This window comes from Chelmon rostratus, chromosome 3, assembly GCF_017976325.1.
Source record: "Chelmon rostratus isolate fCheRos1 chromosome 3, fCheRos1.pri, whole genome shotgun sequence".
Lineage (NCBI taxonomy): Eukaryota > Metazoa > Chordata > Actinopteri > Chaetodontiformes > Chaetodontidae > Chelmon > Chelmon rostratus.
In genome coordinates, this window is record NC_055660.1 from 30,136,660 (window position 1) to 30,208,748 (window position 72,089).

Below are 72,089 nucleotides of genomic sequence, written 5' to 3' on the forward strand. Positions count from 1 at the left end.
ACAGATATATTCAGTGTAGTGCTGAAGCGATTAGTCGGTGTAGTCAATCAGTTAATCAACAGAAAACATGTTGAATTTTCATTGGTTCCAGCTTCTCTGATGTAAGGATTTAATGCTCTTCTCTGTTTTATATCATTGTAAACTGAATGTCTTTGAGTTTTGGACTGTTGGCAGCTATGTAAAGTTATATAAACATGTCATCCTGGGCTCTTGGAAAATGTGGTTGGCATTTTTCACTATTTTCTTAAGTGCTGTACAAAACTATTAATTCAGCAACTGTAACAATTATTGACAGATAATGGATTTTTTTTTTTTTACATAAATCCATTGAACAATAAAAAACCAAAAAAACAGAACACTGGAGTTACATTAAAACTGACCAAAATATCAAATCAAACCTTTACATCCTAATAAACACACATCTTCTAGCAAAGCAACATATATCAGTAGGCCTCACAACATGAGTAAGAAATCATTAAAAGACATGGTACAGGAAATGCTTGATCCTACTACAAATTCATATATATACGTAAACAAATTAATATCATTATTATTTGGAAAGCTTTACAGCCTCTAAGGGTGATTACAATATCAAATATCCCATTTTTACATTTATAGTTAGGTGGTAACCTTTAGTGGCCTTGGTAATTACTGGCAAAGGAGGAAGACAGGAACACAGTCTGCATATGAAGGAGGCTGGACCGAATGGATGAGGCAAACACACCTCCCAGGAGGAATTTCACCTAGGAAATGCTTGGAAGTGGCACCTTTAACAACAAGGGGTCTTGGTTTGCCTTGTCCCTTACATTGCCCAGGCCTGAGCACTTCTTCGAGCTGGATCTTCTTAACCTTTTCCTTCGGAATGCCAAGTTGTTCCTGCATGGATGCCCTTTCAAGGGCCTCTGTGTTTTGTAAGTTTTCTTTTTCTCGTAGTAGCTCAGTCCATGAAGACTGAGCAAGACACTGAACTCCTAACTGCTCGCGGCATCACTCCAACATCTCTCCCCAACAGCTGCATTTCTACGAGTCCTCCATGTGCATGTGTGTGTAAAAATAACAACTGAGTGAAAAATGAATTTCCCCCAAGAGGATACATAACGTAGTCTTTCTTCTTACTTGTACACTGGAGGTCCAACAATGTTATTTTGAGTTTTAAGTTTTCATTCACCAAGGTTGTTGTTACATTTTTCAATTAAACGTCTTCCTTCAACAATTTCTGTTTTATCCCAAGCTTTTCCATCAGAGTGTTGGTGTACACCACAGACTGTTTTAGTCTAGAGACAGCTGACTTTAAATCCTTTAAGATTTCGAAGTTGATCAGACATAACATGCAACTTTTCCTGGGCCATAAACCAAAAAGCCAAAACTTTCACGACATGACAGCCAATGTCACGTAATATGCACGACATCTGTTAATCCACTAATCACCATTATTATCTTGCTGAATGGCACCAGTCATAGTAACCTAAAGAATAAGATGCAAGATGTCTCCTACTGTTCGTGAGTCATTAATGGGTTTGCATGGGGTTTTAAGACAATAGCGACAAGTTGACTTATGTATGAACCCACACACTTTTGCATCCTTGTGTTTTGTCTTGTCAAGCTGTTTTAATGTTTAATGTTCTTAATTCGATGTTCATTAATTGGTTCTGTTCGAGGTTTCTGTCTGTTGCCACTATTGTCAAGCGCTTGATCATAGAGGAATTGTCTCTGAAAACTGAAGAGCATGGTCTGGACCTGCTCATCAAAAGTGTCATTAGATAACATTTGTTGTGATTTGGCATGATACATATAAAATGTAATTGAAATTTGTAGTCAAAACTTTCAAAAGTCATTTAAATTTCACTATAAGTCGTAGGGAGCTGAAACTTTTCAGCACTTCCACTGATGTCACAAACGTTTGCCTCACCTCTGTACATTTCTGGTTAAATGCTGTGATATGCTAGTGCCACTAGTGTCATCTTTTGGCGCCACTTGAAATATAAATAATGTTCAGCAATGATTTACAATTTGCAACTTATTTTTACACACTGTGTGCAAATTTTGTTGTTGTTGGACAGTTTTAGAACCATATGTTTTAGCCCCCTCCTTAAACCGCCACCTTATTGTGGTGAAGGGGTTTGAGTACTCGAATGATCCTAGGAGCTATGTTGTCTGGGGCTTATTGCCCCTGAAAGGGTCTCCCAAGGCAAACAGGTCCTAGGTGACGGGTCATAATTTATGGTTCTCAGTCTATCCTTAGAATCCACAGCATAATTCAAACAAAAAGAAATGTAGTTCATAATGGATGTCATGTCTTTCACCTTCTCTAAGCAGGAACTAAGGTCTGCTGGGGTCATCTCTGCCAGTTAGTTCTGTTGTACTGTGTCACGGATGAACAAGGGATTGAACCCAAAATGCACACCCAAAAGGCAGAGCTCCTGCAGTTTTATAAATTTATTTAGATCAGTAGCAAACAAAAGCAAGACTTATAGGATGGTGATGTAGGTGAGGGTCCAAATAGAAAAAAATGAGCTTAACAAAGGTGTGTAAGTCCAAAAAATGAGAAATCAAGCAAGGGCCAGTGCAAAACAAAGCAAAAGTCTAAAATCACAGGGAGCACAGGGAAACACTCATAAAAAAAAAAAAAAAAAAAAACTGGACAATGAGGCACAGGTGAAAACAAATGAGGGACAGGTGATACATATAAGACACAAAACAATCACAAGGCTGGGAAAACACAGGAAGTAAAGCAAAAGAAGACACATGAGGTAAACTCAACATGGTTCAGAAAATAGCAAAACTAAAACTCTGAGCCATGACACTAACCCCCACACTGCTCTGCAGTGGCATTGTAGTACAAACATGGAAGAAAGGATTTCAAAATAATGTCAGTGTCACTCAGATAATATCAGGGTATTCTGGAAATACATTTGTTGATTTCTGAATTTCAAAATATCAAATGTGAGCTACAGTCCCTCTCCAATCAGACTGATGCTTACATTTGAAGTCACCATGAATCAACAAGAAACAATTTTCAGGCAATGGATGAATTGTAGGCCTACAGTAAGTTAGTAAACAACATTGTGGGATGTGCCTTTATTAACAATTTCCACATAGTTTCAAGCACTGTTTTGTAGATACAGTTTTCCTTTGGGGTTAGATTGTTTATTATAGTGTGAAATATAATTTGACAGGACCTGATTCATTGTTTTGACAAGCTTTAAAGGCTTATTGGTGTTTCCCAGGTCGTTACTGCTGCAGTAAATGATCAAGACATTCAGGGGGCTGCTCTTCTACAGGGAACTGTAGAAAAAGGGGAGAAGACCATACCCCCTCAGAGTGCCCCGATTTACCATGTAAATGAGAATTATTTTGATCATTTATATGTATTACATTTTCAACTCTGGATCTCTCTTGTATTTGAAGAAAAGGTAATTTATTGCAGAGTAAAATGAGCTCACAGCCAGCTCTGTTCATTTCATCAGGCCAGAAGTTCTGAACTACTGCACATACCCCAGCTTCCCACTTCACACTAGGACTAATTAGTTATGCCTCAGTCTGGTAAATGAGTTTCCTGTTGTTTTGCAGTGGATTTTCCCTTTAAGGCTAACAGTCACATGTAGCACTTCATTACAGGTGGCATGGACATTGCTAGAGAACATCACTCTCTCTCTCCCTCTCTCTCTAAAGCAGAGCCCCAACTCTTCACAGACCATGTACACTGACACAAGCCTAGTCAAGTTAAGTTAAAACTTATTGTAAGAAAAAAAACTGGGCATATACAGCTGACTGGTGTGGTGTTCCCAGGTCTCCAGGCTTTTTGGTTAATTAATCTTTCTGCTTCCTCCCAAGAATGGACTGGCTCCATCATCCACCTCTTTTTTTTATTTATACAGGTTTTTGGATCAGGTCACATCCTAGGCCTACAAGCCCCATCTGCATAATCTGTGGCCTTTTCTCCAAAAAAGGTGAAACTTATTAGTATTATTAACACGCATTATCAATGAGTGTGAGTAAAATATGTGTGACCTGTCCTTACCCTAGGTCATTTGCAAGTGTTTCGCTAGAACAGACACATTTATGTCTGCATTGGCTTCACCCTAATCTATCTCCTGTAATACCATGATCAAAGTCTTGTCATTTGTTCTAGTGTCAGATGGTAGATTGATGCCATTACCTTGCCTTTTCATAGGGCACACTACCCAAGGCACACAATTCAAGGAAAATGACATGACCGCTATTGTGAACACAACTGTATACATCCATGTCAATGCTCATTTAGTACGGTTCTGACACAATACCTGAACAATTCTAACATCCTTAGGATTAGGCCAAATCTGCATCAGGTTGCTAGATTGCTGCTTCTCAGAGGACACATCGCTTTCCCAAAGGCTGACAAATAGTAACAAGCTAAGCAAATGATCTAGCTTTTGGTATTCTAATGACTAGCTTGCTTTGTAGCAGATCAGGTCACAGACTGTGATAGCAACAACTGCGACCACAAATGCCTTTCATCTGAAGGAATTTTTCTGACACAGACATTATTAAAATAATGAGGCTAGGAGGCTAGCTTGACACTATTTTCTTGCATCTTGAATTCTGCACAAAATCAGTTTCCCCTAAAGCACTGCCTGTTCCAAAGGAAGAGATCAGATTCTGTCTGCTTGTCATGTTCGCCCAAGTTATTGCTATACTAAATTTTCATAATAAATTAAGTGTGAATAAAAACGTCTTCATGATAAAAAAGTACACTATCAAAATAAGTCATGAGAGGACATATTCCTGCATGGTAGCAGCTAGTGTAGTTTGCTAGTCTGCTGCCACTCCTTCACTTCACAAGCAGCCAGCTGGGGACACTGCTTGGTTTTCTCTTCAGTTTAAAAGCAGTTGGCGTCCATAAATGTTGCATTACTGCCATCTACTGGGAAGCGCTTGGTCCTCCCTGTATTTGTGAACTTTGTGTGACACATAGGCATGGAGAACCAGTTTCGAAAAGATCCACACAAACACATTTCAATTTAAAAATACTAAGATGCATTTCTCCTCTCTGATTCCTAAATGTTGATTTGATGATTTAAAAAAGAAATAACGTTGAAGAATTGGAATGTGAAGATGCACAGAAATGATCTATAAATATTCAACTAACAATATTGCAATGTCTTATGCACCTCTGTAGAGTTCCTCTCAAAACTACGATTTATATTTTAAACCTGTACCTGTTGAATTTAAGATTAAGGAAGAAGTGATATCTAATACATGTTTGTAGTCATGTGTATCTTGCAAGCCAAACAGCTCACTGCTCTTCATTGAAAGAAAAAAGTCATAGGCCCAACTTTCAAGATTGGACTAACAAAATGGCATCATGTGTGGTAACAGAGAAGATAAGTGACATATTGAGAAATAGATACAATGTGTTTGTATAGTATAGAATATAGGTATAGTATTATATAGTATAGCATTGTCATATTGCTGTAAGAAAAGGTTTGTAAATGCAACTGAGCCACACAAATATGGATACAAATGTACATGTTTGTAATGTGTTGATTTACAATAACATATTTTCTTTTATTTCTACATGTTTTGTTTGATTTTTCATTTTATAGATTTAGCTATGATTTTTTATTTTTTTTTTGCTCACCAAATAGATATTCATATATGCTGACACTGATGTGTTATTTGATCTATCTGACACATTTTTGTGTGGATGTACACATATACATTAAGCCTCTGAGTGCCTTCCAAAAAGAGCAAAAAAAAAAAAAGAGAGCATTTTTGATTATCCCCTTTTTTCTAATCTATTTATATAAAGGGTGCACAGTCTCTTAAGATTTACCTTAGGGAAATGGCCAATATTGGAAATCGTCTTTCAAGTCATTTGAATGCAAAAGCCTTTATTTATATTTCCCAGCATCACATGCTATACTTCTAGACCCTGTCCAATGTTGTCATGAAGTATCATTTTTAAAGCAACTGCTCAAAACTTTTATGTGAAGGCATCTCTTGTCTTAAGTTCTTCCACAATTTAGCTCTATAATGTGTCAGCGTTACTGATCCCACACAGATCTAACAGGAACCTCAGTACTTCAGTTTAAAATTTCAGAGTTCCAGATTTTGCTGTCTTGGCTCCCATGGAAAAGTCTCCCAGGAGGTCAGGTCACATTCGAATATCTTAAATCTCACCTAAATGTATTTAATTATCCAGTGAATTCATTTTTTTCACTTGTAATTAACTGTGAAACGTTTTTCTGACCCTGATTTTACTATTGTTGTTCGTAAATCCTGCGGAGGATAACAGTCAGCGTAAAACAAAACCACTACAGAACTCGATTCACACGTAGAATGCTTCTTCCTAATGTAAAATATCTAATATGTTAGTAACGATTTAAGAATTTCAGTTCACACACCATCCACAAAGACCTCAATAATAAATATAAAGTAGAATTAATACTTTATAGTTATATAGTATAGTATAGTTATTGGACTGCATACATGATTGTCAAAGTACAAAGAAGTCAAATAAACATTGAGCCACTGCAGCTTAAGCCACCTGAACGCTGCTGCTTGCTGCTTGGGTTGAGCTTCAAAAATCCCACATGTAGATTCTGGAAGGGTGTATATCTTAATTTAAATTATCTTTGAAAAAAGCCATGACATGAATTCATTACCACTTTACACTGACTGTTCTTGCCTTGGTCTCTCTTTTATTCTCCGTTGATTTACTGCAGTGTGAGCAGGTCAGTCGCACTGGCAATTTATTGGTCATTAGTTGTGATGTTGGCAGGTCTCACACCTCTTAATCCTGGGTGGCCCTCTCTCTACCTCTGCCTCCCTCAAAGTCAAACCCATGAGTGTGTCTGATGGGAAATGGGTGATTTTCAATCACAGTTTTTAATTAAATACTTTTTTTTTTTTAAGAAAAAATGTTTCAGTCTCAGTGGCACAAATTGTATCTGAATTGCTAGTGTGCAGACAAAAATAGTTCTTTTTAGTTTTGAATTGATTTACACAAAATGTGCTAGAAAAAGTGCAATCCATTCATTCATTACACACTGTTGTAATTGCTAAACTAGAGCACTGTTCATATTACTACTACAATACATTTTGTCATATTCAATCCAATCCAGTTATGTTTTGTGACAGGAGGGCTTCCGAACAATTAAGCAATGACTAGATGACTACATGAGCGGCATCTTGAGAGAGTAGAACTCTTTGTCTTGAGAACCTTTATTTAACATATAATCTTAACTCCTTTATTTATTTGGGGGTTGCTCAGCAGCTCTCATAACGACTTTATGTACAATAAAAATGTACCTAGCCATCGTACAGACCAGACTGTACATTTATGGACATTAGTCATAGTCTTTAAAGTATTTTAAACAGAAGTCTTTGACATGCTATGGACTAAGAATGGTCCTTAAAAATACATTTGCTTTCAGGAAAAAGTTTTTTAATACTTTACTATGAGACATGTACGTTTCAGGTTATCAATTCAATGAGTTTTATGTAGTAATCATTAGTGTACGTTTTCGTTGCATTTCCTGCAATATTGCACATAACACTATGACTGTATAGTACTTTCTTGAACACAATAAAAGGTGAAAAATTATCAATACAATTACATCAAACAAATGCTTACCTGATCACCTCTTTCTCTTGTCTCTGCCTGGCCTGCATTTGCCTGGACAGATGGACATTATATTCAATTTAAACACAGATGCAATTAATATCACATTTTTGTGTCTAAAGTCATCAAAAAAAGTGGTAGGGACACATCCCCATCGTTCCTCCCATAAATTATGCCCATGATATGCCCAAAAAACAAATTTTAATGCACAAATTGAGAAAATAAAAACACACAACTGAGGGCAATAAATATAAACTAAGCAGATACTGACAAATAAAATGAAAAATACAGATAATACAGCAGGAATAAGATATCCAAAAAGAATATAGGGCAAATAATAAGGGCAAACTTAATTTTAAGAGGCAATTCCTACTGTTTCTCAAGCCCGAGGGTGCTGATGGCAAAACTTTATTCACCTTAAGTCTTTATCCTGGATTTGAGAACAGCAGATGGTTCCTGTTTGCGGATCTCAGGCAGACAGATGAAAGAAAGCCAGGTATAACCCTGTGTAGCTCTGATCTACTTGCTAGAGGCAAACAGTGCTGGACTTAATCTCACGGCGTAGAAACAACACTGCTCCTGGTGATTCACTCATTTTCATGCTTTCACTCGAAATGAAAGGAGACGTGATCATTCTGTAACAACTATGGGTCTTTGATACCCATCCAGGACACTTGATCTGAAAATGAGAGTTATAAAGAGATACAAATTATCCAACAACAGTGGTAACTAACAAAACCCCCCAGAACACACACACACACATCTTCCTGTAAATCATGAGACCACCCGTGTCTGGGCAGACCACCAGACCGACCAGTCCAGTGCTACATGTTTTTGATCAGCAGGTCTGGGAACACACATAAAACCTGGTAAAAGGTGGACACAGACATGTATGCAGAGCTGTAACACTGTCACACACACAACTACACACAGACACATGGGCAATAAGGGAGCCCTGGGTTTTATGTCCAGCTGTGCATGAATGTGTGTGGGTGTGTGTGTAGGTGTGTGTGGGTGTGTGGGTGTGTGTGGGTGTGTGTGGGTGCGCGTGTCATACACCATTAGGACTGACTGACAGAGGCACACACAGTGGGGGAGTGAGTGTGTGGATGGGGATTAACTGGGAACACAAGAAACACGTCCAGGACTAATTAATTAGAGTTCAATTGGTCGAGGCCACAGGCCAGTACAGGGATATGTTGTATTGAAGCTGCTACTGAAATGGAAGCTTGATGAACTGATATAATGAGAAAGTCTCCAAAAGAACTCAGTTCACTCAGATCAAATCTCTGCAGAGAAGTAAAATGTTATCTTAACCGGTTGTTTGCTACTTTATGTTCTTTGTAACCAACAGAAGTAAATTTGTGGTTAGCTCTTGCAAACATAATACCTATTTACCTCTGAACAAAAAGCTGTGTATTTACCAACTTAAAGAAGGAAAGATGGTCAAATGGGATGAAAGAGCAACAGAGGAAGGAAAGAAGCAATGAAAAGGAAGGACATGGAATGTAGGAAGCAAGAAAAAAAGTAAATCAGCCAATAAGAAAGTAGGACAGATGGAAGGATGGAAAGATGGAAGAAAGGAATAAGAAAATGTGAATGTGGAAAAAAAAGCAAATAATTAACAAAAGTAGGTAAGAAACGGGATGAGGACACATAAGGAAAGAAGGAAGCATGGTAGGAAAATCTGCAAGGAAAGGAAAACATGCACTGTAAAAAAAGCTGTCAAATTCTGTAAAAATACAGTAAATCAGTTATATTGAAATAATACTGAAATCTGTAAATTCATTGAATGGGATTTTTTTTTTTTTTTAAAAGATAATTCAATTGCTTAATTATTTACTGTAGTCGTAGAATAAAAGGAAATTCTCATTATAAGACATCACAGCAATCTTAAAGAAATTTATTAATCTGCAAAAAAAAAGAAAAGAACATTACCTTACAATGGTAACAACTTGTTTTTGTTTAATCTTTTTTGTAAATTCAATTATCCATCCACAAGGCACTCCACACAAGTGCAGATCTCAGGGTGTAAAACACAAAAAGATCAACTACATTCACTTTACCATCCTTTAAAACCTGACAGCTTTCGACTTTCATGTTATGTGATTATCCAATCTATTTACAATAAATTCCTGTTTAATATTGGTTTTATGCTGTACAAAAAGTTGCTCATGTGATAATGGCTTACAGGACTTTAATTTGAACAATTATTGCAACTATCCAACATATCCATCCACCACTTTTGGGTTCACAGGCATTAAGTGGCACCTGGTGTTCTTGCCTCATCCCACTTCCTTGGAGGCCATGGGCAAGTCAGCCCCCAAATCTATTGCCTATTCCAGATGATGGCTCAAGGTTTGGCCCAGATTTAACCAGTGACTGTGTCCATTGTGGTGTTTAATACTGTGTTCATTCTGGCTTCTGATATGTGTTTCCAGCCAAGTTGTGTGGACAGCCCAGAGCATCAGTGGATGAGAGCTTCCCTCCATCCAGCATACATACATGAACAGTTTGTCAGCAAGGGCTGTAGAATAATCAAAGACCCCAGCCACTCAAGCCCCAGACTGTTTCAGCTGCTGCTGTGACGCAAGCGGTGCTGCAGTCTCAAGGCCCGGACCTCAGGCTCCAGGACAGTTTTCCACAAGGCAACCAGGCTCATGAAAGATGGATACAACAGCCTGCTGCCTGTCTTCCCATTACACATACACACTCACACCGACATAGCCGTGCATACACAAACACACACAACCATGCAAACAGTCTATGTGCACATATGCGCATTTGTTAAGGCAGGGCCTACACACACACTATACATTATCCATATTATTTTTAATTATATTATTTAATTTGATTAAGCCCCTCTGATGAAAGGTGAAACATTTCTTTTCTTTCTACAACCATATCAACTAAGTACATTTACCCTAACGTCAACCATCTTTGAACCATCTAAACATGACCTGCAGTACAAGCAATCTTCACAGACATCTTACCAAGCATTTTGGGACCAACACCCCCAGAGTGGTATGGGAGTGTGAAGGAACTGCAGGATAATTTCAAACTACTGAAACCACCTACGGTTCCACTTGAGATGCCGACAACACAGACTCATACCAAGTAGCCCATGTCTAGGGTCCAGGTTGAAAGGCCACAGAGCAAGGATGATCTTAGAGAAGGCACATAAACAGCTTCTGAACGAAACAGTGAGACAGGTCCATTTCACCATTGAAGCTGTGAATAAAGCAGAAGGTCGCTGAGTTCATTGAGAAAGCACAACTCAGCTCAATCAACACACCAAATGTAAGGAAACGCGAACACAGAAACCTTCAGCCACAAGCCAACAACACCAGCAAAGCCTAACAATTTACCTGGAAGCCAAAGAAAGATCATTCCACACTGAATGAAACACACAACAGATGGATGAAGAAACAGATCAGAACAGATCAGGTTGAAGGTATTGGCATCTCTCTCTAGCGCAAAGGCAGTCCCTTTCAACATCTGCCATCCAGGAGAGGAAGGCTGTGACATCATGAAGCAAGGAGCAAAACATCACCATCCTCCCGGTTTGTAGAGGAGGACGCACACACATACATGTAACCGAACCCTTCTGGAAATGATGGGAATACTCAAAGAAGGACACAAAAACAAGTGGAGGAATTTTGTGTAGCCCCTTGTGCATGCATATAACTACACCAAAACCACACCACTGGCTTCCCCCCCTACCAGATGATAAATGCTTAGCTAAAATGTTGTGCAGAACAAACATAGGTCTGATAATAAAGTGAAAGAATCCACACTAGCAACAGGTGAACCTGAAGAAGAAATAGGGTTGAGAAGATCCTCCAGAGATTAACTAATTTTCCCAACCTTACAGAATCCATTAGTGACTGCTATGGACTCCATTAACTGGGTTAGACCAAGCATTCTCCCAAACTCTCACCTTTGATACTGTACCTTACATATGCTATCTAACACCTTTAACCACTGAAATAGTGTAGGGTGCAACATATGAGGATGCGTGCAGATTAAGGGAGGAGGATAGCCTCTAATCATCTATAAAATTTCCTTTCTGCTGCAGCTTGGTACCATTCTGCTCTGTCATTCTGCTCTTTTTCTGGAGCCAAGATGTGCTGTTGTTATGCTTTCTGCAGTGCCACAACTGCCCTCTGCAGGACTGAAGTAGGTACTACAGATGAGAAAAAAATGGAAATATGATCACCCTAATTAGAGGCTATTTTGAGTGGGTTACACTTCCATTTAGTTAATGTCCCCACACTTTTGTATGGCAGGGAAGACTATTGTTGTAACCAATTTTTCCCCCAAATATCATATTTTTTACCCATTCAATTTAGAATTTGTTTTCTAGTGCAGAAGAGTGCATATGACCCATCATTATTGAACCACAAACCTCTATTTTGAAGTTTTAAGAGGAGCTTTGCTGAAAGAACATGCCTGTCAATTCCAGCTTGTGATAGGCATGATTGTGCAGCTGACACTGAAACGGGAACATGTTCATATTTAAATCTGAAATCTGAACTCTTTTAAGAAAAGATAAGACTTTATTAATCCCCAGATGGGAAAATTAGGGTGTTACAGGCAGCAGGCAATAGCAGTAGGGAAAAAAAAATAGCAAAAGAATAGAGAAATAAAAAATAGAACATAAAAGATGACTTTATATATGTACAATTTATACACAGGACTGTATAAAAGAAAAAAAATATGTAAAAAGATATATATTGCCACAACTATAAGAAATATTGCCATAAAAATATATTTATTTTATATAATTTCTATAGAATTTCACAGTTCTTACAGAAATTGCACATGGATAGAGATTGTGATTGCACATGGTGGGTACAGAAGGACAGCATTTCCATTATTGCACAGTAATAAATATATATGTGTCGCAGTAGAATACCAGTATGTATTGATAACTAGAGTACTCAATGAGAGTGAAAAAAGTAATATTGCAAGGTAATACACATCAGTGCAAAAACAGTCTGAACATGGACTCAGTGCTACATTAAGCAACGGTGGAGTTGAACGCTCTGACAGCTGTTGGTACAAAGGATCTGCGGTAGTGTTCCTTATTACAGAGTGGATGCACCAGTCTGTTGCTGAAGGAGCCGCTGAGGGCCCCCACTGTGTCATGCAGGGGGTGAGAGCCTCCTCTCACCTTAGTGGTGTCCAGAGGGCAGTCCAGGACAGAGCCAGCTCTCCTGACCAATTTGCTGAGCAGACCACTGCGTAAAAGATTGCAGATGCAACCACAGAGTCATAAAAGGTTTTCAGCAGTGTCCTACATACTCCAAAGGACCTCAGTCTTCTCAGCAGATGGAGGCGACTTTGGCCCTTCCTGTACAGGGCATCAGTGTTGGTGGACCAGTCCAGTTTATTGTTGAGGTGTACACCCAGGTATTTGTTCTCCTCCACAATCTCAAAGTCCAAGCGAGGATGCTCACTGGTGTAGTCTGTGGTGCTTTACTGCGGAAGTCTATCACCATCTCCTTTGTCTTGCTGGCGATGATGTGCAGGTGGTTTAGTCCACACCAGTTGACAAAGTTGGTGATGACTTCCCTGTATTCCAAATCGTTCCCCTGTGATACACATCCAATGATGGCATCATCTGAAAACTTCTGGAGGTCTGTGTTGTCTGTCTGTGTTGTATCTGAAGTCTGATGTTCAGAGGGTGAAGAGAAAAGGAGAGAGCACAGTACCCTGCGGAGCCCTGATGCTTTCTAGCTTCTCCCTCAGCAGTAATGGCCCGATAGTGTTGAAAGCACTGGAGAAGTAAAAAAAAAACATGACCCTCACTGTGCTACCAGTGCTCTCCAGAGTGATGGAGCAGGTAGATGACTGCATCTTCCACACCAATGCCTGGACAATATGCAAACTGTAGGGGGTCCAACTTGCTGCTCACCAGGTGATGGAAGTGGGTGAGTATAATCCTCTCCAGGCTCTTCATCAGTGGGAATTTAAGGCTACTGGCCTGAAGTGGTTGGGCTCTCTAGGATGCACAGTCTTTAGCACTGGAACCACACAGGCAGTTTTCCAAAGAGCAGGAACTGTCTCCAGACTGAGGCTCATGTGGAAGATTTGCTGAACAACTCCACAGAGCTGATCTGCACAGTCCCTGATCAGTCTGGAGCTGATGCCATCAAGGCCAGTAGCATTGCTCACCTTTGTCCTCCTGAGCTCCTTCCTCACCTGATCCACTGTTAGGGAGAGGGGGTGCAGGGTAATAACACAGTCTGGTCTGTGCTCTGGTGGTTGGGGGAGGGAACTGGGGTCGAGTCAAACCTGTTAAAAAACAGGTTCAGCTCATTTGCCCATTCCCAATCTCCAGATTCAGGGGGCGTTGTTCCCCTGCAGGCGCTCCTCCAGCTTCCTCCTGTAGCTCTCCTTGCCTCTCCTGATCTCCCTTTTCAGCTCCCTCTGTACCCTCTTCAACTCAGTTCTGTCCCCAGATTTAAAAACCCTTTTATTCTCATTCAATAAGGTTTTCAGTGCAGGGGACACTTCTGCTCCCAATGGGGGGGGGCGGGGGTTGGGGGGTATACACAGTTATCGCGATGACTTGCGAGAACTCCCTCTGGAGGTAATACGGCCGAATGCTAACAGCTATTAGCTCAATGTCTCTTGTGCAGCACTGCTCCTTAACACTGATGTGTCCTGGGTTACACCATCTGTTGTTCACAAACATCACTATGCCCCCACGTACAGACAGTTTTATAAGCATGGCTATCAGTTTTCGGTGTTTCTAGTCTTTATGCTATTTGCTAAGCTAACTGACTCCCGGCTCTGTCTACATAGCTTAAAGGCATAGACATGACAAGAACACCAGTATGCATTTCTCACTTAACTCCTCTGGGATAAAGTCATCTAGATGGTTTTTCTCTCATTTGTCCATGTTTTAAAATACTCCCCTTCTGCCTCTATAACACAGCTGAACAGCATTCATAGGTGCAATTCCTCTGATACGAAGTAGCTCTAGTGGACAAACTGTTCTGAATTTTACAATGCTGTGACCATCAAATGTGGAATTCCATTGGCCTCCACTGTGCCGGGATAGGGCAGAAACCTAAGAGAGGGATATCCCTAACCTTGTTTTTATTCAAGCTTATAAGCTCTATGTCACAACTGAGTACTTCTTTGTGACTTCTTTGTTCCTCTCTATTGTAGTACATATTATTTTAAATCTTTGTCATTTCAGTGTGTAGAGCTGCCTTGTTTAATGTATCCTCTTTGTTGTTTTTTTATTTTCCAGTGTATTTTGCTGTAATTGGAGGATGTCTTCATTTCATTCAAATCTATGTATGTCAGTATTTGCGATTCTTTAATTTCGACAGAGTGAGTGACTGGCATCAAGCGATTTTCACTTCTTTTTATACGTACGTAGCATTGTGTATTTGACATTTCATTTTAATATGGATCTAATAATATAAAAATAGCCTAATATTAAGAACATATGATTGAATTTTGCTGTTTACATTCAGGTTTTTTATTTTTGATGCATACATTATTTCAAGATATATCAGAGAGCTAAAGCTACAGACAGATACAGAGATGTGTTGCTGGAGAAGCCCAGAGAGGCAGAGTGAAGAGAGAGAGAGAGAGGGCAGTGTTGAAACAGGGACTTCCCTGAGCCTCCATCATGTACAGGGAGGGGAAAAAAAACACTTACATACACACACACACACACATACACACACACACACACACACAGCCTCCCACATACACACACGCACACTGTGCTGAGAGCTAGCAAGGGGCTTTAAACAGCTTCACACTAAATACAGACAAAGGGACTGTAACCTGCCACAATGGAGGAAAACATGGATGAATCGCAAAGCCAGAAAGGTAGGATGGAAGAGCAATTTGCTAAATTTCATCTTTCATTAGCTGTGCCATTCTGCCGTTGTTCTCTTCTTCCATCCCTCTCGGTATCATGGGAGTCCTTTGTGTGTGTTGTGGGCAGAGAGAGAGAAGGCAGTATACATGTCCTGCAGAAAAAACAAAGCATAGATTTTTGTCTGTACATTTAATTTGCACATTTTCTTGGCACAATTCACATAAACTGTTTCCCAGGTTGTTCTTCCCAGCAGAAATGGAAAGATACGCTGTGAATTCTAATCGTGCCATCTATACGTCTTCTTATGATAACACCACAGGTTATGCAACTCTATTTTGTTGTGTGTTCTGATGAATGGATGCAGAAATGAACAGATTGTTTGGGTTGAGGATAAGAGGAGACGGCAGACACTGGAGGGTCAGTGTTGATTTGGAGGCTGGACAGACAGATGGATGGACAGATGCGTGGATGGAGGAGGTGGGAGTGGCAGGGGGGGAGGAAAGGGGTAGAAGAGGGTGACAGGAGGCAGCATTAGGCAAAACCTTGCAATAAAGACTAAAAATCGGAGGGAGGAGGGATAAGTGGAGCAGTGATTGATGTCTCCATTGGGACTTTCTTTGTTAGCCTCCATTGTTGATGCTTCACGCTTGTCTGAACCCTTTCTCCTCTCCTATCTCCCTCGCTCTCTGCACGTCTCCCTTTTTTCTGCTGTCTGTGTCGCTCCCTACCCTTTCCCTCCATTTTCTTTATACCTCTCTAATGCTAGTGCTTTCCCTTTATGTATTGTTTCTTCAGTCCTTCTGACTCACTATGTTCCAAACTGGATTTTCTGGGTCTATCAGTCTGTCTCTTTGCCACTGCAGGTGTCTGTCTCCTGTTTTTCTCCGTCTTTTTCTTTCTCATCTCTCGCTTACCTCCATCTCGCTCTGCCAGTTTCCTCCCTCTATTTCTCCCTCATTCACAGCATTTTTTTTTTTACCATTTCTCTTCCTCCATTCATTTTTTCCTATTTTCATCAAAGGTTGTTTCTCACTGTATTTTTCTTTCTTTTGCACGTAGCATATTCCTGTTTTGCATCACATCCCCCCATATTATTGTTGTGGTTGACGGTGGTAAAAATGGGCGTGTCCATTTTTTTCATCACACCTTCAGTCTGAAATCAGACATAAGCTGTGCTGCTGACACAGATTCAGAAATGCAAACCACAATAGAGGTGTTTTTCATAAAACATCAATGTTTACTTGGATTTACGACTGTATGAACATTTATTAGCACTGTATCTATGGTAACACTGTTATGGAATTGTCATCTGTTGTGTGATAGGTGGGTTCATGTGTTTTTTTCTGGAAGGAACTGGTTTTAGCCAATCAGAAAGCCGAATGGGGAGGCATGATGTTTCAAACAACAATGATTTTTCATTCCAGACATTTTTTTTCCTTGCCATCATCCTCACTCCTTCTGTTCATCCATTCAACTAGTGCCCTCCTACATCCGTGTCATTATTAGCATCTTCATCTTCTTCTTTATACATCCTTTAACTCTCACTGGCTCCCCTCTCTCTCGCTCCCTCTTGTTCTAGTTTTAATTAATAGGATTCACACAGCTGACAAAATACAGGTGTGGGGGATGAAATATGGCAGGACAGGTGAGAATGAGAGATGGAGGAATATGTGAATCAATAAGATGGAGCAAAGAAAGCAAGTGATGCAGAGCAGCTGTTTGAGAATGCAGAAGTAAAATCATTATTTGGCATTTTACTTAGGTTCATATATTCGCTTATTCTATTTTCTGTGTCACAGTGACCAGGAAAAGAGGCCCCACGAAGTGAGGCAGGATGAAAAACAGATGTTCTGTGAAGGATAAACACAGGATGGGGGGCCTATGTCCTGTGTGTGTGTTTGTGCGTTAAGGAATATGAGACGTGATCACTGCATGTTCAAAACATGGCCAGATTTTGAGGTGGAGTTATTAAAAAGCCAGTGAAGTTATGGTCAATGCATGCATACCTTGTGGCTCCTTGTCAATTGTTCAAATGCTCAACTTTGCAACTTTGCAAATCAGTTTTCACTGTCTTCTTTGTCTAAAAGAAAGGAATAAAAACAGTTTTTTTGTGGAAAACATTTTGAGAATGCTGCCTGTGACTGAACTTTCCTGACCTTAGTTTTTACTAAGGTGCATCTCCTTATTGCAACTACAATAATAATAATCTTTTTAGCATGTAACCATCATTGTGTTTGTGTGTGTGTACAATGTGTTTTACATATTATTTGATGTACTTTTGACAGGAAGAGAGAAACAGTTCCATGTGACGTACATGGACTTCATTTTGAATTGATAACTTGACTTTAATTAGGGTTCGAGCCCCAAAGGGGCAAAACCCTATTGTTTATTATTATTATTATTATTATTATTATTATTATTATTTGTTGTTGTTGTTGTTGTTGCCTTGTGCCATGGTTCAAATTGCCATGAGCTGAAGCAAGCTAGAAGCATGACAGATGGTGGCACTGTAATTAAGGCCCAAAAACGGAGGGCCTCGGCCCTCACATGCTAAGTCTGACTGACTTGAAATTTGGCACACAATTTTAGCTTAATGTTCTCTACAAAGCCATAAAAGTGGATTTTCTGCCATTTTGAATCTTTTTGATTAACAGTAAAATGAGGTTAAAATCATTTACACACCCATATGCTGTATATTTGGTATGCATTGTTTGCTAGCTGTCTATCATGTATTGAAGTGCTATCATGGAAAATGTTAATCGCTGTTATTTGCCACTTTGACAGCCATTCACATGATACTTCAAATGTTAACAATGATTGTGAAATACGTATTGATATTGTTTAGCATGATTTACACTTCCTGAAGATATTATTATCTAGAAACAACAGAAAAAAGGATGCCTTAGAACTTGTAGACAGATAGTTGTCTGTACATTTATACTGCAAACAGGACCAGCATACTTTTAATGGATCCAATTTGACAAAATGTAAACAAGGATATCTTGAAATGTGGCTCAAGAGAGAATACCATTACCAACTTTTAGGCCTAGCAGACATGGCCACATTCATTTCCACAAAAAAACTTCATACTGACCTGATTTTAAAAAAGTTGAAGGACGAGCCAGTCTTCCCAAATAAAAAACCCAGACAACCACTTTAAAAGGCGTGGGCATCCTTCTAAATTGGTTTAGATTAGAGGAGGATCAGCGAGTTTGTCAAAACAGTGGGTAATTAATACTGGGGTGGGGGTGAAAATTTGCTTAGAGTCTAGGCTAGGGCAATGTCATCTAATCATCTTCTGTAAGAAAGTACTATGCATGTTTATTACTGCATCCTGTTTGGACCTGCAGCAGTAACAAACGCACAGGTAGTCCTCACAGGGATCAGTAATTTCATGTTCTCTAATGTAAAAAAGGGTGAAAGATTTGAGAGAAAGTCTAACAGAGACACACTGAGACGTTTTCATGTGTTTTCCTGTAGCAGATCATCCTGCTCAGGACTTAGTACTGACTTTAAATATCTGTGGGTCTTAATTTGATATTGCAGGTTCTTTATCTAAATCCCAGGCAGTTAATTCATGTGTATCTTTAGGGTCAACTGGAAATCTCAGGCTGCTTCTGTATCTCGGGTCATTTATTTGGTCTGACATTATTATCAATTAATATCGTGAGTGCTAGTCTGTAGTTTAGGTTCAGCAAGGATGGTCGGTTTTCTGTTGATGTTAGTGATGTTGTTTTGATGACAGATAATTGTATGTTTGTGTGTTTTATATGAAATCTTCACTGCCAAAAATGTTTTGGACAGTAGCCAAAGTACTGACCTCACATTCCTCATAACCGTTACAGTTTTAATGGTCTTTGCTCTTCTCATGGTTCAGATGAGCTGACACAAGGTTTGAGTACTCTGACACCAGTCATTAAGCTTCAATATTTGCCATTTAAAGTTACGAAGCAGGACTAATACAGAATGCCTCTTTTCTGTTTGGAGGAAGACTCAATCAACACAGGTGAACACAGACATCATCACTCACCTGATATATGTCTGTAGAATGTTGGAGAAACTTCCCTTTGACTTGTTTTTACTGTGCACAACTGACAGGATCATTTGTAGATTAACGGACCTTACCATGTTTTTGAAAATTTTACCTCATTAACTAAAGAGTTCTTTCAACATTACACTACCACTCACAATTTCTCAATGTGTGCGAAGAGTATATTTTTCCTATCATTTAGACAGGCACTGGTTTCCATTAATTTCTGCATGGTATGAAAATCAATTAGACACCTGAAACTTGCTTGAGTGTTGTAATCCATCACAATAAAAGACTTAATGGCAATGTAATGTGACTTCACTCTGTAATGAGTTGGAAATGGGTGGAGGCCAATTAAACCATTTAAAATGCAAAAGTTTGAAACATGAATAGAAACGATGTAAAGAGAGAATTGATTCATGTGTAATTATGGAACTTGCTGTTACCGAAATATAAGCCACTTGATTTACTGCCATGAAAAAGCAATAGAACTACAATGAGGCAATGAAAAAGGATGGTTTATTTCTTTAAACATGTCAGTATTTTTGCTCTGTAAGTCTGATTCATATGTCACAATGATATACTTGACATATATTTTTAAAATTATGTGCACATCATAGTTACATGTTATTCTCATTATAGTGTTATTGTTAAGTCATGAGCTCATGTATATTTTCACACTTGCAAGATTCTGATTAACCAATGTGTCGGAACATGGCTTCCTCTGAAGTAGATTTATCTACTACATAATAATCATGAAGTGTTTTTTCCTTAAAAAATAGTCTCTAAAACAGATTGAGCCCTATCACACATGACTCCTACAAACTGTGGTATATACATATTTTAAAAATGTCATTATATTATATAATTTCTAACTAAAATAATACTTCTAGCCTTGTCTTGTATGTTAGAGTTAGATGCTCCCTCTTGACAAGAGTGATGGCATGCAAAGAACACCTCACTTGTTGTTTCATCACAGGACATTAATGATAGCAGTGAGGACAGCATGTCCTGTCTTTCTGAAGCCACGACTCCAAACAGTATGGGATAGGCCTGACACTTAGAACAGTGGAGGGTTTGAAACAGGGCCCACGGAAGTACTTCATAGCATTTGGGCCTCAATGAAGATTCTGAAGTAGCTCTCACAGATAACTATTGGTATGTCATCTTCAATCAGAGTTTTTAAGTGGTAGATGAGTGACGGAAAAATACCAAACAACAACCCAGATAAACAAAGCATTTGTTTGATGATCTGTTTTTCTTGAGTTTTTTGTTTGTCAGGTTTGAGTTTATAGCACTCAATTCTTTTCTCTCTTCTCTTGTTCAAGCAGGAGGCATAAAACGCATTACTTCATGTGTATTGAAGGATTTATCTCAGGAAAGACCAGCTTGTTGCTGGCGTTTCACTGAGAAATTGCAAACGTTTTAATGAACTGGCTTGACATTGACCCTAAATAATATGAAAGCTTAAATGCTTTTGAAGGAGAAGTAAAAAGGGGATTTGGGATGTAGTACTAGGCATGGAGTTGGTGTTTTTTCTAGGGATACCATATATGGCCACGTCCTAAACCTGCATAAGAGGTAACAATCATCTGCCCGGGACAATTTGAAAAATTAATTTCTAATTATAGATGTCAATGGGAAAACTGACAGGAGTCATACAATTTAAAGTGGACCATGTGTATTTGTCTCATATCCATTTCATTATTATGACCACTAACAGAAAGGAACTTAATGGAGAGAGGAATAAGTCAATACAAATTGACTTGGCAGGCCACAGTGGTAGGCAGAAAGAGGAGAGAGCAAGGGAGGAGGGGAGAGGGAGAGAAACACTTATCCCAGAGGGAAGAAGCAGAGGTGGAAGCCAGTGAATTTAGGGGTCCGTCTCTGCTGATAATTTCATTTCCTTCCATTGGCACAATAAATGAAAATGACCTTAACACAAGGTCCATTCTTCTGTCTATGGGTGTATCGTATTGACACACTGTGAACAGCTGGCTAACTGGGTTGTATTCTGGCCCATAGTGAGAAGAGAAGAACCTCAGCCCTGATTGCAATATATTATTACTCTGATCATGGTTGCTAAACCAACTCTTTGTGTCACCAGTTTCTGGTCAGACTGCAATGAAATTTCTTGTATTGGAATCCCAAAATTTCCACTTGTACATTAGAAATATTAAAATATAATGAAAAGATTGCTATAAAATATACAGAGCACATTCATGCTCCCCAGAGAAGAAACCTTTTTCCATATTGAATGCTCCTGGGCTTTTCTTTAGTACTACTCTGTCATCTTTGTAAGTAAGATATAACAAAATCTGTTCAGCAGATCCCAGGGGGATGAACCTATTTTATTGTGAAGATGGAATGACCTTCCCTTTAGCTTTTTTCTTTACCTAATTTTTTCTAAATATTGCTAAACTACGACTAAACTACTCTGATGAGGCTGACCCTGCTGCTATGTTGGTGCCCTTTTAGATGTTTTCAGAATTAAATAGCCCATTAACTGATTATGACCAGTCACAATAACTAAAGTTAGGGGTTAGGACAGAGATGTGAGATGCACATTGTCACATACCTTTGATACTGTATAAATTGAATGAGTCAACAGGATTGTTTTTCTATAAATGGCTATTTGAGCATTTGAGCACATGCAATGTGTTTGATTGTCGTTTTAACATTCCCAATCAGAGAAATGCATGATCCCTCTAGAATGTTCATGTTTGGTTTCATGATTGGAGTGGAAAATGAATGTATTTGGAGCAGCTTTGCAGATAAATTGTGATGCAGTTGTTACTTTGTTACTTCATAGTTAACTGCTGTAATTCCTACATTTGTAAGACAGTTGGGAAGATATCTAGATTTCTTAACACGTCAAGATTTAACCCTAGTTAGTTTGAATGTATTACTGCATTTAATTTTGAATGGTAAACATGAGCAGTACATGCCCTCTCCAATAATGTGAATTTTCACAGTATCAGCTTTGTCTAATTCTAATAATTTATCCTAGTTTCTCCATAGTCCTTGAGAGTGTTTAGAGAGTCAGGAGTGAAATTATTATTCAAACTAAGGATGTTATGCATTGCCATGAGAGCTGTAAGCCTACCATCAAGAATATAAGCACATGAAGCTCTTGGCCAGGAGCAAGGTGCAAAGTGCAAGTGGGGGACCACCCAGTAGCACAGAAAAGACCATACCACACCAGCCAGCAAGCCATCACAGAAGCAGCAACCCCAATGGACAAGGGCAGAGGCAGTACAGCCAGGAACCCATCCCATATCAGAACCAAATATGGAACAGCTGTGAAGTCTGGGAAGAGGCGATCCAGCTGGGCGAGTCAGCTAGTAGACTGATCAATGTAGGGCCATGGACTCAGGTATATGTGCATTCCTGCAGTCACCTGGCAAGTTAGTGGTTCCTGTCTTGAGGGCTAACAGCACCAGCACAGGGGAATCAGCCTGGAACACATACCGCAGCAGCAGCAGTAAAGATCAGATATCCAGCCAGCCCAAGTGAGGAAGCCAGGAGGAGCAAATGGCAGCAGCAGGCAGCAGGAAGGCAACAGGTCAGAGATGTTTGGATATAGCTATCAGGGACATAGAAATGTATAAGGAGCAGGGCAAATAAAAGTGCATTGGTGGTGAGAAAGCATGAAAGCAAAAAAACATTCAAACAACAGGACATTTAAAAGTTGGAAAGAAAGGCGGCAGCCAAAGTGCACGAGCATTCTTCTAGCATTGTCATTTTACATTTATTTATTGTACATTTATTTTTATTGCTGCTCTGTATCATCCTTCTCATCATTATCACAGCTCCTGATATATTTGCACCCATTTATTCTAGAGCAAACATCCTTTGTATTTTCCATACAAAGGACAGACAAGGATAAAATGACTACGTTATCCTCCAGTTTTGCTCAGCCACTGTCAGTATTAACCAGATGACAGCAAATCGAACTCTTTGGCACACTGGTGAAAACTGAGGATGCTTGTGATGTATGGGCTTCCAGGAGTCTTATGTGACAATGGTATGTTCATTTACACAAAGTATAAAAGTGCCTTTCAGATAGTGCTGTAGTAGAAACAAAAGCCTTTTGTAATACTGGTTCACAAGCATCAATACCGAATGAGTAGCAGTTGTATACCTATGTATAGGTCCTGGGTTACTGACTTGCTCTTCTCAAAAAGTGATTTCATTGGTAGTTTAACAATTTCTTGGTGATTAACTGCTTACTCACCAGTCAGCACTGCTGCATTGATCCCAAGCCACTGCAGGTGAACAAAGTTGAGTAGCATCCAGTACATCAAATGACAGCAAGATAAACATCTGTTGCAATGTTTAATGCTTTAAACAATCTAACAATCTGAGCATGCCAAACTCACAACAGGAACAGGATTTGAGATTGAGGTTATTACTCTCAGACTCTGTGAGAGTGTGATGGACAGAGAGATGAATAGGCAAGGAGGGATTTGTGGATGAACAGACAATTTGATCGGCAGTTAGGAGAATCATTTCAGGAGGCCATGCCAGCAGAGGCTCCCACCATTAACTTTGTGTGTGTGTATGTGCTCTCTCTCTCTCTCTCTTTATATATATATATATATATATATATATATATATATATATATATATATATATATATATATATATATATATATGCTTAATGCATAATTACCTTGTTTTAATAATCACAAATCAGAAAGAAATTTCACATGCAGATGAAGTTTGATTATTTTCAGTGAATTTGATTTTTGATTTTTTTCTGGATTATACTCAACTGTGCTGAACTGCATTCACTTGAGTCAATCACTCTAAATGGTGCAGTGGGGCTGAACTTGTCATTTTCCATTAGAACAGGGCTTTGACTCTTGAGTGCATCTTCAAGCCATGGTCGCTCTCTCTCTCTCTCTCTCTGTATCTGTGCGTGTGTGTGTGTGTGTGTGTGTGTATGTGTGTGTGTGTGTATGACACCTCAGTAATCCTCTCTCAGAATGATTTAGACAAACACAAACATACATACAGCAGCTATGTTGTCTGTTAGATAGTCAGGCTAGACAGAGTGCAAATTGGTGCTTAATGATCACCAACACTCAATGTGAAAGTATGAATATGAGTCTGAAAAGACAGAAAATAACGATGTGTGCACCACAGTAACATGCTGTAAGATCTAGGGCCAGGTAGGGAGTTGCAGACTAGGATGCACACACCATTACATGTTGGCAGGTGAGTGCAAAAGACATTCGAAGAGAATTCTTCAAAATGAAGTTCATTAAATATCATGACAGAAGTTTAACAATTCCTTCATAACAGTCCCCATTACTACACTGTCCCAACAGACTACATCTCATTACACTGCAGTGCATTGTGGAAGTGAGACAAACAGAAGTAGAAAGACAGAGGGCCAAAGCACTAATGAGAGAGGAGATAGAGAGAACTCTTTCTCTCAAAAAGTTAAGAACAAAGGGGCTTATACACAATAGTCTGCACAAATACCGACACTCTGTCCCACCCCTCTGCGTGTTTAACTAACGCCAGTGTAAAACGCCATGACAAAGCGGCAGTATTTGATGTTCTAGGAAAGTGAACATTCAGAATGTGTAAAATGTCTTCCCCATAATTCATGTAATCCTAACATCAGCAACACAAGTGGAAACTGCATCAAACTGTGCCCCCCTCAGTTCCTCTTTTATATCTTCCTTCACATCAACTGCAGTTGCGTCAATTGATTTTGGATTCTAAGTGACTGAAATTTGTTGGAAAACATACATGACACCAGTTGGGAGGCTAAATTAGCATCCTTGATACGATCAGGTTCAACAGTTCAGTGTAATTTCCCCAGGTGGAGAAACTCATTGTTCCCACAGAAAGCTTTAGTTTACCAAGGAAACATACAGCATATATGAGAGCTTTTAGGATTTCTCTGTTTTTCTTTACCTTCTCATTGTGGATGCTACTGTTCAGCCACCATTGCTCATCCCAAGACAGGTTAATTCTATTGTGTCCAAATGTTTTCAGGGCAATCTGGCTCTGAATGTGGACCACAACTTTTTCTGCTTGGCTATCACACAGGGTATGTTGTTCAAGTCGCAATATTCTGCACTAGTGCAGACCTTGTTGGTGGTCCCGCCAAACAGCAAACATGAGAAAAACAAACAAAAAAAACAAAAAAACATTAACTGAATAATTTCAATTTGGCTAATAACCTTGGGCAACCAGTGCATACCCTGCCAATGCTAGCTGCAGACAATGATCTCAAACAGTGTGCTTATTTCAGTGGTTTATTATACTTTATCCTATAGATGCTGCTAGAGCAGGAGTGGGAAACCTCCGGTCTGCAGGCCAAATACAGACAACGAGACAGCTTGATCTGGGCCATGAGGCAAATCATATATAAAAAAGCAATCACGTTTTTCAGTGATAAAGAAAATAACATATTTCATAAATTCATTCTTCCGAGTGGTCCCTGAATGTAACGCACACGTAGCACTTAACATCACCTCAGTGCATCATACCAGCTGTAAAGAAAAAATAAGTAGATGTGGAGTGTCACGCAGTTTGAGAAAAATGGACAAACTATTTTTTGCTTAAGTGAAAGGCAAGCCAATGTGCCTAAGAAAAAAAGTGGTAAGTTAATAGCTGAGTTTGGGTGCCTAACAAGCAGCTTTCAAAAGATTGTGTTCTGACAGGGACAGTGTTGTGCAGGCAAGTTTTGTGGTGAGTGAGAAAATAACTAAGAAGCTGAAACCTCATTGAGAAGGAAAATTTGTGATGGAGCGCCTTGTTGCTGCTGTGGAGCTGCTAGCACGGGACAGGAGTGAAATTGTTTCGAAGTGTCAGTTTGTCTTAATAATTCATAGAGATGAAGGACAACCTGATGTGGAAAGTCAAGACAGCAAATGTCTGTGTGATTTGACCTTCATGGTGGACATTAACAAGTAAGTCTCAAGGATGAAGCTCAAGCTCCTGCTAGCTTTAAATGCGAAAATCATTTTAAGCAAAATCAAAGCTGGCACATACAGCTGTACAGTGGTGACACTGTGCATCTGCCTGCAAGATCAAAAGCCTGCTATGACATCATCAACAAAGTAACTGAACGCATTTGCTTCACTGTAATTTGCAATCAGCTGATGTGCCAGACAACCCACAACACAAAATCATTGAGCTTCAAAGTTACAAATCATCCTCTGGGAGAAACTTGGGAAGGGATGAAAGTACAGGATTGTGGTAGGTACCCCCTCTTCTGTTAAGGGATGGTTTCTGTATTTTTGCATAAACATGTTCTTTCACTCCTTTTTCAAACCAGCTGTCCTCCCTGTCCAAAATGTGTATGTTGTTGTCGTTTATCTTTCAGTTGGAGGCAAACTGCTGAGCCTTGAATTCAGGATTTGGCCCTTCTGTGCTGAGTCAATGGTCATTTAGTTCCCCCCGTTATACGTCCGATATAAGTCTGTGCATTCCTTGCTGCACTAGACTGCGTATACAACATTGCTTTCCTTGTGTTTGGGTGTGCTATCTTCCGGGTGAAACACTTCCATCTTAGTGTGTTGCTAGATTTGAAGAGCACAGGAATAGGGTGTTTGTTGAAAGTCTTCCTGAGTTTCTAAGATACTCCAGCCATGTATGGAATGACAGGGTTGTTGCAAGTGTATCCCTTAGATGTTTGTGCTCCTTCTCTTGGGCTTGGGCACTTGTTTGCAGCTCGGTGCTGCAAAATTCTGATAAGTAAATTATGCTACAGTGGGTGATGAGAGTCAATGAGTAAGTATTGGTCTATGTGTGAGGGATTCCTGTAAGCCCCAACGTGAGATTCCCGTCCTCTTCATTGTGTACGCCACAGTACTACAAGGCCAACCTGTTGTTCCTCCACATTTATTTCCAATGTCCTCTCCACACCCAAGTGGTTTCAATGACCGTGATAACAACCCCACAGAGGTTAAATACCTGGGACTCCCCACCGGTTATAACTGAGGAATCCCCTCGGATGAGTGGCTGTACGTTTTCAAGTTTCTACAACCAAGTCCAGTTGATTCAACCCTCCTTTCATATACAGTAAAATTTGATATAAATCTGTTCAAGTCCAGTTTCCCTTGGTGCCACACTTCTTGCAAATAAAATCTAATATCAATCTGACCAGTAGCTTGCCCAGGAAGAACGTATTGGATGAACAGACATTATCATCTGGCTTCATGACTTTCATTCACACAGTCAGCCACACCCAAGTTGTTTCAACGACTGTGGTTCAACACCACATAGGTTTAATATCTAGGACTCTCCACCAGCCAGTTAGAACTGAAGGTTCTAACTAGCTTCTAGTTAGTTAGTTCTAGTTAGTTATCATCATGGCAATTTATTTATTTATTTTATTTATTTAACAACTATTTATATTGTTTGTTTTGGTTTATCTTATTGACAACTTTAATATAACGATAATAATAATAATAAGAAGAAGAAGAAGAAGAAGAAGAATTTTTCGCCTGAGTTCCTCGTACTTGAATGGTTTGGTCTTAGTTTAGGTATTTGTAATTCAGGTTTGTTCTTGGAATTGTTGTAGTCTGCCTCTTCAGTTTTTGTTGCCTGCCTTTTTTTTTGTGGATTGATATTAGTTTTTCATTATTAAAACTTGCTCTTGTTTTTTCAAACTACTTGTCAGTAGTCCTGGATTAGGGTCCAACCCCTTGCTTCCCTGCATACACAACTGTGAAATATTTAAAGATGCAAATATTCAATATCTAAATGAACAATACAATGGTGATGTTCAACTCCGTTGCAAGTGCTGCTGAAACGTTCCATTAATTTTGAATAATGGCACAAAAAATACTTAGTTGTGAAAATATTTACCTCGACCCACACAAAAAAAAAAAAAAAAACAGCCACACACATATATAGATGCCATATACAGTTGTTTGTCTTTACCCTGCCCCAGTTTTTACCAGGCCATTGGGTCCTTCCCGAGTTTAAAGCCCAAATATGGAAATATGACAAGGATTATAACATGGCTGAAATTCAGGGCACACATTTTCACAACCACATGTACACAAAATGCTGTCAGAAAGAAATCTGCAAAGTCACACATGAAGATATTTGCAGATATGAAAATATTTAGAGGCAAGATACAAACACGCTGCATAAAACATTCTCTCAGAAACACCTTCACACATGCTCATAACACATTTATACCACACTTCTCCTCTCTGTGCCTGTCCATCTGGCCCAGAGTTGTCGCTCTAATGTGGCCTGAATATTATTCTTTTTGTGTAAAAGTGAGAAACACATAGAATTTGTGCATTGATCGCTTCCACAAAATAAGACAATAATGAAAAGAGGAACAGACTTTATGTCTACACAAATGGATGCTGTGTGAGGGTGTTTCTGTTTTGTGTGTGTGTTCATCGCTGTGTGTATGAAAATGTGCATTAGTGAGACTGTAACGCTCACAGAGCCGTGCTGTTGCCATGACAACGTTACAGGCAAAGTGGGTCAGCAGGCTCCTGCCACACCCCTGTTGGCATAGCAACAAGGCTGGTCAATTAAACCTGAGCAGCACGATGACTCACACACACACTCTCACACACACACACATAAACCCCTTTCTGTGCAACAGGAAGGTGAAGGAGGGGACCAGTGTGTTTGATTCTCTTCATCTTTCTCTTGCTTTGTGTAAGACTGCCGCTCTGTCTACATGTAGGCTTCAGTGAGTCGTGTGGCTGAATGTGTGCTTATTTTGAAGCCTGTATGTATGTGTGGTTGGTGTGGATTTTCCAAGTCCAAAATGGAGACGTTTGTATTGAAAGCTGCTGATATTATTTTTGTTATTATTATTATTATTATTATTATTATTATTATTAGACAGCCAACTGCTGGGTAAGCAGGCAGTAAACATCACAACGGGCTGATAGGCAGAGACACCTGTCAATCAAGCCCTAAAACATCCTCCTTTTTAACTGTTATCTCTTCTTTGGATCAAATAATCTTAAAATCAACACCACAACATTATAAGAAACTAGACTAAATCAAAAGACCCAAGAACCTTGTGGAAAACTACTTGGAATATTGTTTAATATTATTGAATAGTATATTTGGAATTTTTTAAAATTAATTTCAATGCAGTTAAAATAATTTTGGAGGCAACATCTAGAACCCCTTTTTGATTTTACCAGTCTGTGGTTGCCATTTCATTAATCCCAATGGCCCCCGCCATGTACTGTAAAGCCTGCATATCTCAAGACAAATCAGTCAAACAGTAGCATAATGGATGGATGTTACCTGCCATCCAAACATTTCGTTGATGTGTTTTCAAGGGGAACACATTGTCATGAACATGATTTGTGGATTTTTTAAATATTTCAGGATTGAAACTTCCCCCCTGACCTGTGGCCTTTGCCCCACACTACTCTGAAAGAGGAGAGATTACCCTATCTGGTAGCAACTACAGCTAATCTCAGTTGAAGTCAGTCATTTTGAAATGCCTGAATTGTTGGTGCATCATTCGCAACCACTATACAATTATTTAAAATGGCAGGTGAAGAACTCTAATTACTCAGGTCAACACAGGAGGATGCATAGAAAAAGACAAACAGTGATCACAAGAAAATCTTCACCAGCATCGACTGACAGACACTGGACAAATGCATTAACAATAAAAAATTGGATCCGTCTAGATTCATTTCCAAGGAGTCCACAGGTTGATATGATTTATTTGTCTGTTTGTCTGTTGTATCATGTGAGTTATGAAATGTGTGTAATGTGAAAACGATACCCACTCCCCGGCACACATTTACACTGCCATCTACCAGTATCTAGCCATTCTGACAGTTGTGGTTTGTGGTTTTATGACCAGGTTTTGGTATTGTGTCACTACCCTAATACGATGGAAGGGAGTGAAATGTTGTCTGTGGTGCTCACAGCACTGAAAAGAAGTATTTGGAAACATTCAGTAGCAACATCTATTTCCAAACATAGTGCCTTGGTTGTTGTGGTTTAGTCCATTGAACGTGCTGTTGACCATCACCAAATGGGACTGTTTCCGCCATGAATGGATGTAAAGTACTGTTGTGACCAGCTTTCATGCCTCGACTCTCAAAGTGCCAGAGTCCTTTAATTTAACAACCAGGTAATTGTGGGAAGGTTATTTTGCCCCTTGCACATGAGCTAGACAAGCAACTTGGCTGTATGTCTGTACTGGACGGATGAAACTGATACCATTTGGCCAAGCTGACTCTGCATAAGATGGAAATAAATGCATGTTTAGTGTGCATATTTGCTTTTCAAAAGAACATTTGGATGTTCTAAGACTGCTGTAATCATGATGCTGAACATGTTAAACATGCTGTTTTTTATGTGTGTTTGTGTAGGTTGTAAGGAGTGCTGTGAGCGATGTGTGGGCAGTCTGCCCTGGGCCTCTCTGATCGCCACCATTCTCCTGTACATGGGTGTGGCCTTGTTCTGTGGGTGTGGCCATGAGGCTTTGAGCGGCACCATCACCATCCTCCAAAACTACTTTGAAGTCATCAGAGTGCCAGGAGAAACGCTGGATGTGTTCACCATGTGAGTTATTTGTCTTTATCTTCATTTCTCAGGAATATTAAAGGACTGTACCTGATTTTCAATGTTTCGAACAAAAACTATAAATTGCAAAATACATCACATTACACTCATGTTTCTCAGTTGAGGTCCTATCGTCAAAGCTGCAGTGCATGTTTGTTTCAGTGCTGATTCAGCAACAGTAATCCATGCACAGATTTTTCTGATTTTGTCAGAAAGCAGACATCATAAATTAATTATTTCGTTATCTCGAGATATCAAAGACCGTTTTCTCGTGATAACGAATTAATTATTTCGTTATCTCGAGATAACAAAGACCGTTTTCCCGTGATAATGAATTAAATTATTTGGTTCTCAGCATAGATTGGTTCTCGATTTTGGGGTTTCTGCACAGACAAAACCCTAACGAAGGCTAGTGCTAATTTAGCACGATGTAGCTTGATAAAGTGTTTATTAGCAGTGATGTGATGAGTGTGTTTACATTATGGTTAGTGCGGCACAATGCATTACAGTGATCAACTTAACATGTGTCTATAATCAGAGGATGTATGCCCCTTTGTATTTAAAGTTCAGGGTTTCCCCCAGTGCTTTGTAGGCCTGGCGGGCCGCCAGGCTTTTCTTGCCCCCCCCCCCAGGCTAAGTATCGATTGGTTATGATGAACGATACATTGCGAACAACAACTTTAAAATCACAGTAACTAGCAAAGCAAACCTTGCTGTCAGCAGACCTAACGAGCGCTGTTCCCACTCATGTTCCCACTGCTCTATGTTGTGTTCACTCATGTCGACCAAGTTTGTTTTGTGACAGCTGTTTTTTAGACAATGTTAATAGTATGCTTGTGCAAACATCTTGCCAAATTAGCAGCTAACAGTAAGACATCCTAACAAACAGCACGTTTACAATGAATAACTCCGGACCAGAGCAACACACAGCCTTCAGCAACGATGACAGAGACCATTACGATGCCGAGGCGATTCCTGGTGGACTGACTGCAGCAGCTTCCTTACTCAACTGAGAGCTAACTGCAGCTGCCGTTGCTAACATAAAGTTAGCTAATGTTAGCTCTGTGAGCACTGCTCTCTCCTGACTCAACTCTGAGTTGTCCGGAGCTCGGCAAGAAATCAACCTCTGTGTGGGCTCTGTGTGTAGGCTATACGGAAGCCGAGAACCAAATAATTTAATTTGTTATCACGGGAAAACGGTCTTTGTTATCTCGAGAAAACGAAATAATAAGTCGTTATCACGAGAAAACGGTTAAAAAAAAATGTATACGGACCTGGCCGTTCTCGGCTTCCGTATAAAAGTGCATCAACATTATACACAAATATAAAACAAATGAAAGGCAATTATCATGTGCGCCTCTTGGACCACGTACAGAATAGTGCTATCTTGGGGCCATATGTCTTTCCTCTGCAGCCATGTTGGTCCTGACCCACAATGCCACAGCTACCCTGAACTAAACTCTTGTCATCTAGTCATGTGACCTGTTCCACGGTCCAATGAAAGACAACCTCTCATAAAGCACACTAAATCTTTTAACCAGACATTATTTTAAAGTGGCATATTTCAGACAAATTTTTGATCAGTTTGAATGGCTGCATGAACTCAAATAATAAGTATTTAAGACAGAAACATCAAGTAAACATTTCAATGAAACATGTCTCTGAGACGGTTGCTGTTTCAAATATTTGACTGAACAAAACGTTTTGAAAGTTCAGACCCGAAATAGGGTAGGCCTATTTCTGAAAAAAAAAAAAAAGTCCACACATCACAGGCTTACAATGGGAAAAATGATTTAAAGGATTTTGCCGTAATGCCACTAAGCTACATGTCCAAGTCCATTTCTGTCTATATATATTTTCATTATTGAGTGTTTTTTCTTCTCACATTTGTGATTAGGTAGAGTTTATCAAAATCATGAGAAACTTTCTTATAGTTTTTGTTGTTTGAGTTGGAAATGGACTTCCACAGCAAGGCATGCCAACAAAGCACACTGACTTTTCTGTCTTGGATCAGACATACGTGGAAGTGAGTGATTTGACCATACAAGTTTTCCACTCATCATTAAGGGGTAAAAAGCTGGTAACCCCATCCACTGTCTCAGCCTCCCCCATTCCAGATCCAGGCTCACCCTCCATCCTCACTTCTCTCTGACTTGTTTATGGCAATTACACAATGTAATTAACCTGAAGATACATGTGTAGTCTACAAGTCACACTTTAAGATGCAGTCAAAAAAAATAAACAAATACTTGTTACTCACTGACACTGTGGGTGTGTCTATGTTCTCTCCACAGCATTGACATCCTGAAGTACATCATCTACGGCCTTGCAGCTGGATTCTTTGTGTTTGGCGTTCTGTTGCTGGTAGAGGGATTTTTCACCACCGGAGCTATCAGGGACCTCTATGGAGAGTTCAAGATCACTGCCTGTGGACGCTGCCTGACTGCATTTGTAAGAAATCTTTACAACCAGCAGATTAAATGTATACAGACTTTTTAAATTGTACTGTCACACTTTCAGATAGACTGCTTGTGGCAAGATGTTTTTGGGGAGTTGGGAGTAACTGATTATGCTTATCACTGTCATGAGCACACACACTGTAGTTTATGTTGACTCAATTCTACATACACCGTCATGCTTGCAAAAATACTCACTTGAGCACCAAATGTGGATTAATCCACCACTGACAACTGCATAGTCATTCAAAAACAAAACACACTCTTTTTCCTAATGAAGGTGACTTCATAATAAGACTTTTAAAATATCCTTTCACACGCATTTCAAATATGAAGTTTTATTTTCACACATGTAATCAGCATGTAAAGGTGCTTAATGTGAGCAAAATTAACAACTGTTGCACTTGCAATTAATGTATCCATTACATTATCTGACCAACTATGCTCCATCACAGTGGTTATAAGTGAATAAACTGTTATTTTTATACATCCAATATCTTGTGACATACTAACTAAATTATTAATAATAACATCATGCGTGAAAATGTAATATGCACCATTGATCTTACTTAAAATAGAACAATACTCATTCAATTAATATTTGATTGGTTGCATTATTTTAAGTCTTTATACTGTTAGACAGCACTGACACTGCCGTCTGAAGCACAGCAAACATGGAGGGAGTGTTTTTAAGAAGTATGTACTGTTTTCAAACAAGCCTAAGACTGGCCTAAGTCAATACACCCTGACAGATCTTCATCTTATTCCCTGAAATATTGCATTTTTTGTCTGTTTCTCAGTGTAAAACACAGTCTCCATGTGGCATCTGTTTGTTAGTCACGTCTGATTCATGTGGAGGAGGCAGACAGATAGAGTTTAGGCATTGGCCACATCGGCTAAGGAAATGTTTCCCTCTCATCTGTCGCTCTGTGTCGGTGCAGTGGAGAAAGAAGGCTTTCTGAAGCAGGCCTGTGGAGACAGCAGCCACGCACACACACACACACACACACACACACACACACACACACACACACACACGCGTTGGGGATTTTGATTGATATAGATTTACATTCATTCCCTGGAGACTTACCCTGACCCTAACCAGAACCAATAACCAACAACCTAACCTACCTAATCCAGTTAACTGGTCTTCTGTCTGAAAAGCCAAAAAGCGAAACAGAGAACAGCAGAGAGCGAGTAGTCAGTTGTCTAAAACAGGCATCTCAAACCAGTTCCATAAAGGGCCGCGTGGCTGCAAGTTTTCATTCCAACCAAGGAGGAACACACCTGGCTGGAATCAATTAATCAGCTGATCTCAGTCTTCAGCTGTTAACTAAGTGATCCCTTGATGTTGATTGGTTGGCCTGATGTGCTCCTCCTGGGTTGGAATGAAAACCTGCAGCCACGCGGCCCTTTATGGAACCGGTTTGAGATGCCTGGTCTAAAAGGTGTTTTTATGCCTCAGTGTGAAATGATGGACCTTCATATCTGTGCAATGAATCACATACAGCATGAATTTCATTTCTAAGCTCTAAGAGTTAATGACATAAAGGAAAATGAAGGTTGCAAAGAAATGCACTTTTTGCATTCTGTGTATAAATGAATCTGCTTTACATAATGAATGCAGTATATAAAGTAAATATAATTTGATCATACCTGTTGGTAAACAGTCTTGAACATCTGTCAATAAGCAAGTCTGTTAAAAGTGACCTGTTAATTCTATTTTCTAGTGTGGTTAAAGTGTTTTTCAAGTGGTTAAATAAGACATCATTGAAAAACACATAATCGCTGTCATTCATTATGTCTTGTCTCTGTGTTTGCAGCTGATGTTCTTGGCCTATTTGTTCTTCCTGGTGTGGCTCGGAGTGACAGCATTCACCAGCCTGCCAGTCTTCATGTACTTCAATGTTTATTCCATGTGTCAGAACACCAGCTTGGTGGAGGGAGCCAACCTCTGCCTGGACCTGCGTCAGTTTGGTATGTACCATGATAATGTGTGATATCTCTGAAATAAATGGTTGGATGTGTCATACTTACCTGTCACATCTATTTTTATAATTGAAATTGTGAGTTTATCATCTCTGCATTATGTTGTGGAATGGTCTTAAAGTTATGGCAGCTGATGATCTTAACCTGCAGTATTTGGGGCAAATCCATGAATCCAGTGGTAAGAAAGAATCTAAGTTTCTCTGACAAGAGATATAGAATCGTATGAGCTTATATATCACAGGGCATAGAAGGCTGCTTTTAATTGTGCAATCAGGTTACACTTTCATATTCCATTCACCTCAGTCCAAAGGAGAGAAGACAGAAGAAGACCAAGAAAAGTTTCTGTCTTTCTGGGCTTTTTGGGTTCAAGCCTGGTGAACTTTGACCTACCTCTGAGCACCCCCGTTTGTCCACTGCGTTTCTCTGAAAGAACAGTTGGTTTGACATTTTAGAATCAAAATATTCTACTGAAATTTGTGTTGCATTCCAGGACGTTTCACAGAAATAACACCACATTTAAGCAAACAATAAAACAAATACTGCACCATAAATTGCCAAATTATTGCCCATATTGATCCGTATTGGATGATGCCATGCAGGTTATATCATTTGAAAGAAAAATCTATTTTTCCAATTTGGGATTATTCAAATGGAAATAATCTTCAAATTATCCACAGAGGCTGTTCAGAAGTCATTCCACACTGTATGTCATCATGCTTCTTTGCCCCTTGTTGAGTGACATGGCATCAAACACAATGAGCCCACGTCTTTGTCTGAAAAAAAAAAAAAACTAAAAAAGGAAGCCACATGGTTTTTGCTTTTCATTTTATACCAAAGGGGGAAAAACAAAATTTATGTGGTTATTGTTGGGAAACAAAAGATGCAATTACCAAAATTCAAAAAATTCCATATAAGACATATGTCAGCATACAGCTTTGACTGTGACAAAGATCTTCATCACCTGCCATCTGTCAAGGTGGCAACAGGGTCATCTGACCACACCGCGCATCCCTTTTTCTGCATCAACTTATTCTAGCTCCTCCCGGGCGATCGTGGGGACAACCTCCGAGCAAAGATGGACGATTTCAGTCTTGCCATATCATCTTCATTTTAGCAATCACGCTTTCAATCAATACCCCTAACTGCTAATAATAAACTGCCTTGTTTTTTTTTTACTAATAGTAAAAAGTCACACTTTCACTTTATTTTTCAGGCACCTTAATATCATTCTAAGATCAAAACAGGCAAACGGAAGCAAATAAATAAATAATGGTAACAATAAAGATTAGAATCTGAATTCATTAAATAGTATGATAATACAATAGGCTAGTTATTAAATTACAAAATAATAATCCAGTAGTGTAATGTTTAATTTTTGGTTTGACATATCCACCTTCACCGTCTGTGTACTTAACATTTAAGTACACACACACCTACCTAATGTCAGCGGTATTTTAGTACATACATTTTAGTATATTCAGCTGCATCCTAGTATATTTTCATTGTCTTAGTATATTTTTATTTCTTGGTATATTTTTTTTGCATTTATGCATATTTTTACTGCATGTTAGTTTATTTTATTCTATACATACAATACAACTTAAGTCAGACAAAGTGGTAGAGTCATCTGTCAAGAAATACTTTTTACATCATTTATCTTCATTAATATATCACATATCATCCGTTCAGCCACATGTGAAGCTGATGAGTGTTCTCAGTATAAGTGACATCATTTCAATTTCCCTGAAATGTTTCACCTAATAAATAATTTTAAGTGTTCAAAAGATGCCACAATCATATTCTGGACATCAACAAATGTTTATGTAAAATAAATAGACAATATAAACACATTCCGGCCATATAAATTGTTCCTGTGCCTCTGAGCAGGACACAGAACACAGTGGAAATACACAGTGCAGGCTAATATTCATGTGAAGGTGTTTGTAAACAGGTTGCAGGCTACAGACAGAAAACACTGCTGCTGTGGCACCGATTATTGTGTGCCTTTATTAGCACTAGCACAGCATGTGCAGACACAAATTCATCAAAAGTCTCTACAGTTGTTAAGGCTGACCAACTGTATTTAGCTGCAGCCATCGTCAGAAATGAAGACAGTTTTATGTGACATTTCAGAGGAAAAGAGGTTGCATTTCTCTAAAAACAGATTTGCTCGTTTCTTCTTTTCTTGCATGGAAAAGTGAGGGACAATTGGATGCAATTTACAAGACTTAGGATGTACCCCAGGTGTTCAGCATCTGAGGGGCCATGCACATGCATCCGCATTTGTAGAACAGGTAATAGGAACACCCTAGCTCTGACATGACCTGTGATTTGCCAAAGTCGCCTGTCAAATGCTGAGTTTCTACAGTCTGCAAACAGAGCCAAGAGGAGGTTCCAAAGTCTAGTTTTGTCCAGACCACTGAACTGCAATATGCTGAAAAGTTTTAATGGATTTTTAGCCCAGTGACACTAAAAATAAACTGCCTATCACAGCTTTAATGGCAACTCACAAAAATACACACAATGGAAAAACCTGTGTGTGTCCAATAAAATTGCCAAATTACCAGTAGAAAGCCTAAAATGTACAATATGCCACAATGAAACCTAGAATCTTTCACCTATTCAAAAGGACTAATACTGCTCAACGAACCTGGACTTTATTTTGGTGAAATGACAGACAATCACTGACCCCAGTCTGTGTATATGTGTTTAGTAGTAGATGTTGGTAAGACCCGTAGACTGAACATATGTTGTGACACTGGCATTCCAGAGATCTGATTAAGGACAATACCAATTTGACACATGTCTGAAAACATTCAGCTTTTTTGGGGAGTTTCTGGACACAAATGTAGGGCAGAGTAGCTGTTATTTGTACCTTTGCAATGAGGATGCAAATGCAGACATAGACTTTGAGGTTTGATGAATAATGGGGATTGATTGAAAAAGATAATGGGAAAATAGAGGTGGTATGAGAAGTTAGATTGCTGATTGAGGCAGAGAGCAGGAAGGTGATGATGGATGGCAGGACTGATGAATGTGGGAGTAAGGCGTGAGCAGACTAAAGGTAGTAGGCTGGCGAGCAGGCTATCAAGCAGACAGGCAGAAGGCAGGAAAAAAGATAATAGTTAGCTTGTAACAGCATGACAAGAAAAACTATGCTAGCAATACTGGAGAAGCTTCAAGTATTGCAATGACTGAAACAATGTGTTGTGTGTTGGAGAACCAGAGATGGTATACTGTTGAGTTGATGAGTTTCTTGACGGCAGATGTTTGGTCTGAGCATGTCAGAGGAATGAGCCGCAATTAGTGTGGATAACTCTTTTCCAATGAAAGTAGCCAGCAGTAGCTCCATCAGTCAGTAAAAGGTGGCAGATATGCCATGTGCTCATTCGCATATTGGTGGCATCATTATTTAATAAAACTTAGTGGTTGTGTCGGTTGCAGTGCAGAGTTCACCTTAACCATACAATAGGTAGAAACTTTTAATCTACAAAGGAAGGGGGAAGCTCAAATGAACTGCTTACATATTCTGCAAATTTCTCTTTGGAGATAAATAAAGTATTTATCTATCTATCTATTTATAAGGTGTAGGCCTAAGAACATTCTAATCCAGAGAGAAAGAGTTCTTTACAAGTGAAGTCAGTGATTTATTATCTAAAAAATAACTATGTATTTAGCTATTAGCTATTTATATTTATTTAAGCAAAACTATTTATAAATCAACATTCATTTACAAGAATGCAAAGTTTTCCAGAGTTGGGAACATTAGTTGGGAGCCTGGCCAGTACCAGTAAGGAGGCCACACCCACATCACAAAAACATGCACACACACACAGAATGACAGGGGAAAACAGGAGACATAAGATGGAAACACAGAAAAACAAAAGGGAAATAACTGGAGGCATCCAGTGTCACACCAGAGGGTGATGTGGAGGCAGGATACATGAGCGGAGCTGCTCAGGAAGTCAACCACATGCCAGGAAAGATTAGCGGGAGCTGCTCACAAGGTTGACCAAACACCAGGACAGATGGTCAGATGGTCCCTCTGGAGGCTGACGATGTAGGACAGAACTGGAGGTATTTGGAAAAAGTGCAGGACCGGCTTTAGCAGGAATTGATGGCTAACGGTTTTGGTAGGTCGCAAAACAATCAAACGGGAGTGCAAGCCAGCACTCCAGGAGTCAGGTCGCTGGAGTGCTGGCTGGGTATCAGCAGGTAGAGCCAATGGGGTTCAGAGTGGAAGTTAATAGACTGAAGGTAAACAGAGAGGAAGGCTGGAGTGCTGATAAAATCTTCTACAAATCAGGGTAGCAGTTCAACCAACCCAGGCTTGACAGACAATGTCCATCATACCTCTGACAAGACTGCCTCTTCCTGCTCCATACAGAGACATTTTGTCAATAGTTCAAAAAGCACTCCATAGTGTGAGTCACCTCATTAAGTTCTTCCACAGAAATTAATTATTCTGCTGGGTCCAGCTTATTAGAGCAAATAACTGTTGCAGGGACTCAGACAGGGAGGGCTTGCAATAGTTCAGTGTAGTTTTATTTGGAAGATAATGACAGGAGGATTCAGAGAGCCGATCCACAGTTTAGTGTGACGGAGAACAGTTGGAGAGGTTGTCGGCTGGAGGACAGACTGGTAGGACACAGGTCAAGGCAGGCAGGAATCATGGTAGGCTATGAATCACACTAAAGAATCTGGTGAAGACTGGAGTGTAGAACTGGAGTATACTGCAGGAGCTTGATGAGTGGATGGGTTGCAGGTGTGCAGGCTGATTGGCAGAGACAGGTGAGTGGCAGCAGGAGGGAACAGAGAGCAACTCCAAGTCAAATTCACACAAAGACACAGAGAGAGAACAAACAAGAAACACTAGGTATTGGTAAACAGCAGGAACACAAGGAATGAGGAAGAGGCACAGGCAGGCCATAACTGTGATCCCCTCAGCAGGAGCCTCCGGGCGACCCACCAGGCTTGTCTGGATGAACCCCGTGAAACTCCCTGATGAGTGGCGATGCACAAGGAAGGATTGTGAGACCCAGGATGTCGTCTTCGGACTGTATCCCTACCAGTCTACAAGTTTACTAGAAACCTCTGACGTGGAGAAGTACATGCAAGGAACAAGGAAGGAAGGCAAAGAGGACAGAAGGACATTGGTTTTCAACTGTGACACATGGAGATTGGGGTGGATTATGATTGTATTGGGTAATTTAAGTCTGACAGCAGATGGGTTTGTTATCCATTCCACAACATAGGGTTGGACGTAATGGGGAGACAGTTTTCAGGATTCAGTCCTTAATGGGATAGCTTTGGAAGGAAGTCAAACTTTCTGACTTGGTTTGTATTCAGGAGCTGGGTTCCAGTGGCAATGCACTTGTTGAGGTCCGCAGAGAAAAGCAGGGCAGAGCGGTAGTCCTTCCAAAGTTAACAGTAGCGGCACAGTGTATTTGCACCGAGGGTACTCAAGTTCACTCTCCTGGGAGGGAAAAAGAGATGGGTGGTTTTGTGTGTTATCTCTGACCAGGGTTTTAGATTTTGGCAAGCCAGCTCATGCAAAAAAAGCTTGGCTATGTCAAACTTACTTCATATTATCCCCCCTGACCATTTGTTTAGATAACAACTCACAGCCAATGGAGCCAAATGTCACTCTTACACTTTATACGTCACCAACAAAAATGGTGGATGAGAATAGCAATGTGCCAGGCAAACGAGGAGACTGTCCACATGTTTTACAACTTTATGTATTTTTTTTTTTATTGATTGAATTAAAAAAGCATGGTTAGTGCTGTTTCTCTTGTCTAACAGAGAAAATGGCATATCTCTTGCTCAAACCATGGAGGAGTAATGATATTTTGGATCATATACGATCCCAGGGTTCTTAGAATTGCACAGAACAAGACTTTTGGGATGCTCAACCTTTGCAGTTAAGAACTGACGTTTATGATTTCTATCTTTGACACCATAGCAAACCATCCAATTACAAGACAGTCATTCTAGTTAGCTACCTTTGCACATACTAACAATACATACTATATTTCAACCAGGTATTAGTAACAGTTATGTATTATTTAACATGATACTTTATAGCTCTGTCCACCATGTTGTTCTCCAGGATGTCCACATAAAGTCAAAAGAGTCTCTTGCAGCACTGCCATCTATTGTCCAAACTGTAAATGCACCTTCTGTTAGCAAACCAATTAATATACATAATGAACATGGGGAATAATTACAACATTTGACGTAAGAGAAAATTGCTGGTTCATAAAGTTTTGGATTCCGATGACAATGGTCACTGTGATTATATTCCCACCAGCAGCACACTGTGGGAAGATCCCTGTGGCCAACAGTGCTGGACCACTGAATCATTAATCTCTATCAATTTTAATTAAATACACACAGAAACTCTTTCAGGGATGTAAGCAAGTAACATCCAGAGGTTCTTCAGTTAATTCATCAGTCTTCTTGCAAAATATAGATAGGTGAAGTAGATGAAGTATGTTTGATGAAGTGTTTCTAATGTTTTGGTTTATCAGGAGCTGTGACCATCTCTGAGGAGAAGAAGGTTTGTACAGGATCTGAGAAGTTCTTCAAGATGTGTGAATCCAATGAGGTAAGAGGAAACATGGAGAGAAGGAGGGAGGAACATGGCTTGTGTTTTATGTAGTCGTGTATTCAAAGTGAGATGCACTTGTAATGATTTGTGACCTGTATCAAGACAAATGCCAAGAAAAAAAATCCAAACTCAACAAAAATGACACTTCTGTTATCTGTTACAGCTGGACTTGACTTTCCATCTCTTCGTGTGTGCACTGGCAGGAGCAGGAGCTGCTGTCATCGCTATGGTGAGGACCTTTATCTTCATATCTGATTGGCTATGGGCCTGGAGCACTAATTGGTACTGATTGGTAATGACCTCCAACTCGTGGGTCAATTTTACAACATGAAAAAAATGGACACATAGCTCACCAGAACACCTTTTGTTCTCCATACCCAAAATGTCTTGAATTGTACTGCACATGTAACATACAAAATGTTCTGTTTCTGTGGGGTTTGCAGCTGTTGTCATTAGAAGTGCAAAGGATAGAAATAGGCCTCATTTAAATCCACCTAAAGGCAGATAGACAGAGAGAGAAGGAGAGGATCTGGAGAATCTGCTCTTATGTTTCTGCAGTAATACAAATGATGAGTCATCACGCTGTTCAGGTGTGGAGGGAATCCATTCTGTCAGATATCCCTCTGTATGCTGTATGCATTCAGCAGGTACTTACTAACCTGGGCCCATCCTGTTACTTGATGTTGTCTCTCTCTCTTGTCCACCAACAATGTGAAAAGCAGAGATCAACACATATCCATCTTTTCTGTACCTGTTTATTCCTGTGCAGAGTAACAGGGGGTTGGAGTCCATCCCAGAAACACTCTCAAACTCCACCACTGCTTTCCGTCTTCAGAGAAATAAATTCAGAAGCCTTTTGAAACATTAAAGGAACTTGGTAGAACAAGGGAAATCTAATCTGACAATAATACTGAGAGTGATGAATTAGATGTATTTCTGCTGGTAGCTGGTATGGTAGGTTTTTCTCCTGCTTGTGAGATGCCATAGCTTAAGATGTAGCATAAATCAAACAGGGTAATATGACAGAATCCCTATATGCTTTAGGCAGTTTACAATATATGTGAATCAATTTTTGTGACTTCATTAGGCCGCCACAATGAGAAGCAATGGTGTATGGTGAGCATGCAAAATGAAGTTGTGGAAGAGAAAGCATTCACCATACGACAACTTTGTTCAATTACTAATGTAATACAATACAAAAAAGCACCAAGTCACCAAATCATGATCAAGTCTAACCTGAAAGGCCAAATGGTTTGTTACACAGAGCCATCTGACAAGTCTTCCACAGAAACTGTAAAATTGCAAGCAATTTAAAAAATACCTGGCAGCTGATTGGATGGACCATCTGTCTATCACTGGCTTCATCTAACTTCTCCCAGTCAGGTTAAGGAACAGAGCCGAATCCAATTGAGACAGAGCAAAAAACCTTTTAAATCGGGAAGAACCTTTAGTGCTGTCCTTTGCCCTTCTTTCAATGAAGAAATATTCTCCAGTTCTGATATAACTGACGCTATAGCACCATCTATGCCAACCTTGCCTGGAGCCACCATTGTTGTTTTCAAACAAACTGTACCTCCTTGCCTTTATCACACCTAAAACATGCCCATAGCCGTTAGTAGTTATTCAAAGGATGCTGATTGTCAGGGAGTGGGGACTTAGGGGAACTATGGGTAGAACCCAGATGCAGACTCGAGGGGCGCTTGGTTCAAATAAATAAATGTATTAAACACAAAGAAAAACACAACTAAGGGAACTATGATTAAACACAAACTAGGGACAAGGGCTATACATACAACGAAGGCAACACTGGGAAAAACTGAACAATTACAACACACTAACACAAAACACAACAGGGCATGGATGATACAAAGACAGCACTAGAAACTTACTAACACAGAACGCAACAGGGCTTTTGACAAAGACTACAACTTTTACATAAAACATGGCACGATTGAGACAATACTAGAAACCCACACACACACGAAACATGGCATCACTAAAACAAAAACAAGACTAGGAACAAACTTAGGCTGTGGTGTGGGTAAAAAACAAAAACAAGATTAGACTAAAACATTACGACTACAAAATTAGAAAACCAAAAACGCTCCCGAAGGAGGAAAACACAGGGCTATGAAACGAATTGACCAACTGAAAGAACTAGATAAAAAAAAAAAACTCAAAATACACTCCTAAAAATGGAGGAACAAGAATCTAAATAACAAAAGTAATCTAACAGAAAATCACTCTTAACGAGGAGAACAAATCGGCTAAGCTATGAACTAGGAAAAGAAAACAGAAACTAGGTTATTAAAGCTACAAACAAAAAACACTCACGAAAGGACTATGGCATGGAATCACAAACAAGGGAAACGCAGACAACCTAGACAACCTAGGTTTATTGTAAGGACGAACAGAAATGGTAAAGCACAAGCACACTGGGGATTAGCAACAGAGCCGGAGATGACGGACTGGAATGGAGGGCAGGAAAAACTCCTGGATGGCGGAGGGTGAGGGTAGATGAAGGTGGAACAGGAGCCAGTAGAAGCAGCAGAGCAGGTTTTGGAATGGCAGGAGATGAGATGCAGGAGGAGGGTATCTGGATCACAAACAAATCAAGGTTAGAGCAGAACCAACAAGCCAGTGGACAAAAGTGCTAGGCATATGCAGACAGACTGACAAAAGAACTTTTACGATCCGGCGTTGAGTCGTGGTCAGCTGGCTTCTTATAACGTAGGTTGCAGTGTGAACAATGGAGGGCCACTCCTCGCCGCAGCTGTGATCATCAGTTGATTCTGGATTGGAAACAGGTGCGCCCCCAGCCAGTGAGAATGAGCAGGAACAGGATAACAGAATGCTCCACTAGATGGAGCCCGAAGTAGAGGGCATGACAGAGGGATCACTAATGACACACAGGTGGAAACAATCTGACAATCACAAGGATGGGAAAACACAGGAAGTAAAGTAAACCAAGAAACATAACATAAACCTTCAAAATAAAACAGGATGTGACAAAAACCAGGCAAAGACAACACACAAGGGGGAACTTAACAAAAAACCAGCGTGCACAGCACGGGTCATGACACTGATTGTCTGAACCACTGTGGTTTGGCCACAAGCATATTGAGTCAATTGGGTTTATACCCATGCATATGCGCAGTCGTGAAGATTTTCCCTGAGTTGTACACTTTGCAGTTGCCTGTCCCGTGAGGCAGCATTTTGTGAGTCTGGAACATGGAAAGCACGGGTGTCCGGGTACAAGCCTTTCGCCAGAGTCCACAAAGACACGATAAAATTGCTTTCCCTTTGAGTGTAGTCACCATACTTCTTGCCAATGCAATCTTCTTCAGCAGGGTCAAGCAATTTCTTGGGATCAAGTTTACCATCACCTCCTGTCTGTTTACACCTGTGTGCCGCTTAGATTACTGCAGTTCAGAAAACAAAACAAAAGTGCTGCTGTTCTCAGCTTTTTCTGCTATGGCCATTAAGCCTAGAGATCTTTCCCCAGAGCTTGCAACTGACATTGACTAGGATAGCCATGATAGCCTTCCCAATGGCAGGCAGCAATGGTTGCTGCATCTTGGATTATGGTGTGGCAGACTATAATGCAGAGAATTATTTGGGTGCACATATCTTAGTTTCTCCCTCTCGTCAGATGGGAGCAGCTGGATGGTCCTATATCCCCCAATAAGTTGCTTGCAGCACTCCTCCAAAACATCACAGCTCACCTGCATGAAGCAGCCAAGGAAGTGGAGAGGGTGAAGCCACACCTCCTGGGTCACAGCCATAGACACAGCATAGCCAAAATACTTGCTATGGTGTCCTCCTCCGGTGGCCATGGCTTAGCAGACCCTGCCCTGCCCCAGCAAGAACAGGTGGTCAGTGTGCAACCTACCCCCCAAGCCATTTCACAAACAAAGTCGGCGTCAGTGGCAATGATGGGATACAGAGAATGTGTGTCTCAATCCATCTGGCAAAGGAAACAAAACCTTTTCAGGGACAACGTCCTTTTCTTAAAAAGCAGTTTCCTCTCACCCAATCTGCTTGTTCCTGTTGAGCATTTTGTTGCCTCTATCACATAATTTAGACAAAACAGAGACTCACCACCACCACCACCACCACACACACACAGTACAGCAGGCTCATTTCCTCACATTTTCATTTATAATCCTCATCTAGTGGCCGTTTTGGTGGTACCAAAACATACAAGAGTATCTTATTCCCGAACATGCTGCAACTGCTAGTGGGGAAACCATGGCAGCATGTGCAGAGACACACTGTCACAGATGAACAACGAGATCCTTCACCTTCCAATGCTAGGCCAATGTCTGTCACACCTGATGAAGACTCTGTAGAGGCTGGTCCATGTCTATCTCCATCCTCTGGTGAGACCATCAATGGACCCACTACAGTTCACCCATCAACCTGGCATTTGGATAGATGTTGCTGTCATCTACTTCCTACATAGATCGCTCTCTCACCTGGAAAAGGCTGGTAGAGTTGTGAGAATAATGTTTTTTGATTCTCAATTGCCTTCAGTACCATACAGCTCAAGTTGGAGTGCACAGGGATGAAGCACCACCTCACAGCAAGACTCATAGACTACCTCACTCCTGAACCCAGTATGTGAGGATACAGGACTGTGTGTCCGACATGGTTGCAGTGTGCAGCAAGGTGGCCCCACAGGGAACAGTGGCTCCCTTATTCTTCACCCTCTACACTACAGGGTTCATGCACAAATAAGCTAAAAAAGTTCCATGATGACCCTGCAATGATTGGCCTGATCATAGAGAGAGATGACAATGAACTGACCAGGGTACAGCACCAGTAGTGGGCAGAGCAGACTGTATCTCCAGAGGAGACTCAGGTGTTTTGGAGTGCTCATCTGGGACAATGGCATCTCAATGACTGAGAGCAAGAGGCTTAACAGACCAGTTAAGAAGGCCAGCTCGGTCCTGGGACATCCCCTTGACCCAGTGGAGGGAGAAAGGAGATTGATGACTCGGCTATTAACCCTGATGGAGAACATGTTCCACCCCATGCCACTCAACGATCTCAATGTCAAATCCCTGGATGCACACCAGTGTAGTCTGTGGTGCTTTGCTGCTCAAGTCTATCACCATCTCCTTGGTCTTGCCGGCACTGATGTGCAGGTGGTTTAGTCCTATAGACAAGACAAAGCTGTGTGATCTGAACAGCCATTTAGTGGTCCTTATAGTCTTGATAGGATAAGAGCAGAAGAGATCATGAACAAAACAGAAAAAAACTGAGTCAATAGTATATGTGTAACAAAAAGAAATAAGATAATGATGAGACTGGTAACTACACAACATACAACCTTGATTCCAAAACACTGAGATGCTTTGTACAACATACATTAAAGAGAATGTGATAACTTGTTGATCCTTTTTAACATATATGACTGGGGTGGCTGGGGCTCAGGAGATAGATTAACCATATACTCAGTTGAAAACAGTACAAAGACAATATATTAAATGTTTTACCTCATCAACATCATTGATTTTTGAAAGTATATGCTTTTTCCAAATTTGATGTCAGCAACACGCTTCTAACAAGTTGGGAAAGGGGCAACAAAAGACAGGAAAAGTTGTGAAATGCTAAAAAAAAAAAACACCTGTCTGGAACATTTCATAGGTAAACAGTTTAATTGGAAATAGGTGATTGTATCATGATTGCACATGAAAGGAGCATCTTCAAAAGGCTTGTAATTTACAAGCAAGGATGGTGTGAGGTTCACCACTTTGTGAAACACATGATTATTTAAGGAATATTACTATGGGAGCTCAGGAACACTTGTTGTTGGTAAACACAGTTCATTTGAAAGTGATTGCATTCTGTTTTAATTTATGCTTTACAAAGCATCGTAATGTTTTCTCGGGGTTGTACTTATACCAACCAAATCTGTTTATTTTCTCAGAAGAAAGTATTTTGGTCAGGATCGTTCTGACTCTGGTCTGCTTCTCCATTAACTCCTGGCAGGGGAGCCTGTAGTTTGTCTTCACAATAAGCATGGCCTTCTTCTTGGGAAGACCTTGAAGAATGCGATGACACATTATAAACCAGCACTAACAATCAGAGAGGCTTTATGCTTTTTCATCTGTTGATGTTCTCCCACCACTATTCTTCCACCACTGCTAACAGAAAAAGTTGAATTACAGTGGATGCAGTGAACTATGGTATCATCTTGACCTAGACATATAAACATAAATTCTCTCATCAGGTTGTCATGAAAATGACATTTCCAATTCTTGGAAAGAGCATTTGGACCTCTTCTGCCTGTTCTTCTTCATTCTCCTTGTGTCACTCCTCTTTCTCTTTTCATTTTCTTCTAATACAATCCTTCTCTCTTCTTTCTTCATCTTCCTTCACTTTACTCCATTCCTTCTCTATACCATTCCACCTCACTCTTCTGCACTCTCTATGTTTCACTCTTTTCCTCTCCTAATTTTTCTTCTCACTCGCTTCTCCTTTCTCTCCTCTCTTTAATAATAAAAAGAACACTATTAAATAAAATGCTTTGGTTAACAGATTCCCACTGCTTGTCTCATTTTTGTATTTTATCTCAAAAACATTGTTTGGAGTAATATATTGGCAGAGTCTGTAATCATATTTCTAGCTTCCCTCCTTTATCATTTTGACATTAACATCACAATAGATGGTCTATGGCGTCATATGGCACCTGATGTCACATCCGGTTGTCAGCTGGCAGTTTTGTTTGTTTGTTGCTCAGCTTGCCTTTCAGCTTTGAACCACTTCCAACAGCTGCTTGTGGCCATCAGGTTAATACATTGATTTTATGGTGTGCCTGTACTATTTTATGCACCAATTGTAAGTTATATTTATCCAATCTTTGATCTGCATTGATTTTATCACAACGAGGCCTCCAGCTGCTCTTTACTGAGCAGCTACAACCGTGTCGTGGAGCACAGACACTTGCATTTTAATTTTTTTTTTTTTCACAGGCGAATCCATCATCAGGAATGTTTATGTAAACTCAGGAATAACTTGTTGTGTCCCAGGTGCCACTGTCCAAGATACTGAGGACAAAGCTATTAAGATTGTTGCAAACAAACCATAAATCAAGTCATTGTACATGTCGGTATGAATGACATCCGTAAGGAGCAGTCGATGACGGAGCAGTGACTTTGCACACATGTTGCATTCACTAAAGAGATTGGTGAGGCACCTTTATGTGTCCGGCCCCATCCCTTCCTGCGGCCACAGAGATGGGCATTTCAACAGGCTACTGTCTCTACACATCTGGCTCTCATCAGCCTGAATTGCCCACAGTGCCCACATAATTATAATTTCTCCTGCTCCATTAGACAACCAACTCAAAAGAAACTGTTGCAAAGCTGAACAGAGATGGACAAAGACAAAATGTCAGGCCACTGTGATATCACTGTGATAAGAACTCCTAGCAAAGTACAAAAGAGCAGTCAAGAATGCCGGGCGTTCTTATTTCTCTGAACTTATAAATAAAATTTGTAACAATCACAGATGAAGATGGAGAATTACAGATCGCCTGAAGACTACAAAATGCAATGAATTGTCTGCCTATTTTAGAGATAAGATCGCAGCCATCATAACAAACATTACTCAGAAAAGGATGGACATTGTACCACACAGTATTACTCCACAATCCAAATGCACCATGTACTGCTTTATCAAGAAAGTTGTCTGTAAGTTAAAATCTTCTGCCTGTGCTCTTGTTCCATTCCTACTACTTTTAAAAATCCCAGTTGTGAATGACCTTGGAATGAATAATGATGAGAAAAACCTGTCTGTGCTGGTCCTGTTAGATCTCAGTGCTGCATTCGATACTGTAGATTGTAATATTCTGCTGGATGGACTTCAGCACTGGGTTGGTCTCTCTCACACAGTTCTTAAATGGTTCAGGTCTTGTCTAACTGATCGACAGTTCTGTGTTGCCATGGATGATCACTCCTCTAATAAATATGTGGTATCCCACAGGGCTCTATCTTAGGCCCAGTTCTTTTCAATCTTTATATGTTACCACTTGGCAATATTATTAAAAAATGGTAACATTAATTTATACATGTCTGTAAGCTCAATCGCTTACAGTTGTATCAACAGCTTAATCACATCTTTTATAAAGGTTTATAACCAACCCAACAAAGGTTGGTTATAATCCAAAACTCTGGAACAGCCTCCCTGAAGGTCTTAGTGTTATAAATCTGTTGACACCTTTAAACAAAATATTAAGACACATCTTTTAACATCGATTTCTCCTAAAGTATCTTTTCTTTTTACCTGACAGCTGTTTTATCTTGTCTTATCCTGTTGTTTTAATTCTACTTTATGGTCTTTTCTTTTCCTTGTTATTACATGTTATTATTATTCATTTTATGTACAACACTTTGTGTTGCATTGTATGCAAGAATTGTGCTATATAAATATAGTCTATATTTTTTTTTTTTTTATCGTCTTCACTTTTCTTCCTCTCCACTCTACCTGGCTTGAAAAGACATTTATGATGAAGTTGTGGATTCACTTAACACTTCACCAGACAGCTTCTGTTAATATTACTACAGGTACCTGATAGACTTATCATCGTGTCTACACACCTGTATCTGTTGCTTTAGTACGCTTGATCCATGCTCTACCTGTCACTCTCAGGTACCATGCGGACTAAAGGTTTCAGTGTGCTCAAAATGAAGTACTGTTTTTTGGCTAGTTTGCTCCATATTTACTTTAACCCTGACTTTTCGTCTCCTCCCTCAGGTTCATTTCCTGATGGCTCTAGCTGCTAACTGGGGCTATCTGAAGGATGCCAGCCGGATGCAGAAGTATGAGGACATCAAGTCGAAGGAGGAGCAGGAGCTGCATGACATCCACTCTACACGCTCCAAAGAACGTCTCAATGCTTACACATAAGCACACACCCACGAGAAACGACACACACACACACAGACATACACACACACTTACCTGTAAGAGACACAAAAGATGATACATGCATACAGACACACACACACACACACACACACACACACACACACACACACACACACACATATGCAGGGCCTGACGCAACCTTGAGGATATCAGAAACATACATTATACACATGAGTGAAAAAGCCACACAAACATACATTCAAAGACACGAGTAGTCAGAGAATAGTGGCAGTAAAATGATGAAAACACAGACACCATCACCACCCCCGTGTCCGCAGCAGATCATTGGCTCAGTAGGTCTATGCTAACACTTTAGCATCCACTATGTTGGTTTGGTCCATACATACTTTTTAACTTTTTAACCCAGACTTTGGCTTTTGAGTGAATGGAAGCTTTTGGCTTTACCTTAAAACTGTAATTGTTAAGATTTCATTCCTGGTTGATTTGGCGGCACCTGTGGTTAGTGATGGTAACAGCACCCAGTGTTGTGGGGTCAGCAGAACAAGCTATGGTTATTTTAATAAAACAGTCAGGAAATAATTGGCCTTTTTTCTATCATTTTGTGAGCACCAGTGATCTGATTTTGTGCTCCAAATGGCATGAATCAGTGAACATCACGGCACAGTGAAAGGAGCTGGTTACCTTGCATTGAAATTGGAGGTGTGCTGCCTGGTGTCCTACAGCACTACACAGAACAGCTCATTGTGGCTGCTCCTTCTTGTTCAATAACTACCTGCAATATTCCAAACTGATCCACGGTAAAAAAAAAAAAAAAAAAGCTAAAAATGACCATTGTCTTGTTTTGTAGACACTTTTGATGAACAACAGTGGTGAGAGCTAATCCCACTGACAAACACATTGCACCTCCTGTAACTACATCGTAACAAAAGTCAACTCATGTAAATCTTAAGTTTGCATTAGTAGTAATTGTATTAAATTACAATTGGCAGCATTTTTTCTGCCAATGTCACCAACAACACTCAGTTCATAAGACTGCAAAGGCAAAGGCTTTCATCAGCGGGTCATCGCAACATGTTCTCACTCCCAGAGTGTCAAATACCGACGCTTTGTCACAGCCCTTGATACAAAGGTAAAGACATGATTGCTAAATTATAATAGATCAAAGAAAGAAATCTGACTACATCAGTTTTCAGTAGTTCATGATAGTTCATTCTGAAGAGTTCTTTCATATAAAGGAATAAGTCTACAAGCTCTAAGCACTCTATCCCCTTCAAACCTCAGTGCCCCAAAGTAGCTTTGTAGTGTGTGAATGTGCAGAACAATCAACTACAACTGGCCTAAAATCCGAAAAGGAAACAAAAATTACCATGTGAAAAGTTGCTAAAAAAACAGCATAACAATAAAAAATACAGTGCATGTACAAAATAGCACAATTATTATACAAGGTGATAACACTTAAAGAAATACCAAAAAGACAAATAATGAAATACCAAAAAAGACAAATGATGGAAAAAGAACCCAAAGAAATGTCACTTTTGAATTTGCTTTGTTTGTGGCCCCCTGGTAGCCTTAAAGCATTTAATTAGTTTGCAGATGTTTTGGTCAAATGCAATTAATGTTTCAAAAATGCCAATAATTTCCTTTGTGTCAGTCTTACCGGCTTGTCATCACTCACAATGCTAAACTCTTTATGGAAATCATCACAGCTAGCTGTAGAACTGCTATGAGCTGTTAGCACAGCATGCTAAAGCTAATGACCTACGGCAGACACATGAATGAGTTTGGTGTCTATGAGCTCATCGTTCAACAGGACATTGTCTTTGTATCCCCACAACAGCCTGAATACCTACAGTACACACATCACACGGAATCCATCTACAGTCACACACACACACACACACACACACACACACACACACACAGTAGATGTGGCTGAATGGTCGGTATTGTGCAGGCAGTGTTGTATGGTGGTGTCATGCTGTGTCGTGTCGTTTCACCACATTATGATGGCTGGTATTGTAGAGAAGTATGGTCCCCGAGGAAATTTGTACATCCCAAGTACAAATGGGTAGCTTTGCTAGCTTTTCCTTCCCTCCCACCTCTTTTCCCATCCTTTATCCTACAACCCTGTCCCCGATCTTTCTCTACTCTATGACCTCTTGACCCCTGTTTCATTAGTTGTTCCACATACCGACTGGTATGTCCCACAATGGCCAGGGGGTTGGTTTTTGAAGTAAAATGATGTAACAATAATAATAATAACAATAATGAAACCATATATTAATTGATAAAATATGCAGATGACTTGATGTCATAAATTCTGTTCTTTTCTCTTTAAATTTCCCTAGTATTGTTTTATTTGTAATGTATGTCACATGTTGGGCTCCTTAATATCCTGACTAACTTTCAGAGTAAAAGCACTTAGGATGACAGTTGGAATTTCAAAGAGGCCATTTAAACCAACTAGTGAAACAAGGCTCCTTCCCCCTTCATCTCCAGTTTGTATAAACGTGATTTGTCCTCAGAAACAGCACATCTTAGCAGCACAAAGTCTTTTAATATTTGTCTCATGTTGACATTAGTCTGACGAAAAACGTTATTGCTCACTTTTTGAAATTTTTCCACATTTTTGTCAGTATTATTTATGTGTAATTTTAGCATTGGGGTATTTAAATGGGCCAGGTGTGTGTGTGTGTGGTGGGGGGTGGGGGGTGGGGGTTGTATGACTTTCACATTTTCATGTAATGATTCTGCACTTCAGTGGTTCTGCACACACACACACAAATACACACACACACAGACGCACAAATACACACAAACACATGCGTATACACCAATCATCTTGAGGGTACCAATTCTCATTGTCATGTTTTCTTTTAAATATCTTTATTTAACAAGCCCTAATGTGACCAAAATTACCATGTATTTGTAAACTGAAATTTTAAAAATCACAGATAATAATAGTGAACCTGTCACTGGTGACATGAACAGATGAATACTGTGAATTTTGGGTGGTGTCATGGTTGCACAGGAGTGGCCTCAGTGAAGGTTTGTAAAGGCTGAACTAATTTTGGCCTGAGCAGGATGTGTTTCAAGATGTAGGATCCATTTCCCAAAAGCATTTTAAGGTCTTATGAAGAGTTTGTGAGTGGATGGGTATGATGGGATGGAGTTGTGTAACTTGAGAGATGTTAGAATTTTAACATTCAAGAGGAGGAACTGAAGAAACCAGAAAAAAAAAAAAAAGATAAAACTCATTAGTGACTGCATGGATTGGTTTGACCGGAGTAGTGTTAATGAGTATGACCAAGATGAATGATAGCTAAGCTAATAAGTGCATGGTTTACAAATGATTTGCTTTACTGGATTGGCTTGTGGTTTTAGTGGATGTTCCCAGCTAGTTGGTGTCTCAATTATCTCCTCGCTTCTATATTGGATGCTGTATACTGTACCAATTTTGGATCAGTAGAACTACGCTACGGCTGCAACTTTAAAGTGGCAGTCTTTAGAGATTTAAATGCTGATTGACTTGATGACACCTGTAGTTAACCGCAAATTTGGTTTAACTGTGGGGGCAGCAAAACAAACTACTGTTGTATTAATAAACAAGTCAGGCAGTAATTGGCCTTTTTCCATCTTTCTGTGAGCAATCATAATCTGATTTGAACTGAACCACCCTAGAAATCACATTTACATACGACTAATTTGCATTCATGATCACATTGTGGTGACAAAGTAATCACTGCCTGGACTATGTTCACAGTCAACATTTCTTTGAGTGAATGAAACATTACATTTTATATCCCGCACTGGAGTTGCAGGGAGGTGGTCTGGGTTGATGGCGGCAGGACTGTGGCATCAGAATCCTGGGTTCACGTCCAGCCTCCTGTTTGTGGTTAGGCTTAGGCACAAAAGCACTTTGGTTAAGGGTTGGGAATAATCGTCATTTTGCTTAAATATTAAATTAATTAAAAATCTTATGTCTCAAGTCACTGCTAACTTTTTCTGTATTAAAACAGACCATAATCTTTCCTCAACATTAACCTAGTGCTGCCTAAACGTATACCACAAAACCATAACAAAACCTATGAGTTAGTGTGAGTGTAAAGTGCATTGCAAGATTGTCTGTGTTGGCAGAAAAGGGATGAAATATTCGGAGTCAACATTTTTGTGACTTGCAGGTATGTTAATTAACAATATTTCCTCATAATGTCATCAGAAAATGTAATTCGGTAACCATCATGTTTCCCCCAAACTGTATTCCTTGTTGCTAATTAGTTGTATATAAACGTAATTTCTCGGAGAAAGGAGATGGATGCCTTGCAGAGGAGTTTGAGGTTTTCCGCCTGTCGCCTGAAGCGCTTCTGTCCAGAAAATGACTATTGTCTCGCCATAGGCCCAAACATCGTTGTGCTACCTCATTTGGTGATAGATAGTGACGTAAGTATATTTAAATGAAAATCTTTGAGATTTTAACTTTAAGTAATCTGCATGGATTGGATCTTAAAATTAGGGATTTCAAAAAGGGCAACTAAAATGTGATAATTATGATAAATCCAATTCTAACCTCAAGCTTTACTCGCTGCTACATTAAGAGGCTGATCAGATTTTAGTCAAAATGCCAAAAATCAGACCTATGAGAGGGCAACTCTATACTTGAATTTATTTTGTTCTAGTGCAGTGTATATAGCACTTCAGTTTTAAATGAGGAAGATTTGGAAATGACGATATCTTACTTCTCTGTCACCAGGGCGGTTTTGTTTGTATTATATGTTATGTTGAGCCAGCCATTAGAATAAGAGGATTGTCCTGGTTCTAGCTGTGAAGGAAAGTGATGATTCTCTATCTGCCAGTAGAGATGATCGAGAGGGAATTCAGTTTGTTTTTAGAATGATTACTGTATTGATGATGAAGATAGTGCTGATGATGATGGTGATGGTGGTGATAACGCTGGACTTTGTAGGGTTTGATTTGATGAGACTACCAGTACACACACACACACACACACACGCACACACACACATACACACACTCCACCACCGCCATCACTCTGAGCCATAATTCTTTGCTCTTTTACTTTTAACAATAACATTTCACTATTTTATTATTGACTCTAAATCTCTGAAACTTTTTAAATGTGAAATCATTTAATAAGAAAAAAAAGTAATTTTCTTTTTTTGTGGGCAGTATTAAGCACTGTACCTACATTAACTCTGTATAAAGCTATACATACAGTATATGTGAAACAGTCGAGGTGAGCAGCTGGGAGATGATTTCATTTTGGTTACAGAGTCTGGAGAAGGTGGTTCAGTCCCAATGTCCTGAGCTTTGACTCCCTAAGAGAGCTGCATTAACAAATGCATTGCAGCACACTGGTTATCCAAAATTAGAACTATAGTTTTTGTGTCTCTGCAAAATGGTTTTCACATGGTAGTGGATATTTTGGCTGCTTTAAAGATAGAAAAAAACATTTCTAAAACTAATGGTGTACTTGAAAATGTTTGGCAATAATATAAAGTACACAAGATGTTAATTGCAGTAAAAGAGGTAAAACATGCAAAAACCTCTGTATAGTCTTTTACATAGAAATGACCATGAGCATATCAGCAGCATCATACAGGAAAATGATTCTCTTATCAAATCCCCTGGCTGTATTTTTGATACTTACGTTGGTATTAGTCAAGCAGAGCCTATAAAGTTTCACACCTGCAGAGACCAATATAAATGCCAAACTGATGGAGACAGCCAGTCGATGAAACATGCAATAACACATTTAGTGGCCAAGTGTCTGCAAAGATACTAAAGTTGTATTTGTCTGGGGTTTTCTGGCAAACCATGTGGAATCTAATTTCTTCCATGATGGTGAAACAGAGTTTGAATCTAGTTCTTTGTGTGATGCAAATGCAGCTGAATCTGACAAAAAAAAGAAAAGAAAAGAAAAGAAAATACCTACCACCAGTGTCGAATTATAAATCTACCATCAGTGTTGATGTCGGGAGACTCCACCAGACTCATGTGCTGTTCAAGTGTGTCTCGGCTGCATACAGTCAGTATTTTTAAGGGTCTAGTTTTACAGTAACAGTATTTTATCATTTCATTGCCTGACAATGGATGTCTTGTCAGTGTTTTTAACCTCAGATAAAAGAAAAAAATAGTTTTTGTGCACTTATTGACCATTGTGAGCTCTCTCTTTCTCTCTTATTCTTGGTGTGTAAGTGCATTGAGATCCCCATTGTGGGACCTGTGTATAGTCTTGCAGCATTGGTTATAACCTGAAGAAATAATGATGAAAATGAATGAATTCATAATAATGAAGATAATCTTATACTAGGTTAAAAAAGACAGTGACTCTAGTTGTTGTTTGTGGCATGGTTATGCATTCAATGGTCATAATTTTAATGATTAAAACAATACAAAAAAAAAATCATTCTTTTCCACTGGCGCTGTTCTGCTGTTTTTGTTTTCCTTTTCAGTGTGCAGTATTGCGGTTCCTGTTAGTAATGGTGTTGCTAAGCTAGCTTGCTTGCTCAGTTGTTTACCACCAGAGCAATATATTGTAGCAATTTGAGAAAATAAAGACATAAAAATTCATACCCGAAAATTTCTGGCATACAATGCATGAATCTATGATTGCAAGTCTTCAGTGATATGATCATGGTGTTCTTTATTGTTTATCCTAATAAAGCAGATTTGCAGGTGTGGTGTAATGTATTGCTCTGGCCACCCATTATTCTGCACTCACATCTGCTCACATCCTCTCCCTCATTCTGGCCATTTAGGCTACAATCACACAACAGCTTTGGATGTCCAATTTAATCCTGATTTCTCTGACCACATTTGATTTTAAAAGTGACTCATGTTGATTTCCTGTGCTTGAAACAACCTGCATGTGTACACAAGAGTCAGTGATGCATAAGTAAAGCTCCACGTAACCAAGCAACAAGCACAGTCTGCCCTGCTCACACTGCCAAATCACCATCTGTAATGCATGCTAACAAGGCAAAATAATAATTCAGGCCACTGGCAAAGCATATTTAGAGCTATACAATCATATTTGAAGGTGAAGAAGAATGAAGCCTGTTCGGAGGCCACAGTGACTGAATAATGGCAGATATAATATTCCTCTTAAATTGGATGTCCTCCGATATAGATATGGCACAAAATAGATCTGAAAATATGTAGTTATTCAGTTGAGCAAAAATGTCAAATTGGGTCATCTGTGCCTGATGTGTTAACGTAGCCTAAATGACACTAAAGCACCAGAAATCTGATATCTACTGTTTCAACAGCCTTGTGAAGATCTGCTTGCTGTTGAAATCAGGAAGAGGATGCGAGTGACTCACTCTTCATTTGATTAAGTCTCCTCATTTACTCTCGAACCCACGTATCTTTGTTAAGATGAATATGTGCATTGACATACTAATCCTGCGTCCTTCTTGTCTACCCACTGAACAAGACTGAACATGGGCTCACTTTGCCATTCCATGATCCTGATCGCAGACAGTTGTGACAGGACTCATAAAACTGACCATATCAGCATAATAAAGCATGGATTTCAATAACATGAACTCTGATTTCCAGTCCTCTGTGAGAAAGACTTGATCTGTTTTTGACTGTTTTTGCAGCTATAAAACCTCAGCTCTGTATCACAGAATGAAAAATCAGATCCTCTGTGCCTGAACAAATTCAGCTCTTGTCCACAAAGAGCTGAACCACAGATCTAAAAGCTGATTATGTCAGTCTGTGACCTTAAACTGATCATCAAATGTTTCAGATCCATGCATTATGTCAGGATGGACATTTTGGACGTTGGGAGAGTAGTTGTTTTCTGTTACTCCATAGTATTCTAGACTTTTTGTACTTCACTCTGGTTGCTTAGTAGCAGGCTTATCTGATTCACTCATCCATTTTTGTACATATCTGTGCCAACAGCTTGGGCAGACAGTGTTTTTTTTTTTATTTGTAAAGACATAAACTTGCTTGCATATATAAATAAAATGGAATAATACACTTGTGTACTTGTTAATAAGGGAACCTTTTGAGTTTGTGTCTTCATTTCATGTCATAACACTTGACTGTCTAAAAGACTTTTAACATTTTAAAAAATTATTTTGATTGTTAATGTTATAACAAATAGTCAACTGGGTTAGTTCTATCACAGTGTAGTTTCAATATTTGTCCTGACTCCAAGTTTAAAGATTTAGTTTTCAACTGCATTCAAAATCCAAACTACATGGAAGCATAGAACGGCATGCGTTTTTGTGGCTGTTAAAAGACTGGCAACACATTAAACATTGGTAGGAGATTTTAACATCTCTTTCTAGATTTGTGTAAGAGCAGCTTAAATCGCAAGAAAACTCCTGTATACTTTATATACATGTGGGATACATGTATATAAAGAATAAAGGAGGAGGTCTTTTTGTGAGTGTAGTGGCAAATGTAAGACACCTAATCACAGTTACAAAGCTGCGTTGTAGCTCCATCTGACCAACAAAGCAGCACTCAATAACATTAAATAAAATGCAATAGTCGGAGCCTAAACATGCTGTCCACAGTAGAGTGAAATGCTGCTCTGAGGACACATTCTGAGGGAAATTTAGTTTGAAGTCTCAAATTCACCATTCAGTTGGTCAGGAACTGGTATGCAGGTGCAATGTTTGCATTGTGAGCACCCTAAATTAGACATAATTCAACTAGATTAAACAGCCCCATCTGGTGGAAAAAACAATACATTGCCACTGAATAGCTGCCTACATGAGAAGAGAGTGGTTTACTGCAGAGGTAGTGGTGTTCACCTCCATCCATCCATTAACTATACACCGCTGAATCATTTGCAGGGTCACGGGGGGGCTGGAGCCTATCCCAGCCGTCTCTCGGGCGAAGGCAGGGGACACCCTGGGCAGGTCGCCAGCCTACCACAGGGCTACACATATAGACAAACAACCACGCACACCACTCATTCACACCTATGCACAATTTAGAGTCATCAATTAACCTCAGCATGCTTTTGGTCTGTGGGAAAACCCACGCTGCACAGGGAGAACATGCAAACTCCACACAGAAAGATCCCAGGCGGGATCGAACCAGGGTAGTGTTCACCTTCTAAACATATTCTATACTGAAAAATTACAGCTTGATCACAAAAATTATATAGTTATCAAGTAAAGGCAGCAATTGGATGACAAACAGGTGGCAGGTGACAAATCACAAATCAACACTTAAAGGTCAAGATCATGACAAAACATCCAGGTGATGATAATGCCACACAAACATTACAAGTGACAAAATGCAAACAGTACAGGACTCTGGGGAGAACACATTCAAACACCAGGGGTTCTACAGAACAGAAGCAGGACCATAGTTTCAACTATATTGTTGGTTGGAGGACCCAACTATACTGATGAGACTGGAAATGAGTACCACAGTTCTTCCTCTTGGGAGGAAGAAAGATCTGAGACAAAAAGTAGAAAAGTAAATATGTGGCTGGAGTGGTCCACACAGATTGCATATTTACAGAGAGACTAACCCATGTAAGGGAACAACTCATACTTATACCTTCCAATAACAACTTGATTTGGTACAATGCCTCCATTACAATCACCAAAATACCCACTTAATGCACAAAGGTTTATTATTGGTATTTTAAAAAATTCAGGAAAAAATGTGTACCCTAACTTTTCAGAGGCTCTGTGCAGATGCTGCTTAGTTTCGCAAAACAGTCAAAGTGGTCCACTTGAAAAGTCATGTCCTCAATGACACTTCAAGAACATTTAATGGTGTGCTGAAATGTCCTGGCAACATATGTGTTTATTCATCTGCTCATATGCCCTTAGCTCAGCAACCATGCTACCCATGAAATAATCAAGTAACATGTATCCACATAGAAGGGAAGTAGTCTCAACCAGATCCCAGATCCATGAATGAACATGTCTCACTTACCTGACTGACAAAATGACTTAGAGTGCATCTGAATTTAGCAGTGGTGCACTAATTGCTAGTGTGGCAACAAAAATGAAAACTAGTGTAGGTGTTAGGAGTCCTGAGTGTGGTCTCTGATGAACAGATTGTGCTGGAACACAGCAGGAAGAAGTTGTAAACAGCAGTAAGTGAATATAACGTCTCGTTCCTTTTCAGCAAAAGTGTGCTTTTTGAGTCAGAACGGCACCCGTCCAGAGGAATCATGGCTGAATACTACCACCTACTGGTAGAGAAGAGCACAGCAGGACATAAAATTGGCAACCTGAACAACACTACTGTGATAGGCCCAAATTCCTTTCCATTCTCCTTTTAAGATAGAAAATAACTTATTTGTATGTGAATTATCTAACTCATCAACTCAATCCCTGTTTTTGTGAATGTCACATAAGCTACTGACACAGCAGCCTAATTTATCAGGTGCCTGTGTTTCAAACTAAATGCTGCAGGCATTGGATTAATGCATAAAATTTGAATAATTTATTGCAACCAAATGGTCTCCAACCAATATTGGCACATAAAATGAAGTTTAATTAGGATAAAGCACTAAAGTCAGTAAATCAGGCTGCATTGATCTATGAATGAATGTGGGTGGTCCGTACAGTGTGAGCTGTCCACATGTACACTGTATGAAAACGTTCTCCAGTGCGTAGAATACTGGCAGGTAGGACAGCAGGAGGACTGATATGCTGATATTCTGCAGCCTCTGAGAAGTACCGGGCCACAGCGCAGTGTCATTGAGGACTTTGGACTTATGGACATTCACTATGTTTACATCCATTAATCGCCTGAAAACGACATCAGGCTGCTACAGCAAAAAGTCCTGCACTCCAGCTTTCATACTTTTTTTATTAAAAACTTGTAAAAACAATGCAACTTTTACTGAATAGTGACACTTACAGTGTAGGATAATGGCAAATACTAAATGTGGTGAAACAAATGCACTGTCACACAGCAATATGGTGATCATATCAGACCAAGCAAGGCTGTAGCAGTAACACACTTGAATGTATTGTATTGACCAACGGTTAAGTTTTTAAAATTTCATTTCAACTATACACTACCAAAAATAGGTTGAGTTCTTGAAATCATTTTGACCAACATATGAAGTTAATATATACGTTAGAAAAAACATCTACAATGGTTGCTGTCTGTGTATGTCGTACAATTTGTTGTTCAGATAGAATGGGTGACGGGACAGGACAGCACCACTTTGAATATTTTCAGCATCACTCTATGAAAACGACAAATACTGATTTTAACTTTACTATTGATAGAGAACTATTTGTACATCACAATACATAATCCAACAAAAACAATCGGACATAGATGAAAAATTGCTACAGAGCATTTTCATGTAAACATTCTTCCCTGACTTATTCAGAAAAACATCATCATAAGCAAACCAACAAACATGTATTGAACACTTTCATATACTGTCAACTTTATGGTATTACAATAATACTATCATGTGTCACAAGGTATAAATATGAGAAAAGTCTGAGACTTGCCCATGCATACATCTGATCCTATCACTTTGTTTTTGGAATTACTATTTTCAAAATATTAACACAATATTTTTCAATTGGGGCTGCATTAATTTAAAGGGGAACTCAAACTATTTGAAGTCTGTTTACAGGTAGTATCATTGCATTATGTGACGTTGTATAAAGCCTTTTGTGGCTTCAGAGGGAGTAGATCTGAGGGTGGAGAGTTAGAAAGGCACTCTGTAGCCTGCTCAACATGTCTGATTGAAGCTAGATGCTCGAGGCTACACTAGCTCCTACTAGCACCCACTTGAATCTATCTCTACCACTGAATTCTCAGTGGTACAGTTGCATTGTGGGTAATGTGGACACCAGATTTTGACAAGGAAGAAGAATGTGTGAAATAAAAAAGATAATATCTCTCTTTCTGCTTCATCTATTTTTCTAATGCAGTCCATGATGTTATGTGCAATGTTGCACCAGTGGAGTCGTCTTTTGACTTAGAAATTTGGCCCTCTCTAGTTAGTTTAGTATACCAACCATAATATGTTTGCTACAAACTTTACTTTGTTCACATCTATACTATTTCTGAATACTGACACAACAATGGTCATTTTCTTCAGAAATCATAAGCAATAATGTTTACATATATACACAACAGAAAATGCATCCATGAATGAGAAGAACAGATACAATACAATGTTTCACAATAAACTCGAGTAGTCATTGTAAGCAAATATGTCAGACTCTACATAGGTTTGGTTTAAGTATTTTAGTATTATGGTACAGGTACAACTGAATTAAATGATGCCCAGGTTTTCATAAATCACATCAAGCGACTGGTCTGCACTCATGCTTGCAGTAACAGAGGAGGAAGATGCAGAGCAAGTAGGGATAGTGACAGATGATGAAGAAGGGCTAGATGATGCTGATTTTTTGCAGACTTGAGCATAAAGGTGGGCAAACGGGTCGGGTTTGCTTTCATTTTTATGAGAATCTTCCTCCTTCTTCCTCATAGGCTCAGTATAAATGGGTTCATCGTCTGCAAAACATGTTGTTTCTCCTTTGCTCTGAGTGACATTTTGTTTATTCTGGACTGGGCTGATTTTGTCGTATACTTCAGAGTAGACTGAATCTGGACGACAAATGTTAAAGCAGGTATGTGAAGCAGAGGAGTTAGGAGGGGGAGGGACAGTATTTCTTGAACTGGGGGGTTTGAGTGGGAGAACGCTTGCAGGGTCTACATACATAGCCAAGGGTGATTGCGCTTTTGGTGCAGTTTGAATACAATCAGCCGGGTCAGCATATACAGCTTCTGATTGGCCCCCAAGATGGCAACCAGAGTGACTGTCATGTGTGGGGACCAGTGGGAGAGGCATGAGGGTGATAGGAGCTGGCTGGGTTGATACACACTCAGATGAACCAACCAATCCTTCTTGATTTCCACGTGCACTCTCCTCTAAAACAGATTTCCTCTCCTGTGTCCTCAGTTTGTTCTCAAGAGTGACAGCCGTACTAATCATATCAGGTATTTTGCAGAGAGGGGAATGAGCCTGTGTGTTGGTTAATATAGCTTGCTCACCCTCTTGGGTTTGGTTGCCTAAAGTAACAGTTGAGGTCTTCTGCTTGATGTTACTCTGAATCAGGGAGAATATCTTCTCAGCCTGCTGTGTCTCAAAGGTGAATGATCCAGGACCAGAGTCACAGCGTCTACCTGCTTCAATTGTTAAGGCCACCTGGTAAGAACAAGAGGTGTACAAAGCATGTTCATATAACCAGCAATTCTAAGAATGAAAAACAATTCAATGTAACACCTTCTAATAATGCCTAACACTGTCAAATGTGTATTCTTCAGTTTTAAAGGACACCACATGAGCAGTTAATAGGGAAGCTGGGATTGTTTATGATATTGAAAACCTTACCTTATCTTTTCCATATCGTCTTAGCAGTTCATACGGCCATTCTCGAACGATGTTTTTCTTCTGTGTTTCTCTCAGCAGCAGTGCCTCTTGCCCCACCTGCAGCCAGTATGACCCTTGCAGACCGCAACGTGTTGCTGCATCAGTCTTTTGAACTACCACCCAGTACTCTGAGGCTGGAAAGAAGTCAAATAAAACATCTTACATTCTGATGAAGTTGACCACTGTTTGATCCTGTAAAGTAAGCATACTATTAAATACAGTGGCAACACTATTCTACAACAATTTGAAAAATTTGGAAATTAACAACTAAAAGTTGGGTATTAAGTCAGACTGCATACTGTGAATCATCCATACTGCACATTGTGTTCTCTTTTGTTAAGGGACACAGTTTTTGATCATGAGCAGTTGTTTCAAGAGTGGGTCTGGTTTTGTTTCTATCTTGTGCATATGCACTGGGATACACCTGTGTGTGCACACTGTTTCGAAAGACAATAAGTTAACAAAAGACCCCTCCCCGACAGGTGAGACAGGTGTTGAGTGCAGCTAACCACCGCTTTCACAAAAGTACGTTTCTGAGCTCAGTTACTTTACTTTTTATACAACACATTCACAGAGTAAATCCATTCGAAACAGAACAGTGGGAGTTCGAGGACAGATACGTGTTGGGATAGCAGAGAGAAACCAATGACAGTTTGAGAAAAGCAGGGACCAGAAATAGAAATGGTGAAGAAGAGGAGAAGAAAGAAACAGCTTTACCTTCATCTGCTGAGGCATATATCTCGTTCTCCTCCATATGAAACTGTTTAGAACCTGAGCCACCACCTCGCTGCGAATGATGAACCAACCAGCAGGGTGAGAAGAGGGAAGCACTCAAATTAGAGAATAATGCCTGTAGATCAGGCATTCAAACTGATTTATCTACCTAAAAAACTGGCACGCTGCCTGCTTCTGGCCTGTTTTGCCTTAACAGTTACCAAGGTATAAACAATTAACACACCTGTATTTATGTTGTCCTCTCACCTGAAACATGCTGTTACACAGTTTTTCTACCCATTCTGTACAGTCGTCTTTGAATGCAGCAAACACCATTGTTCTGTCCTGTGTCTCCACACAAAATGCCGACATGTTATCCTGCAAACAGCACATATAGCAGCATGTAGTCTTTATCTGTAATATTTCTGATACACTGAACATGATAAACAGGCAGAAAGGCTGACCATGGGACAGGCCTCAGCATTTGGGGGGAGTCTGAGGACACTGATCAGCTCAGACAGTCTGACCACATTCAGCTTCCTGTCCATATTCAGCTGGTTGTGTCTCCTGAACCCAGCACCATGATCACCTCCAGCAGCGCCACCTGGAGGATACATGATGGACAATCAGACACAGGATTGTTATATTAAAGCTATATACTGAGAAAACCACAACGCTAACCTAAGATAATTCTCCACAGAAGGGTGACATTTAAAAGAAATTTTGGAAAAGTGTGTAATGTCAGTAAATTAACTCATTTTAACAATCATGCATGTGTCATCTACACCTGTAATGTGTTTATGTTTTTTATTAACTTCAACAACTTGGAAAAAGCTATATCACATGGAATGAATCACTGATTAATCTCTACAGTTGTTGTTTTATTCACCAAATTTACCGACAGCAGTCATACAGTTTGCATTGTGGGGATTTGATTTGGAGCAGACTGGATATTCTGCATCAACCCTCTCAGAGAGAATACACTGCATGAGGCAACTTGCTTTCCTGAATGCCAAATAGCCACAGGTGGTGGCTTTAAGTAGGAGGAGTGAGCAGTATTTTGGCTGGATGGGAAATGGAGCAATCCTTAAAAGGCTTCAGTCCAAGAAACAAACTATATGTGTAGATGTGGGTTAGAAGGCAAATTGGTTGCTCTAAAATGATGATTTCCGTAATCCACAAACTTTGTGATGTAAATGAGAGCATTTTTATAGGTGTAAATGATGAAGGTGATGAAGTGGTACAGGAAAATAATCTTGTTTACAAGCACTGTTTTAGTTTGATAGACCACCTCATCTTCTGTTTATTTGGAAGCAGCTCAGGAGTTCAAACCCCAACAAAGCACTTGTATTTTTACTTTTCTTTCAAACATAGCAATTAGAGTAAATCAAAATATACACGAATAGGCCTAAATAAGGTGTACTTAATGTCAGAAAAAATCAAATTATATACAAGCACAAAAAACAAACACTAGAGGTCGACATTTTATTTTTATAGCTTCAGCTGAGACTTTTAAGGACATACAGGTCATTTGATATTTAGTGTGGGGGCGGGGGAGTAACTTCATTAAAAAAAGGTTGCCAAAGACACAGTAGATGTTTGTTTGTTTGTTTGTTTTTTTCATTTTATACATACATTTGTTATTCTCAGTCCCAGATTTTTCTGTTATTATTATTGAATAAAACTTATATTTACTGGACATTATCTGGTGAGAAACAACTGCATTGTGAGATAACAATTTCTGGTATTAAGGAGTCTCTTTTGCTTTCACACAAAATATTCTTATTTTGGCTATAGAAAGGATATAGAAAAGGAAGGAAGACATGAAGCCTTCTTGTCTTTCCTTCCTAATTCAACCAGCTCTTAGACCACTTAGACACTTTTAGGTCAGCTCACTCCACTGGAAAGCATCTAAATCAACTGTAGTCCTGCTGTCCTCATAAACACCCCACCTCAGCGTTCATGTCGTCATATGGGACCCACCTCAGCTGGCACATCATCATAAACACGCAGGCCATCATTCACAATGGCACACAGTCTAAAAGCCACACACTTCACCATCCTAACTGCAGCTGACGTACTCAGCGCCTGTCAGAATAAAACACTCACTACTTACTGTGTCACGCCTTACATTCCAATCTAATGGCTGATTTGACTGTTCCTTTTTTAAGCATGTTACTTTGCTACAGTTGTGGGTCCAGTTATCATTCTAAAACTCCAATTTACTTTTTGTTCCATGGATTATTTAATATGTTCACTGTACACAAAATGTAAAATGTGCACAAGTAAAGCCTTCACATGACATCAGACAGATAACTTGAGAGCAGCTGCATCATGCAGATTCATCACCAACTCTGTACTCTCTAAGCTGTCAAACCTGCTGCTCATGTTCTGCTGCTGCTGCTGCTGTCCCTGTTGTTGCACACGTCAAACACATCCACCACCACCGGGCATTCACCTGCGGCCTGTTTCCTCATGATCGTTTCCATGACAGAGACTGTACTCATCTCTCCCTGGTCATGTTTTTTTTTTTTTTTTTCTGGCTTTACATTTAGGATTCACAATAGGTAGATGACAGAATATAAGGAATAATAATTTAAATCCAAACTCCTACAATAATTGAGATTTCAGAGAACTTTTGCTTATGCAGCCAAAGACAACTGAAAGGAGCCTAATTGTAGTAATGGTAACCTTCTCGTTATAGCAATGTTTAGCAAACTTTTTGCCTTGTAGCCCATTACCACAAGTTGTATGTTTTCCAGTTGTGACCAGTTCAACTAACACTAATTCACAAGAAAAATGCAAACTTTAGAGGAAAGTCCAGAGAAACAGAATAATAATAACAGCCAACACAATTGTGTGTCCATCTGCCTGGTGAAAGTGTCATGGTTTTGGCTTTTAGTTTGGTTATTTCCTGTTTTATGTTGAAAGACTTTCTCCTCATGTGTTGTGCATTGTTTTACTTCCTGTCTTTGTCCGGTTCCTGCCCTTGTGATTACGGACTAGTTTCAGTATATTTAGGCAGAATGCAGCGTTTGCTGCCTTGTCCTGCATTTATTTCCTGCTTGTGCCATAGCGGTTTGTTAGTAGTTTAATAGTAATTTAGGTAGTAAGTTCTTTATCTGCTTTATATTTTGTATTTTGCCCTTGTCTGCTCCTACAGTTTTGGCTCATCCAAATCTTATACAACAGTTTTGGCAGGTAGAGTAGTACTCCCCATGACAACTAAACTGAACTTCATGTGTGTTCAGTGGAGTGCCCCTTTAAAGCCTTTGTGATCATTTGACTGGTGGGTGTTATTTGCCCCATTTGACTTGACATTGGTAATAACATTATGATGGTAATGGCAATAAAATAATCAGATCTCAGTTATTAACTAGGTGAGTACAATCTTATCTTGGAACTTTGCTTTAACACCACAGTGGGACAAATGGTGATACACATAGAAAACATTACTGTTCCTCCAATACCTCCCATATCCTGAATCTCCAGTCGACCCCCTCCACTGCTGGTATGGGGAAACAGAGATAACCACACTGGTTTCCATTTCTGACAAGACAGACAAAGATGGTTAATGACAGAGAACAGTTCAGGATAACACTGTGTACAAGTGAGTGTAACTGCTTCACTTTACCAGCATGTGAATACATCTGTGTCACATAGAATAGTTCAAGTTTATGACAGATTACATAATTTTACCCATACACACGTGTATTACCCTCAGCCTCACCCCTTTCCCTGTCGGTTTCAACCTTCCCACATGTGACACAGAGAGGCAAACATTAGTCACATACTCTGTGCTTTCCATCTGTAAAGTCCAGAGGGCTGTCAGAGTGTAAATAAGGACAAACCATCATACGTGATCTTGGAGTAGATCTAATATAGCCAATGTTTCATGAAATGCATTCAAATTCTCTAGCTTTGCAGCAGGTTAACAGTTTGGCCGCTGCAGTGATACTACACAGCATGTGTGTGCTATCTGTTAGTGCTGCACTGGAATGTCTTGTATGGAAACTGTGTTGTGTTTCAACTTGTTCATTTGGATTCCTGCTCTGGAGTCTTGCGGCTGAGAGCATTTTCAACCAAGACTATGGCTCATATTTCATTCCCTCAGCCAACAGTGGAATCTGATTGAAAATAATGCTATATACAAATTATCTCTCACTTGTCTGTACATAAAGCAATGAGCCGTGCAATATTATAAGCAAGTATGAGAGTACATCATCTTTCTATCTGCCTTTCTTAGCTACGTATTTACTGTAGGCTGAAGAAAGTTTTGCATCAATATTCCTACGAGGTTGTTATGATTCTGTTTTTATTAGTATAATTATAACACAAAACGAGGAAACAAGACTGTTTATTTAATCCTATGTTATATCCCAGCCTCATAAATGATCGCTGCTAGTGTGAAACAGTAAAATTCAAATCTGTTCTGTACTTACTTTGCCAGCTTTGTGTGGTTGGAGGTAAGCCTTTCCTGTTTTGGTCTGAGAGTCCATCTGGGAAGCAAATGCTTTTCAGTTCTGACCTTTGGATTCAGAAAGACGAAGAAGGTATTCTTTCTTTTCCTTTTTTTTTTCTTCTGGTGAGTAGTGTACTTGGGGTGTGTCCACAGTGAGACATACTTGAAATATGATCCTCACCTGACAAACATACGCACATAGAGGTGTAGCCGAGATTGCAAAAGCGAGGGAGCCAGATTTTAGGACTAATTCTGTGCTCTACATACATCTATATCTTTAGATTTCTATTTCTATATATAAACATCAATCGACAGATAGAGATTTTATTGTTTATTAATAGAACTTCTGTAGCCTATTGTGGACAAAGACCTAATCATCATAGTGAACAGACACACACACAACAACAACATGCTTTCATGTTACCAGGCACAGGGAGCAAGGATTTGAAGACAATAAGGGGTTCTGTGCTCTGCCTCAGTAAGGATTCATAAAACAGGAATAAAAGCACTTTACAATGTAATGTGATACAGTACAATACAACACTTGATGTTCTTGATATTTCATCTACATTTTGCTTTGCATTCAGTGATGCTATTTTTGAGCATGAATTACCCATAATGACACCAGATTCTGAAACAGGAAAGGTCACTGCCAAATATAATGAGGATGTGAGTTCACATGCAAAGATTTGCTGCCATATATTCAGTATATTCAAGCATCACCAAGGATGCTTCCCCCTCTCTGAGCAGATGTCTGCCGAAGAAGATGAGGAGAGAAGAATATACACTGATCAGTACTACAAATCCATTGCACAATGAATTGTACATCATTCAATACAAAACTCCTGTAATAAATTCTCCCTCCTTCAAACTTGCCATTTTTAGTGTTGTTGACACAACACAGTGTCACAGAAGTGTTGATTCAACCTCGTGGTATTTTTACACAGTACTGTGGATATTTGGGGTGCTGTATTAAACTGCATTACATTATAATGAGTTTCTAATGCTTAGTCCAACTCATGTACATATATGCAGGAGCAAGATACAAGAAAAAAAATGTTTTTTTCTTTTAAATGTGTATTGCTTGCTTGCACTGTATGGAGAAAAAAAAATAGAGAGCAAACAGAGGGCAAAAGACCAAAATGAGCATAAACTTATACAAGATAAGATGAAGATAGAAAAATAGAACAAGAACATTTGTTTGTTTCTTACAAGACCATCATGAATAGCTGTTTCAAAATAAATGTTGATATAAATTGGAATGGTGTAGTAAAAAAAAAATTATTTGGTTAGCTCATGATTTGGGTTTAAACAACTCTCAGCTCCTAGTTTCCTGCTGATGAGGCATACTTGCTAAACCTGCTGTCCATCAGTTTATCAGCCTGGCAGTACTTCAGTCCCAGCTCTGCTCCCACTTGGCACCAGATCATTGACCCTGTTTACACCTGGCATTAAGATGCATCTTGGGTCATCCGAACATGTGTACAGTGTTAAATACAAGTGTAAACGACCACCAAGAAGCATTGTCATTCGATCACTCAAACCACTTACCACTTTGTAGGGCAAACCCTAAGGCATCCTGATCCCCAACAAGGACACAACAGGAAATTCAATTCAATTCAGTTTTATTTATATAGAGCCAAATCACAACTGAAGTTGTCTCAGGACACTTTCCATATAGAGCAGGTAATAGAGCAGACCAAACTTTTTATCTACAGAGAACCAAACATTCTCTCATGAGCAAGCACTTGGTGACAGTGGCGAGGACAAACTTCCTTTTAGGAGGCAGAAACCTCAAGCAGAACCAGGCTTTGGGTGGGTGGCCATCTTCTTCGACCGGTTGGGTGACAGAGAGAGATGGAGACAGAGAGGGAGGCAAGGAGAGAGAGAGGTTTGGGGATGGACAGAAATCACAGTATTGACAGCTCTAATAGATTTATAGCTATATGAAATACATATGGAATAGTATATACATATGTGATATATTATGTATGTGATGTATTTACATATTTGTAGCAGATTGTGTATGAACATGATGCAGCACTATTGATCGAGTATAGTGGTAGTATAGCTAATAGTAATAGAAGTTGCTGTGGATGTCCGACAGGGCCACGGCCAGAGATGCAGCTGTAATCAATTTGGACCTATGAGACGAGAAAGCAAAAGGACTCCAGGGAAGAGGCAAAGTCAGTAACATGCCTTGATAAGATAGGAACGTATACAGATGGAGAGATAGAGAAGAACAGAGGTTTGGGTGTCATTGGAAGTCCCTTGGCAACCTAATCCTATGGCAGCATAGCTAGGGGCTGGTCCAAGGCAAGGCTGAACCAGCCCTAAATGTAAGCTTTATCAAAAGGAAAGTTTTGAGCCTGCTCTTAAATGTAGCTGGAAGATGGTTCCACAGGAGAGGAACTTGAGGCTCTGGCTTCCATTCTGGTTTTAAAGACTTTAGGAACAACCAGTAAGCCTGCATTTTGGGATCGCAATGTTCTACTGGGGTAA

General features: G+C 39.6%; 2 protein-coding genes across 2 annotated transcripts; one reads left to right on the top strand and one right to left on the bottom strand.

Moving 5' to 3' along the window:
* Window positions 1–15,338: 15,338 nt before the first annotated feature.
* gpm6ab (glycoprotein M6Ab) lies at window positions 15,339–51,006 on the top strand. Its single transcript, XM_041933416.1, has 7 exons — window positions 15,339–15,466; window positions 30,840–31,032; window positions 33,327–33,483; window positions 35,312–35,465; window positions 42,011–42,087; window positions 42,254–42,319; window positions 50,854–51,006. The coding sequence occupies exons 1-7, from the start codon at window positions 15,430–15,432 to the stop codon at window positions 51,004–51,006; spliced, it is 837 nt and encodes a 278-aa protein (XP_041789350.1). The 5' UTR covers window positions 15,339–15,429.
* Window positions 51,007–61,794: 10,788 nt separating this feature from the next.
* On the bottom strand, window positions 61,795–69,704 carry dok1a (docking protein 1a). Its single transcript, XM_041934493.1, has 7 exons — window positions 69,568–69,704; window positions 68,596–68,674; window positions 65,590–65,729; window positions 65,393–65,503; window positions 65,129–65,198; window positions 64,373–64,545; window positions 61,795–64,186 (listed from the first exon to the last, which is right to left on the bottom strand). The coding sequence occupies exons 1-7, from the start codon at window positions 69,622–69,624 to the stop codon at window positions 63,251–63,253; spliced, it is 1,566 nt and encodes a 521-aa protein (XP_041790427.1). The 5' UTR covers window positions 69,625–69,704; the 3' UTR covers window positions 61,795–63,250.
* Window positions 69,705–72,089: the final 2,385 nt, after the last annotated feature.

Bases quoted from the DNA above. Each gene is read 5' to 3' on its own strand.
- gpm6ab (XM_041933416.1), top strand. From the start codon at position 15,430: ATGGAGGAAAACATGGATGAATCGCAAAGCCAGAAAG. The intron at 31,033-33,326 runs GTGAGTTATTTG...TTCTCTCCACAG, and splicing joins ACGCTGGATGTGTTCACCAT to CATTGACATCCTGAAGTACA. The intron at 42,088-42,253 runs GTAAGAGGAAAC...TATCTGTTACAG, and splicing joins AGATGTGTGAATCCAATGAG to CTGGACTTGACTTTCCATCT.
- dok1a (XM_041934493.1), bottom strand. From the start codon at position 69,624: ATGGACTCTCAGACCAAAACAGGAAAGGCTTACCTCCAACCACACAAA. The intron at 65,504-65,589 runs GTCAGCCTTTCT...TGCTGTTTGCAG, and splicing joins ATGCTGAGGCCTGTCCCATG to GATAACATGTCGGCATTTTG. The intron at 64,546-65,128 runs GTAAAGCTGTTT...ACTTCTTTCCAG, and splicing joins ATATGCCTCAGCAGATGAAG to CCTCAGAGTACTGGGTGGTA.